This window comes from Coenobita brevimanus, chromosome 85 (genome assembly GCF_032717465.1).
Source record: "Coenobita brevimanus isolate Jiangsu-jjx chromosome 85, ASM3271746v2, whole genome shotgun sequence".
Classification (NCBI taxonomy): Eukaryota; Metazoa; Arthropoda; class Malacostraca; order Decapoda; family Coenobitidae; genus Coenobita; species Coenobita brevimanus.
This window is the reverse complement of record NC_137038.1, coordinates 9,779,724-9,851,812: the sequence shown is the minus strand read 5'-3', so window position 1 is coordinate 9,851,812 and position 72,089 is coordinate 9,779,724. Positions and strand designations below refer to the sequence as shown.

The 72,089-nt window shown below is 40.8% G+C and overlaps 1 protein-coding gene across 2 annotated transcripts; it reads left to right on the top strand.

Annotated features, from left to right (window-relative positions):
- The first annotated feature begins 21,310 nt into the window (after nt 1-21,310).
- Nucleotides 21,311-63,872, top strand: up (Troponin T, skeletal muscle). Of its 2 annotated transcripts, none has more exons than XM_080280622.1 (12): nt 21,311-21,430; nt 29,286-29,329; nt 39,361-39,517; nt 39,809-39,973; nt 45,617-45,655; nt 46,354-46,575; nt 51,292-51,362; nt 53,570-53,591; nt 53,904-53,984; nt 58,992-59,070; nt 62,378-62,580; nt 63,154-63,872. In XM_080280622.1, the coding sequence occupies exons 2-11, from the start codon at nt 29,304-29,306 to the stop codon at nt 62,575-62,577; spliced, it is 1,062 nt and encodes a 353-aa protein (XP_080136748.1). In that variant the 5' UTR covers nt 21,311-21,430; nt 29,286-29,303; the 3' UTR covers nt 62,578-62,580; nt 63,154-63,872. The 2 variants fall into 2 exon arrangements, with proteins under 2 accessions (XP_080136748.1, XP_080136747.1); XM_080280621.1 differs by lacking the exon at nt 58,992-59,070 and adding an exon at nt 57,122-57,200.
- Nucleotides 63,873-72,089: the final 8,217 nt, after the last annotated feature.

The following is a 72,089-nucleotide window of genomic DNA, read 5'->3' as shown; positions in this document are numbered from 1 at the left end:
TGAAATGAATGGATTTTAATTTTCACTTTTATTTTTCCTACGTTTTTCTGGTGACGAGATATGCAGGCCTTTAACCTTGTGTTCTTTTTTTTTTTTTCTATCTTTCTTTACATAAAAGAAAGTGTTGCACTTAGATTTTTTCTCTTTCTTTGTGTCTCTCTGTTTGTCTGTCTTTCTGTCTCTCTGTCTGTCTCTCTGTCTCTCTCTCTCTCTCTCTCTCTCTCTCTCTCTCTCTCTCTCTCTCTCCTGCGCTAAGAAATTGTCAGTCGGCATCAAGGAAGAAATGTTAGTTAAGAGCAGTAGTCTCGTCAGTTAATATTTCACTTATTCCATTTATCAGTTATGTGGTGTGGTAGTGGTGTTGTAAGTTATTCCAGCTGTTAGTTATGGTGATGATGATAATAGTGATGATGATGATGATGATGGTAGTGGTGGTGGTGGTGGTGGTGGTGGTGATGGTAATGTTGATGATGTGATGATGGTGATGATTGTGATGATGATGGTGGTGGTGGTATTGATGATAATGATGATTCAGTTATTATTCACATGCAGGAGAAGAGGAACAGGTAACCGTCCACTCATCTAGTAAAGTAGGCGGCTATATTAGTCTATAAGTTACCGGGTGCGGAGGGGGGAGAGGGGAGGGGTAGGTGGAGGGGGAGGGGAAGTGGAGGAATGGTAAGGGAGGGGATTGGAGAAGGAAGGTAGAGAGGGGAGGAAGATAGGAGGAGAGGATGGGGTGGGGGAGGGAACATTGAGGGAAGGAGAGGGAGGTAGGAGCAAGAGGAGGTGGAAGAAGAGGAGGAGGAGGAAGAAGAAGAAGAAGAGGAGGAGGAGAAGGAGGGAGGCAGGTGGTAGAGAAAGGGACATGAGGTTGGAGAGAGATGTGACAAGGAGGAGTGTTTGGAGGGTGGAGGGAAGATAGAAACAAGAGAGAGAGAGAGAGAGAGAGATGGACTGTAAAGGGAGCGGATGGGAGAAAAAGAGGAGAGGAAGAGAAAAAAGAGAGGGGAGGGAGATTAATAAAGGGAATGGGGAGAGAAAAGGGAAAGTGAGAAAAAAGAGAGAAAAGGAGAGGAGGACTGAGGAAGGAGAGGAAGTGGGAAGGAAAAAAGAAGGAAAGGAAACGGAAGCAAAGAAGGGAGAGGAGGAGGAGGGAGGGAGAGGAAAAGGGAGTAGAAGAAAGGGGAAGTACACGGAATAAATGGGGAGGGGAAGAGGAAGGGGAAGGGGAGAAAAGAGGGAAGTTGTGGGGGAAAAGGGGAGAGCAATGAGGGGCGAAGTTGACTGAAATAAATGAGTGAGGGGAGAAATGCCTGTCATTTAGGATGGATGGGATGGCTGTGTGTGTGTGTGTGTGTGTGTGTGTGTGTGTGTGTGTGTGTGTGTGTGTGTGTATGTGATGACTTCACCCCTCACACTAGCAGTCTCATAACCCCGCGTCATCACACTCATAACATCCCCTACCTCTCATACTACCAGTACCACCACCACATACATACACCTTAAGTATATAAGTATATCATTATGTCGTTATTATTATTATTATTATTTTTTTTTTTTGAATAATGCTGAGATTCCTTAACTCCTTCAGTTAGATGACTTATTTTTTTTTATCTTCTTGTTCACCATCCACTCACTCGATGTAGTGCTGCCCTCGGGTGTCCGCCCTTTCCTCTCCTCCCTCCATTCCTTCCTTCCTCCATTCCTTCCTTCCTCCTCGGTCTTTCTTTACTTCATTCTCTCCTCGTCCTTCTGCCTACGAGTAATTTTACATTCCCTCTTTTGTCTTTTTTTCTTCATTACTTCTTCTTCCTTCTGCCTGTGGGTGACTGTACACTGAGTGACAAGCCTAATGGTTTCCTGTACACCAGGAAACCATTTAGTTCGCTGGGTGGTAACCATATAACCAGATTATGGCGCCTGGTGGTTTAGTGAGTAATTACGGTGGTCCAATCGGATTGATCCGGTGCAGGTTTATATCCAAGGGTTGGTTGGGGTTTATTGCTCACGTAATGCCACTCAGGGATGAGTGAGGCTGGTCACTCTCATCTTAAATGTCAGGACCAATTTGCCTAGCCCCGGGCTCCTACGCTTCTCATGGGGCAACGTAGGATTGGATGATGGATGGTTACTTCCTGGCCATTTTATTCATATTTTGAGATTTTTCGAACAAATAATCTTCTTTACTTTAGTTTGTTTTCATCTGACGGCACTGGGTCATTCTGGCAGCTTGACTATATTGTATAGCTGTGCTTACGCGAAACTCGGTGAGCCTTAGTTATGAGGTAGCAGTGAGTCTCCTTGGTTACTAGTCAAATTTACCCTCCAGTCTGACTACATTTGGCCATCCCCTGAGTTGATGGGGGTTAGGGATCTTTACCAGGCGAAAATAAACAAACTATAGAAATCAGTAAAAAGTTGAATGAAATTAGAAGTGATAGCGGGAATGAGATAAAAAAAAAAAAATTCTCGGGTTGAAAGACTTAATATGACTAAATAAATAGTTTTCTTTTAATAATATGATCCAGCTGGTGTTTGTGGTGATGTATTAGGTGATAGGAAGAGGAGAAATACTAGGCCCCTCCCCCGCTTTTAGTACAGGTATTGCAAGCACCCTCGTACCTCCTAGTGCACGGAAGGGAATAGATAATGGTAGAGCTTTCGTGTTTTTCTGGTCATGAAATTAAAGAAATGTGAGTTGTTTTAGACCTCCTCCCCTTAGCTAATTTGGAATATGTGTGTGTGTGTGTGTGTGTGTGTGTGTGTGTGTGTGTGTGTGTGTGTGTGTGTGTGTGTGTGTAAAGGAAGGTCATATCCAATCCCTACAGGTCCAAGTCCCACAGTATCTGAATTAAACAGTTTGGCAGCATCAAGGAGAAAGAGAGAGAGAGAGAGAGAGGGAAGTTTAATAATACCGAGTGACCGTCAGCTCTACGTCATTACCGCCATATGACTCACAGCACTAAAGTGCCATCACGGGGCCATCTTATAGTGTCATGTCAGTGTCATGTCATAGTGTCATATAATGTTATGTCAGTGTCATCATCTTCTCTTATAATGCTGTCTCACAGTGCCATCACACAGTTGCATAGTACAGTGCCATCTTACAGTGCCATCACACAGTGGCATAATACAGTGCCATCTCACAGTGTCACCCCACAGTACCTTCTTGCAGATAAACTTTAATGTGTCGTATACGGAGCTATTTCGCAGTGACATACAACAGTGCCATCTCACAGTGCTATTCCAAAATACCATATAACAGTGCCAACTTACAGTGCCATCTCACAGTATCATCATAGTACCACAGCCCTTTTACAGTGCCGTATCGTTGTGCCATGGACTATTATAGTGACAGACCATTACAGTGCTAAGTTACAGTGCTGTTACAGTGCCATAGTGCGGTGCCATGATGCCACCCACAACACCATCCCAGTGGCACCCCTGGCCTGGCCTCTCCCTGGCACTCTTCCAGCCCGGCCTTGAATGGTGCCGCCTGGGGAACGTGGGAGAGAGAGAGAGAGGGAGAGCGAGCTGGCACTGTGGAAGAGATGGCACTGTGGGCGTGATGGTACTGTGAGATTGTTGACACTGTGAGAGAAATGGCACTGTGGGAGATGGCACCGTGGGAGAGATGGCACAGTGGAAGAGATGACACTGTGAGGACATGGCACTAGCACTGTGGGCGAGATCGCATTGCAGGGGAGATGGCACTGTGGTAGAAATGGTACTGTAGGAGAGATGGCATTGTGGGAGAGATGGCTGTGGGGTAGATGCATAGAGGGAGAGGTGGCACTGTGGGAGAGATGGCACAGCGGGGGGAGATGGCACTGTGGGAGAGATGGCTCTGTGGGAAAGATGGTACAGCGGGAGAGATGGCAATGTGGGAAAGATGACACTGTAAGGATGGCACTCACATACACCTGTCCAAGAGGAGTGCCACTTGTTGTCATGTACCTACACCCCATATCTCTCTCTCCATTCCAACCCCATACTTCCTTCCTGCCTTCCTCTTCTTTCCTCTTCCCTCCTGCATTTCTCTTTTCTCCTTACCTCCATCCTCCATCTTGTCACAATTTCTAACTGCCCTTCTTTCCTTCCTACCTCTCCTTTCTCTCCTTCCCTCTTGCTTTCACTTTACATTCACCCTTCCTTCCAACCTCCTCCTTCGCAGCTTCCTTCATATCTGACTTTCACTTTACATTTACCCTTCCTCCAACCTCCCCCTTCCCAGCCTCCTTCATATCTGGCCTTCCCTTCTTCATTCCTTCTCCTTTCTCCCTTTTCTTCATTTTTTTCTCGTTTTTAACCCCCTTAAAAGGCAACAATATAGACTTAGTATTTTTACTAAGTTTACAGACTGAAGTCTGTGGTATATATATATATATACCCATTGTGTTTTGTTTTGTTTTGTTTGTTTGTGTGTGTGTGTGTGTGTGTGTGTGTGTGTGTGTGTGTGTGTGTGTGTGTGTGTGTGTGTGTGTGTGTGATGTATTCTTTTCAAGGTTAGTAACTGTATGTGTGATTCTCCTCATGGCAGCGTGGTGATGTAGCGGTGTAGTGAGTAGTGAGGTGGGGATGATGTGACATGGGGTAAGGTGATGTAATGTGATGTAAGGGTGAGGTGAGGTGTGGTTGGATAAATATGATGTGAGTGTGATGTGATTTGAGGGTACGCATGTGAAAGTGCAGTGGGTGAGTCACACACACATACTCAAGCGACTCAGTGCTTGTGGCCGCCAATACTGAGGAATAACCACCGCTTAGGCAATGGCGTTAACCCTCTCTGCACGTTAGACATCATAGCTATTTTATTAGGACCATCTCCAGACTGTTTGGCTTAAGAAAGGGCCATCGTCGTCTAAGAGTTACGTTGGCAAACAGTAGATTCTTTACCCCTCATCCGAAGTGAAGAAATAGTGCATTTATAATAACTAGTTTCTGATTTTAAGGATTTACTTAGCACATAAATCTGTGGCTGTAAGTAATAACGAGCTGTACGTTAACTGACAATAGGTATTAATAACTGATCATTAACTGTTGGCTTATAAGTACTCGTATTAGTGTTGTAATCGTCAACATATATATGTGTGTGTGTGTGTGTATATATATATATCGTTTTCGTTTTCGTTTTCGTTTTCGTTTTTAAAGGCTCCAACATGCTTGCATGTGTCGGCCTTGGTCACCTAATGGCGGCTCTCCATGCTGCACGATCCATTGCAGCCTCCCTGTTCAGTCCCTTAACTCTAAGGTCACACTTAATGACCTCGTCCCATGTCTTTCTCGGTCTACCCCTCATAACCCCACCCCCAATATTAACACTTCTCACCTCCCTCACCCAACTATCATCCTCCATCCTCTCCACATATATATATATATATATATATATATATATATATATATATATATATATATATATATATATTATATATATATCACTCATCTTAAATGTCAGGACCAACTGCCTAGCCCCGGGCTCCTACGCTCCTCATGGGACAATGTAGGATTGGATGATGGATGGATGGAGAGAGAGAGAGAGAGAGAGAGAAGGGGGGGGGGGAATTACGTATATATAAGCTCAAACATTTCTCACACTCCACCTGTCACCAACTGACATTGACATCATTTCAGTCATTGCAGTGCCTTCAAGGCGGTAGCCAACTATCCTCTTGGGGTAAATTTCATTTCACTCCGGTAACCCATGACCTTTATATTCGAAGCAAGTGCAGCCCCACTCCATAGCAGGAGACCCCCGGACCTAGAGGGTCCCACCCTGGCCAAAACTTTGTCTGGATGAAGGTACACTACTACAAAAATTTGCGTTCTTAAGTAATAATTGGCGTTGCTCCCTCAGTGTCCCCCCCCCCGGGGGGGTGCTGGTGGGGAATTCCATGCTGCCTAAAACCTTGTCCGGGTGAAGGTCTTCCACCATAAAAAATTTTGTTTTCATTCGTAAAACTATCCTGCCATAAGCCTGGTTATGATGGAGGTTTAGCTCTGTGTGGAATTTCGTTTTTCTAGGCGCTCCTGGTCGTTCTTCCTCCTCCTCCTCCTCCGTCCTGCAGAAATACCATGCCTGTGCCATTCTGTTGCGTGAAAAATGAGGGTTTCTTCTTCAGAGTCTTCGAAAGTTAGAACATGAACAGATGGTGAATTGACAGGCACACAGAAAAAGTACCGGTATATATAAAACGCAGATGACCAGAAAGGTGTACAGACAGAGCAAGACACATTACCATCCTACCCACTTCGATGTCGTTAGTGACACTTTGAAGGCTGGCGTTTCTAAGTTTCCCCACCTCTCTTTAGCCTCTTTCGTAATTCCTCAGTGACAAAGCACCATCACCTTGAACACTGACACGTTTGACCGTCTATATTTGCCTGCCTTCTCCCCTATCCACCTGTCACTGCAAGACGAAGTGCCCTCATTTTTCCTCTCTATACTCCTTTTACTTTAACTTGGCCCAGATTTTCGTCCTTTTGCAGCTTATTTCGTGTAGCTGAGTGGCAGAAGAGACAATACTGCGTCTCTATATTCATTACATAGTGCTTCTTCGTGACTTACACCATATACTAGTGTTAATCTATTGCTTGGCATTCGAAATGGAGAGATCGCAATTTTAGGCCAAGATAGAGTAAAAAAGGTATGGTATGGTATCCTCGTCCCATCCATCTCTTATATACTTTTTTTTTTTTTTAAACTCAAACTTAGTCCAAAAATGCCAACTCTGGTTCATAAATACTGAGCTGTAAGATATTAACATTTGAATATGATGCTAGTAACGAAGTGCTATGGAAAGAATGTTGAGCTATAGAACTGTCTTTTTCCGCCTCTGACCTACGTGAATTAAGCTATAAGAGGACAAAAATCTTGGCCAAATCAGCGTATAAGGTCTGTAGTTAGTTTGTTTTCATCTGACGGAACTAGGCCACTCATATAGCGTGAATACTAAGTCGTGGTTGCGTAAAATTCGATGAACCTTAGTAATCATGTAGGAATGAGTGTCCTTGGTTACTAGTCAAATTAACCTTCCAATCTGACTACACCTGACCATGATGTGAGCCAAAAGGGGGTTCGGATCCTTGTCAGATGAAAACAAACCAACTGTAGTTATCACATTTTCAATATTTCAGAGTAATGGCGCATTGGTTAGCTCGTCCGGGTCACAACTGGAAGAACGCAAGGTTGATTTTCAGGCCGGTCAGACTCATGGTTATAGTTTGTTTCCCCTCTTATCCCAGTTCACCCAGCAATGCAGTCGAAGGACGTGGATGTAAATTTGACTGTTGCGGGTCCTGGTCTAGAGGAAGACTGAGACTTGGAAAAATAGCCTGCCTTAAGACCCTCGTGTGGTTGATTGACAGTAATCCTAAGACTTGTTATTAAGCCTCGCCATATAAATGGCGAAGCTTCTTGTCTTCGTCAGTATTATTATTTTTCTTTGCATTTTTTTCTTCGATCTTGGTGATATTACACATGAAGGTACCCTAGAGTAACCACAAGTCCTTGTTCCAAATATAAATGACCTTGATCTATTCTTAAAGGTGATATACCCATTTTTATTCTAAAAATTGCATATTTGAAATTGAAATATCTCAGAAACTAATCGAGATACAGCTGTTTGGTTGAAAATCTTACGATTAAAATATTTGCTGAATAATTTCGGCATAATATTTTGCCATTTATCCTAGTGGAAAGTACCGAATTCAAATCTGCTCAGTTTTTTCTTTGCAACACGTATTAGAGAAAACCACATCTTTAAAGCCGTAACTCTCCAGATATATAGCTGTGGTCCCTCTTATGATCTGAATGGAATATGGTTACAGTTAAGCATACAGTTAGCCAGTAATTGCGACAAACGTACAATTAACACATGCGTTCCACGACACCTTTATCTTCAGATCTTGTTGATGTTACACAAAAAGTTATCTTAGGGTCTTATTTTTATTACATGATTATATATACCATATATACCATAAATAGTTATGGTGAAGCTTTCTTATTGCGACTACACAATAAGATTAGGGCACTAGTTATTATTATTGTTATTATTATAATTATTAATCTTCTTCATCTCCTCCTCCCCCTCCTTGCCATAGATGATCTCATTCTGAATATATCTCCTATACCCATTGACGTCTCTCTGTTCAAGCCTGCCTCTGTGCTTCTAAATGTTCAGATGATCTCACATGAACGTAAACTATCTTATTTGTGAATATTTTACAGTCACTAGCCTTCAGTTGTCTTTCTTCCCCCTCCTCTTCCTCCTCCTCCTCCTCCTCCTCCTCCTCCTCCTCCTCTCTCTCTCTCTCTCTCTCTCTCTCTCTCTCTCTCTCTCTCTATGACTCTGAGTGACAAGGCAAATTGTTTCTTGTAACTCAGGAAACCATTTACTACGCTAGGTGGTAACCATATATCGAAATGACGCGTGGTGGTCTATGGGTTAAGGCGCTCCAACCTGATGTACCGTGTAGAGGTTTCCATCTGAGGGGTGGTTGAGTTTTTTTTTTTTTTTCTTCTTTTTTTTTTCTTTTTGACTAAATGCTACTCAGGGAAGTGTGAAACTGGTCATCCTTACCTTAAATGTCCGGACTGAGCTGCGTAGCCTTGGGTTCCTACGTTCCTGTCTGTTTGGGGCATACGGAGACTGGATAATAAATGAATGAAGGAATTAGTATTATTATTATTACTATTACTACTACTACTACAACTGCTGCAGCTACTGCTACTACTACAACTACTGCTGCAGCTACTACTACTACTACTACTACTACTACTGCTACTACTGCTACTACTACTACTACTACTACTACCACCACCACCACCACCACCACCACCACTAATTCTTGTACATTTACAAGTTTCATCCACCAAGTCAAAGTACTGGTGGTGGTGGTGACTCAGGGTATTGGGGTGGAAACGCGGAAGTATTGGGTGGTTTGGCTCCCCACTTTAAACAAAACACTATCCACACAACAACCCAACACCATACTCACAAATCCTCCTGCACTCCAGCCTGTGCATAAGACTTCTTGTGTTTTACTCTGATCATTTAATCTACTCAACAATTTACAACCAGTGTGGGGTGTAAGGTGGAGGGGATGTTGTTTGTGCAGTGAGTGTGTTGAGTCAAGTTTCGTTCTGTGTACTGTGTGAAGGGTTATCTGTGCTTGTTGATGTGTGTGGGAGGTGTTTTTGCTGTGGTCCTCATCGCTTACCTCAGAGTTGGCTTGATAATCTTTCGTGCTGCAGTAGACACGAGGAAAATCAGAACTTGAATTGCCAGGTCGTTTTGGTGTCTTTACATCCCTCTGTCCTCCCCTGAAAAAATGAAAACACGACAGCGCTCGGGAAATATGTGTTCTTTTATTCCTTGTTGATCAGAGCGTAATGAATCCCGTGCATCCGGGTTATAGATTGATAGATAGATGGATAGATACATAGAGACAGAAGACTACTTGCATATATAAAAGGTTAAATAGATAGAATGAGGTACATGGAGGATAGACAGATAAATAGGCAGGTAGAGACTCGGAAGAATAGATAATATTTGTCAAAGATATATGAAAATGGCATAGCTTTAGATGTATATGGGCAACCGAAAGGAACCAAAGATCTGTGTATCCTAAGTGTGTGTGTGTGTGTGTGTGTGTGTGTGTGTGTGTGTGTGTGTGTGTGTGTGTGTGTGTGTGTGTGTGTTGTGAGCTGTGATTTATCTCTATGAAAGCTGGTATTTCTCTTACTTGAATAAAATCGTCTAGTTAGATGAGGTGAGATGTGATATGTGGCGATGTGGTGTGCTGGTATGGTGTGGTGTGTGATGGGGTAGTGTGTGGTGAAGCAGTGTCGTGTGGTGAGAAGTGATGTATGATGTGGTGTGTGGTGGTTTAGTGTTTGGTGTGGGATCATGTGGTGAGGTGTAATGTGACATGTAGAGGTTAATTGCAATATCCGGAAATGCTGTGTGTGAAAGTGTGTTGTGATGTGGTGAGTGGGAGTGGTGGTGTGACGATGTGGTTGTGAGGTGTATGGAGGTGTGTAGTGGTGAGTGCAAATGTGGTGGTATGGTGGTGTGGTGGAATATAATCGGCCTCCCACGAAGCACTCTTTCCCTATCCCAACCCACACTATTCTGTCGCGGTTCCAAGTGTCGGGCAGGAAGAAGGAGGAGCAAAATATAACCAGCTACATTTGCTTTGACTTTATATTTCCTCCCTGGTTAGTTGGTTTATTAAGTGCGTTTCTTTTCATCTGACGGAACTAGGCCATTCCCACAACTGCTATGTCGTAATTGCATGAAATTCAGTGAGATTTGTTATGAGGTAGGAATGAGTCTTCTTGGTTAGTAGTCAGATAAACCCTCCAGACTGACTTCGAGTACACTTGGTCATCAGCTGACCTGTAAGGGGTTAGGGATCTATCAAGTTAGAGTATACCCTCTATATATACGCATTTTTTTACATAACACTTCCAGGGGTATGCGGCTGGAACGTGTATCCGGCTCAGGGAAATGGATGCCCCTAACCAGCATAGTCCCGGGTCACCCATGGGCAAGGTGCAGCACCCGTTAGCCCACCAGAATGGCAGCAGGTGGGCGGTTACTTTTGTCCCGGAAGGTACTGCCATAAGAGTGACGTAGAGCTAAGACCCGGTAACCGGCTTTGCACAACACTGTCAGACAGAGAACTCAGCCACATTTACCAAGCAGTCAAAGTCCGGGCTGAGACTACTACTCATACGTAACTCCTAGACACAGCTTATCCTCTTTGGGGGCTATATCTTATCCATTTTATGTGCACGTCGCCATATGGAAGGACCCCGTTCCTACCCTGGCAAGGCATTGTCTGCCGCAGGAAGGCGGCAACTTGCTTGTGATCGATGGCTGTCTGCTGGGCCAGACAGATGGGGATAGAGTAATAGTAACAACAGTAACTGAACACCTCCTCTCTCGTTATTTAATTCATTGTAGTGCGTTTGTACTAACTTGAAATATATCCCTGAAACTTTTTAGCTCAGTTGATGCCCAAATTAGCCAGATTAGAGAACCGATTTGACTGGCAACCAAGGAAGCTCATTCCTACCTTATAAAAAAGGCTTATCGAATTCCACGCAACCACGACTTAATATTGAAATTGACGGAGCGACCCAGTCCCGTCAAGTGAAAACAAACTTATTATAGTATACATCAGAAATGCAATTATTCCTTTAATTGTTTTGACATATATATATATATATATATATATATATATATATATATATATATATATATATATATATATATATATATATATATATATATGTATATGTATATATATATATATATATATATATATATATATATATATATATATATATATATATATATATATATATGTATGTATGTATGTTGATGTTCCTTACTCCTTCCACCAGGCGATTTTATTCATGTTAGGGAAGTTTTTATTTAATTGGAAGGATTACATACAGCCTTCATTAACCCCTTCAGTACGAGGAGTCTGGAGTCAGCAAAAATAAATCAGAATAATACCTCATCTCTTAGTCTGAACCATTAGCAATTGTACTCTTCATACTCTAGCTTGGCCCAAATTTGCCAACTCTCAATCTTGAAAGCTGAGTAGTAACAACAGATTAACACTAGGATACGATGCTAGTCACGCAAAAGTGCTGTGGAAAGGATGTAGGGCCGCGATACTGTTTTTTCCAACACTTGATAAACCGTAAAGGGACGAAAATCCTGGCCAGGTCAAGGTGAAAGAACTATAACAACCCCGGTGATTAAGGCAAGATGACTGTCAGCTTGTGTTTGTTTGATTTATTCTGGGTTGGAAATAAATCCCTCTGTCATTGCGATGCCCACCTGGCACCAAACACTCAGGAACTAGCTGCCAGACCCATTTCTTGGCCTCTGCTACGTTGCTCTGTCGCCTTCCTCCTCCTCATCTCTCTCTCTCTCTCTCTTTCCCCCATTCAGCAACACTCAAACCTCCGCAGTCCACTGACCTATTTCTTTATATTATTCTTTATACCTTCAGACGATATAACCTACTAAAAAAATCTGGTAATAATGGATTTAAAATAAAAACTATCTAAGCCCCCCAGTCAAAAAAAAAAAAAAAAAAAAAAATCGTCTAAGCTAAAAGAAATCGTCAGTAGGAAGCAAAATTGAACAGTGAAGAGTGAAGTGGTACCTTGACGTCCGCTCCTTGCCTGGCACTGCAGTAAAACAAACTCTCGCTTCTGGGGCTCACTCCTCACTCTGGCTCTTTCTTCTTTTCTTTTTTTCTCTATTTTTTAAATCTTATTTTACTTTTATTTTTTTTACTGTGCTTTGTGGAGGCACCGTAACTTCAAGGTCCAAAAGTCCAACTACACGCCAGAAGAAGCCGTCACACACATTCTCTCTCTCTCTCTCTCTCTCTCTCTCACACACACACACACACACACACACACACACACACACACACACACACACACACACACACACATTCAGTGGCGTGGGGTGAATGTGTGTTAGGTGAAGTACACATTTACACTTCCTGCTTTCGTAATAAACTGTACCAATTATTTTCACGCAACAAGACAAACCCATATGAAAAATCTGCATATTCAAAAACTGCCAACATTTTGAGGGCAGTACAATATAGTTTCCACATAGATTACACTGAGATGCTTCTGTGTAAATTGTCACGATGATTATTGAACATAGGAAAACATAGGGTCTCAAAATTTCCTTGTTTTTTATGGTTTAGTATCTGAACCCACAAATCCTTTTAAAATACCTAAAGACAGTGAAAAAGGTGTCTAAAGCTACTGACCAAAGGAAGAAGTGTGGAAAGTTTGAAGTGAGTTAATGAGTTATAGGAATGGCGCCAAACTGAAAATGTGTTTGGAAGGAAGACGAAAGAAACTGAGCTACAGACATGATTATATGGTTAGCAAAATAAATGTGTCTTCTCTAATTTTGAAGTTCCCACAATACTAGCCCATTTACAGACTCGATCTACCCTAGTTTCCCTAAAGATTTCCCAGTTCCCTCTGCCACACGGATTACTCTTCATGGGGGTGGCATTGGATCCGCCCTGAGTACGCTTTTAAGAGGCATGACCCTCCTCCCATGGGCGCAGGGACAGGGAAGCCGGGGAGGTGAAGGTCGCAGCGGCTTCCTCCCACAAATCTTAGAGCGATTGTGGTTATCTGTGTAAATAACCGATGTTCAGTCATTAGGCATAAACTGTTTTAACTAATTAACTAACTAATTAAGAGAGAGGCATACATCTCCAACCATAGTCAAATGTTGCTATCTGTATCCATCTGTCTGTATGTCCATCTATATGTCTACCTGTCTATATATCTCGGTCTGTCTAGCTGTCGATCTATCTGTCTGTCTGTCTGTCTGTCAATCAATCAATCAATCTATCTATCTGTCTTTCAGTATCCATCTATCCATCTAGGTATCTATCTATTATTTATGTTTACCTATCTCTGTTTATCAGTATCCTACATCTGTCTGCCTGTCTGCCGACCTACTTGTCTATCTATCTGTCTGTCTATATCTGTAACTATCTGTTGTTCTGTCTATCAGTCTATCTGTCTATATCTATCTATCAGTCTGTTTATCTATCCATCTATCAACCAGTGCACCCTTCCCTGTCTTTACATGTCTGGCTCAAGAACCATTCATACTAATCTGAAATGCTGATTAAACAAGAAACTCGAATGCAGTTAGACAGTAATGACTTGTTATCTTCCCCTTCCACCCACCTTAATTAGGCTCTCATAAAATACTCAAGCGCTTCCTTATATGCTTAACGAGTGTAATTGCCTGTTTGTCCTCGAACTGTCATCTAATGCGTCTTAATTACCGGATGATGAGGGTAGCTTGAGTCACCCAGCCCCTTTATTTTTATTTTTTATTTTTTTTTCATTATTTTACTCTAACTTTTTCACGTAACGCCTTCTTGTCCTCCATCTTTCTTTCCTTACTCTCCTCTTCAGTTTTTCCTGTCCTACCTCTCTTCTTTTATTTCCGTGTTTCTTCTGGCCTTTATTCTCCTACTGCAATCAGGTTAGACATTTGGATTCATGGCGTGAATAGTTTAAGCACCTCCCGTTCACGTCGATCCTTCCTCCATCCCTGTATCAAGCCTTTCAACCAACTAACCAATCAAGCCACTTCATCGCCAAGCCACTTTCAGCGCTAAAACCACCTAAACGCCAAACCCATATCAACGCCAAGATTACTTCAACACCAAGACCACCTCAACGCTACAACCATTTCTGCGTCTCCTTCCCCGTTTTTCTTCCATTGCTCCAACAAGCAGGAAGAGAGAGAGAGAGAGAGAGAGAGAGAGAAAGGAAAAATAAATGGTGGTCACGGATAGACTTCATTAAAAAAGTGGGATTGGTCATCTGTTTTATTATTGTCATTAAATTCGTCTTAAATTCTACATGACCAAGTGATGTGGAGTGGTTTGAGAGATGTTCCCTGCCCACCCCCTCTCTCTCTCTCTCTCTCTCTCTCTGACACACACACACACACACACACACACACACAAATCTGTCACTTATGATTAGACTTGAAGTAACTGCGCATGTAGCTATCATATGCAGCCCAATCACCACCACCACTTCCACCTCCACCCCCACCCTACCGCCACCTCCACTTTCGTCTCCACCTCCATCTCCACTTCCATTTTCACTATCACCATCTCCTCCCCCATCCCCACCTCCCCCTTCACCTCTGTCTCTACCTCCACCTCCCTTCACCTCTACTTCTGCACCTCCATCTCCACCTCCACCATCACCACTTCTGCACCTACATTTCCATTCCTTCCTCTTCTACCTCCCAGCACCTCCACTTCCGTCTCCTCCACCACCTCCACTTTCACCTCCACCTCACCTCTACCTCCAGTCTGTATAAACTTAGCCGTCTAATCTATCCGTCTATTTATCTATTTATTAATCTATTTTTTCAACTTTCATTGCCCCCCTGGTTGCTGTAGGGTTAATGAGGGCTGGAAGTACCCGTGTCTGTTCAGGCTCCCCCATGCAAAATAAAAGCGTTTGGAGATAGATAGATGGATGGATGGAAAGATGTGTAGATAGATAGATAGATATAGGTTGAGAGAGAGAGAGAGAGAAGAAAGCAGGGAATAAGAGAATGAGAGATAAGGAGGTAAGTACTACTGAGGACTAGGATATTTGGAGAAACTTCCCTCAGATAGATAGAGAGAGAGAGAGAGAGAGAGAGAAAAAAAAAAGGGGGTTAAAACTCACCAATAGAAATTTCTAAAAGGAAGAGAAGGGAGACGTTGGCGAAGGAGTTTTTGAAGTTAAGAGAGAGGGGAAAAAAAAGTGTCGGTACAAGTGTATAAAAAAAGAAAGATAATAATAAGAAGTAAGTAGGTAGGTGGGTAATGAGGTGTGGTAGAGGTGCGGTGAGGTGTGGCGGAGGAGGGGGAGGGGGAGAGGGATATGAGAACGGGGAGGGGGGTGAGGAGGATCGGGAAGAGTGAATGAGGAGAGAGTGGAGAGAAAGAGAGTGATGAAAGGTGTAAGGGAGACAAGGGAGAAGGAGAGGGGATGGGGAAGGGAGGGGGTGAGGAGAAAAAGGGAAAATGGATGAGGAGAAAGTGGGGAGAATGAGAGGGAAGAGGAAGTGGGAAAGGGAGGAGATAATGGGGAGGATGAGAAAGAGTAAGGAAAGGGAATGAGTGAAGAGAAAGGGAGAGGGTGATGAGGAAAGAGTGGGGTGCGTGAGAGAGAGTAAGGAGAGGGTAGAGAACAGAGAGTGAGAGTTGGGGGAGGAAGGGTGAGGAGAATGAGATAAGAGAGGAGGGGAGGGGAGAAGATGGAGAGAGAGAGGGGGGTAAGGGTGAAGGGGGAGGTGAGGGCATTGGAAAGAGATGGAGAGAGGGGGGATGAAGATGTTAGTGGGGACGAAGGGGAAGGAGGGGGTTGGAATGTGGGATGGATATGGTGAAAGGAAGAGGGTTTGGGATGGGAAGAGGATGGGGGAGGGGGAGGCGGTCAGTTGGAGAGAAAGAGAGAGAGAGAGAGAGAGAGAGGTCATTAAGGAGGTCATTAAGGGCGACAGTCAGTATTATGACCCAATTCTCACCCAAGCCACCACATGCAACCGTCAGATGTACACTTCAGGTTCCTATTTTACATCTAGGTACGAACAGGCTAGGCTTAAGAAGACCTTGGGAGGAAGGGGAGCGAGAGGGGGGGAGAGGGGAGGAGGAGGGCAGTAGGGATGGGGAAGAGAATGTCTAGGATGTGGTGTGGAGGAGGTAGTTGTGGTGGATGTGGTGGTAGTAGTTGTGGTAGGTGTGGTGGTAATTGTGGTAGTTGTGGTTGATAGTGTGCTAGCTCTGGTGGTGGCAGTGTAGTAGTTTTGGTTGTGGTGTGGTAGCTGTGGTATGCCGTGGTCGTAGTGTGGTAGTTGGGGTGATAGTGTGGTAATTGTGGTGGTAGTATGGTATTTGTGGTGATAGTGTGGTTGGTGTGGGGGTAGTGTGGTAGCTGTGGTGGTGTATTGTGGTAGTGTGGTGGTAGGTGTGTGGTAGATTTGGCATTTACAAGATCTGTTTTAAACCCAGAGTGTGGTGGTGGTGGTGGTGGTGGTGGTGTATGGATGTTGGAATGTTGGTTGTTGGAATGTTGGGTGACGGAATGTTTGTTGTTGGAATGTTGGTAGTTGAAATGTTGGTTGTTGGAATGTTGGTAGTTAAAATGTTGTTGGAATGTTGGTTGTTGGAATGTTGGTAGTTGAAGTGTTGGTTGTTGGAATGTTGGTAGTTAAAATGTTGTTGGAATGTTGGTTATTGGAATGTTGGGAGTTGAAATGTTGTTGGAATGTTGGTTGTTAGAATGTTGGGTGATGAATGTTGTTTGTTGGAATGTTGGTTGACGGAATGTTGGTTGTTGCAGTGATTGTGATACACTGTTGAGAATGAGTATGGTAGTTTTCTAGTTTTTTTTCAGCTGTGTTTGTTTAGTTGTTGTTTCAGCCGTGGTTGTTTTAGCTGTGGGTTTTTAAGGTGTGGTTGTTTCAGCTGTGGTTATTTTAGCTTTGGTTATTGATTTAACTGTGGTTGTTTTAGCTTTGGTTATTTTTGCTGTGGTTGTTATAGCGGCGGTTATTGATTTAGATGTAACTGTCGTTTTAGCTGTGGTTTGTTTAGCTAGGATTGTTGTTTTAGCTGTGACTGTCGTTTTAGCTGTGGCTGTACAGAAAGCATATCTGTGGAGTGATAGGAAGTTGGGATGTGTGAGTAGTTAGCTGTGGTCCGAAGGTAGAAAGAACTGACAGATGAAAGCTATGATGAAAAGAGACGATTAGTGAAAGCCACGTTTAAATGTTTTAGCTGTGGTGTGGCTCGTGAATATGGTGAAAGCTATAATAAGAGAAGGTATAGTGTATCTACTGTGGTGTGGGGGTAGTGTGGTTAATAGTGCTGTAGTGTGGTTGATACAGCTTTAGTGTGGTTAATAGTGCTGTAGTGTGGTTGATATAGCTGTATGTGGCTAATAGTGCTGTAGTGTGGTTAATATAGCTGTAAAGTGGTTGATATAGCTGTAGTGTGGTTGATAGTGCTGTAGTGTGGTTAATATAGCTGTAGTGTGGTTGATAGTGCTATAGTGTGGTTGATAGTGCTGTAGTGTGGTTAATATAGCTGTAGTGTGGTTGATATAGCTGTAGTGTGGTTGATAGTGCTGTAGTGTGGTTAATATAGCTGTAGTGTGGTTGATATAGCTGTAGTGTGGTTGATAGTGCTGTAGTGTGGTTAATATAGCTGTAGTGTGGTTGATATAGCTGTAGTGTGGTTGATAGTGCTGTAGTGTGGTTAATATAGCTGTAGTGTGGTTGATATAGCTGTAGTGTGGTTGATAGTGCTATAGTGTGGTTGATAGTGCTGTAGTGTGGTTAAAATGAAAGTCTTAGGGAAAGGTGTTAGCTGTGGTAGGAAATATATGGAGACCTGGTGCCTGTTGAAGAATGCGTGTGTGTGAGTGTGTGTGTGTGTGTGTGTGTGGAAGAACGTGGAAGTGGATACCCTATTATCGGGGTAGGTGGATGTTGTGATGGTGGAAGACGATAGTGACGATGTGGAGTGGCTGTTTTGGTAGGAGAGGTGGATTGAAATAGATCATTAGAATTGTTAGCTGTGGTGAATCAAGTTTTTATCAGAGCTCTTGGCTGTGGTGAATCCTATAGTCAGCGTGGTTAGCTGTGGTGAATCTTATATTCAGAGTTTTTTGCTGTGGCGAATCCTATAATCAGAATTGTTAGCTGTGGTGAATCCTATAATTAGAGTTGTTAGCTGTGGTGAATCCTATTTTGAAAGGCATTACTTGAGTCGTGGCTGAGTGTAGTTGGGGTATAGTGAGCGGTGTTAGCTGTGGTGGAACGCGTGGCATGTGTGTGTGTGTGTGTGTGTGTGTGTGTGTGTGTGTGTGTGTGTGTGTGTGTGTGTGTGTGTGTGTGTGTGTGGAGGAACGGAATTCAGAGTTTTATTAAGTCCTTCTCTGGCTATGTTGACGCGATGATGTAATGATGGCTGCGGTGAACTAGTCCGTGAACCAGCTACATTCTTGCTAGCTCACTGAATTTGGGTAAGATGCCTACTTCCTCTGACATATTAGCTTAACTGGTATTTTTTCTTGTGGCCATGTGGAGAGGATGGAGTATGAGAGACTGACCAGAAGAGTGTATGTGAGTGAAGTGGAGGGGGAGACGAGGAGGGGAGACCAAGGATGAGATGGGGGAATGGAGTGGAAAGATATACGAGAGAGGGGTGTGTGAGTTGAAAGGAGGGCAGCCAGATGGCAGAGAACAGGGCGATGTGGAGGCGATTTGTCTGTGGCCACCCCATACTGAATTAAGGTGTCTGGCAACAGATAGATAGATAAACTTCTAAAATCCCGTGCATGATGATTATACTTACGGCTGATCATAGTCCTTCCAACTTGGTCCACATTTTTTTGTCCTTTTGCAGTTTATATCTTCTTTCCACAGCGCTTCTTCGTGACTAGCATCGTATTAAAGTGCTAAGCTATTGTTACAACTAAGGATTCAACATGGGGAGATGGTAATTGTAGGCCAAGTTAGAATAAAAAAAGTATACCATCACACATTCTTTTCATCATCATCATCATCATCCGGACTTTTTTTTTTTCCAGCTTTTGAAGGATCTTGTAAACTCATTGGGTAGACTGAGATTAAGGGAAAGCATGACTGGGTGGATGAAACAGTGGATCGTGTGGGTGGATGAGGAAGTGGATAACTGATGGATGGATAGCAGGGATGGTTTGGATGTGAAAGTGGGTGAATGTGGTGGATGAGAGTAGATGTTAGGTAGATTAAAAGGATGGAAAATGGGTGAATTTAGTGGATGAGAGTAGATGTTACGAAAAAAAGGGATTTGGTCGTAACAATGGATGGTTTAGGTGGCTAGCTAGTAGAATGAGCTTCAAAATAAATTCCCAGCCAATTGAATGAGGCTTATTATAAATTTCTCTAGCTGAGGATGGAAGGATTGAATACTGGGTGGATGGACTGAATTTGAGTGGATGGATCGATTGGATGTATGAGTGGATGGATGGGTTGAATATTAGAGTGGATGGATGGACTGAATGTAACAGATTAATGGATGGAGTGTAAAATTTATGGATGGGTCAACTTAAGTCATTCCTAGCATGGGTGGACGGGTGGATGGATGGATGGTTCCACTGGATGGGTGGAGTAGCCGCATCTCCACCACCATCCCTACCCTTCGCCACCACTGCCAGCCCTTCTCCACCACCAGCCCTGCCCTATTCTATCCCCTCACAACCATCAGCCGTGCCCTCCTCCTCCACTACCATCACCACCACCACCAACTCTGGTCTCCTCCACCACCACCAATACCATCACCAGTCCCGGCATCCACCATCACCACCAACTCTTCCCTTCACGACCACTACGACCACCGCCACCACCACCACAAGCCCTGTCCTGCATCAGCACCACCAACGCTTCCCTTCACCACCACCACCACTACTTCCACCACCATTGCCACCAACTTTATCCTTTCCCCACCACCACCACCACCTCCACTAGCCCTGGTCTTCTTCACCACCGCCACCAACCTTTTCCTCCTCCACGACTAACACCATCAATCCTGCCCTCCACTACCACCATCAGTCTTTCCCTTCACGACCACGACCACCACCGCCAACACCAGCTCTTCCTTTCACGACCACCACCACCACCATTACCACCAACACTTCCCTCCTCTACCACCATCACCATTACCACCAACACTTCCCTCCTCTACCACCACCACCATTACCACCAACACTTCCCTCCTCTACCACCATCACCATTACCACCAACACTTCCCTCCTCTACCACCACCACCATTACCACCAACACTTCCCTCCTCTACCACCATCACCATTACCACCAACACTTCCCTCTTCCACCACCACCACCACCACCACCACCTCTAGCCCTTCCCTTCACGACGACGACCACCACCACCACCACCACCAGCCCTTCCCTTCACGACCACCACCACCACCACCACCACCACCACCAGCCCTTCCCTTCACGACCACCACCACCACCACGCCTTCCCTTCATGACCACCACAACCCCTTCCCTTCACTACCACCACCACCACCACCACCAGCCTTTCTCTTCACACCACCACCACCACCGCCACCACCAGCCCTTCCCTTCATGACCATTACCACCACCACCACCAACCCTGGCCTTCACCACCACCACCACCATCATTACCACCTACCCTTCCCTCCTCCACCACCACCAACCCTTCCCTCCACCACCACCACCACCACCAGCCCTGGCCTCCTCCAGCAGCTCTCCCATTTTAGCAATTTCGAACGTGAGACGAAGCCTGGGACGTGGTTGGCGGGGGCAGCACTCCTCGGGGGGAGGGAGGGAGGGGGATGGAGAGAGGGAAGGAGGGATGGGGTGGAGAGAAGGAGGGAAGGACGGAGAGGAGGGGGATGGGGGAGGGAGGGAGGGAAGAGAATGATAGGGAAAGAGCGACAGAGATGGAGGGAAAGGGCAGAGGGGGGGAGAGTGGGAGAGGGACAGAAACAGAGGGAGTGGAAAAGGGAGGGACAGAGAGAGAGAGAGAGAGAGATGTGGGCGCAGAGGAAGGGGTGGAAAGGGAAAGAAAATGAGAGGGAGAAGGGGATGAGAAGGAAATGGGCAAGGGTCGGAGGGGGAGGGGTTGGAGACGGAGGGTCGTAGAGGGAGGGGCAGAAGGAGGAGCCGTGTGCTATTTTCTACCGTTTTATTTCGGTGGTCCGGAGGTGTGGTAGAAGAGCAGAGGCTTGTGGGCCCTCAGTGTGACAGCAGGTTGGCCGAACTCTCCTGCTCGCGCTCCCTCTCTGCCGTTGAAAAGTGTAAGTTTGTTTGTTGTTGAGCCACTCTCGGGTTTTGTGCAAAGCCAAGACGCCTGACGCTGCTGCAGGGGGTTGAGCCTGGAGGTACTGTTGCTGCTTTGTGCAATGCAAGAACAAGTGGGTTTAGATTCATGACTGCAAGAGGCTCATTTAAGGCAGATAAACCATTTTTGCTGAGTTCTTATCTTAGAAGACGACCCACAACAGGCGATATTCATCCAGGTCCCCAGATGTACTGCTGGGTGAATGGGGACATGGGAGATGCAAACTGTGTCAAATAATCTAACTGATCTCGTTCTTTAAGTTGCAAGCTGGATGTGCTAAATACTGCGCCACCGGTCACTCCCTACTCTCGGGTTTTATGCAGCTGAAGACTGGGGTATAGCTGCTTTGCCTGTCCTAAAACACCATTCCGAGAGAGAACTGCCATTGTTCATTTGAGCTGCAGTGTGTGAGAGAGAGGCTCGCAGGAGAGGGAGTTTGGCTTCAGCGGAGGAAGGAAGTGCGTGGCTTTAGGAGTGGGAGATTGAGAGGAGGAGGTGTGAAAGTCGGTTTCGTTGAAGTGCGATGATCTAACTGTGAGAGAGAACGCTGAAGGTTAATGCAATTCATGGATCACATCCACTAACAGAAAATAATACAATAACAAACGGCTTTGAAGACACCTTAACCAAGATGCTTCAAGCACCTCATGGAGAAGCCAGCACCTTCCCATCGTCCATGTGTGGTGTAGTGATGTGAAACAGCTGAAGTAGGGGAAGCGTGCTTGTGTGTGTGTGTGTGTGTGTGTGTGTGTGTGTGTGTGTGTGTGTGTGTGTGCGTGTGCGTGTGTGTGTGCTTGCGTGCGCGTGCGCGAGTTTGTGTAGTGGTATTTGTTTGATTGTACTTACTGAAAGAAAATTCCTTGCCTAAAATAACGCTCAGTACATTATCAAAGTCCACTAACATATAGATGGCTTTGCCAGTGACAGACGAGGTTTCCTTCACCTTCCCCAAATGTAGGATTTTGTATGAGGTATCAGCTTTTATTGTGGTAGGTGGGGGCGCTCACCATCCACTCACTCAGTGTAGTGCTGCTCTCGGGTGGCTGCCATTTCCTCTCTTTCTTCCTTCCTCTTATGTCCTTCTTTCTTTCATATTCTTCTTTCCTTCATTCTTTCCTCTTCCTTCTGCCTGTGGGTGACTCTGCACTGAGTGACAAGCCAATTGGCTTCCTGAACACCAGGAAACCATTTACTACGCATGGTGGTAACCATATAACCAAATTTCGGCGCCTGGTGGTTTAGTGGGTAATTATTGTGCTCCAATCGGATTGAGCCGGTGGAGGTTTATATCCAAGGGATGGTTGGGGTTTATTGCTCACGTAATGGCACTCAGGGATGAGTGAGGCTGGTCACTCTCATCTTAAATGTCAGGACCAACTTGCCTAGCCCCGGGCTCCTACGCTCCTCATGGGGCAACACAGGATTGGATGATGTATGTATGATGTATCAGCTTTACTGTTATGTTTTGTGGCGAGTCCTGTTAGTCACACCCGCCTCCCTGACCCTCATGCCGGTAACACATGGGATGGAGGGATGAGAGGTATATACTAATCTTTTAGGCATTCATTCAAAATTCTGAGCATGAACGCTACCGTCTCTAATTAAAGGAGCCATAAATTGTCAGTGATTCTCATATAATGCTTTACAGGGTTTAAGATTTCTCCTAGTTGTATAAAATCGTCATGCTGTAACCATAATGAGATATCCAAGTGAATACCTACCTTGAAGAGGGTTTATATATATATATATATATATATATATATATATATATATATATATATATATATATATATATATATATATATATAGTCTTACCCTACCTCACCATACAAATGTATTTATCCATATTCACTAACAGACTAAACAAATGAAACCCTCTATATTCATATTAAATGTGTTTTCATACCTGTTGGACATTTTTACTTGGCACTTGACGGATCGATCACTGTTAATTCAGTTTCTGTGTTAATGATCTCGGAACTGTATTTGTTAATCAACAAAGTTAAAATGTATTACCGTGTACTATCTAAAATTTGGAAATTACATGCTTGTTTCTATATCTTTCAAATTAATGTATTCGAGTTTCCAGGTCAGAGTATTTTGTTCAAAGTAAGTTTTTCTGTTAAATTTGTGTCATGTTCACCGAAGCAAATTTCAGTCTCCCTAAAGCCACCTGTGATACAAGAAACAGTCAGGGGTTGCCTTGTGGTTCGTAGGGTAGGTTTGGTAGCTCAGGGTAGTGAAGATTTGTGAGGGCTTATCCTGTATAACACCTATTATGTCCTCTGTTATTTTGCTGACAGTTATATTCAGTATCATGAAATTCATAAACTTTAACTGCATGCCATTTCCCTGGTGCATATTTTCCAGTATCTCTGCATGAGGCAGGGTTAAAATTTTAATTACATTTTTCACTGGATAGGGAACTGGAAGGCTGTGGGCAATGAACTGATATTTGTAAACATCAAATTCTTTAGCACTAATAATTTTCTGCGTGCCAGAAGTGCATCGTTGGCAGCGTAAGGCTGTATCAACATAGACTTATTGGGAAAAAGAAGCTTGTGGTCTGATTTTTTATGTTGATTCTTCGTGCGGATTCGAATGCAATAGGAGATGCAGTCGAGTATTTCATTTGCGATTGATTCTGAATTGCACAGCACGTCGGAATAATATAAATATATATGGGAGCCTTGCCAAATATGATACCAAATCTCTCCCCCACCTACCCCTTCAAGTGGCTATGCTCGTATGTATTGAAATATGTACTCTAGGTTTTAGTGATATTTTAAGCAATTTACAATGCAAAATGTTTTCTTGCTTTTGATGCAGAATTCCAAATCACTCAGGGTTGTTCAAAGTATGTCATAGCGTTTATGGAGGTGGACTTATTAGGTAACTGAAATGATTTTATGCTGATGATCTATGGAGCTTCGAATAGAAAGGATATCTATTGTTATCGAGTCTTCATTCCTAAACGATATGTATGCTAGAACTTGCCCAGTCCAAACACAGAACACTTTCCACTTGTCCAATGTATGTAAGCTTTATCCTAGTACTCCACACTGTTTCGAATCCAAAATGTTTCATTACTACTGGCAAAGATTCCCAAAGCAGGATGAAACTGTCGAAATATATATCAAAACATTGCTAAATTAGATATCAAAACATCTCCCCCTTTCGACCGATTTTATGATAACATTCCTTGCAGCTTTGAATGCATGATACTCCATGATTGTTGTTCAAAAATTCAAACCACGTTGGAAGTCAAAATATAATGTATGTCAAAGCTTTAGATGGACTTATTAGGGAAACTTAATAAAAATTCCCCTGATACTCCATGCAGTTTTTAATGCAACGTCCTCCATTGCAGTTGATCCAGAATCCCCAAGCACGCCGGAACAATCGAAATATATGTCAGAGCCTTGCCAAATCCGATACCAGATCCCCCCCCCCCCTTCCACTCCACCTCGCCAGGCTATCTATATATGGCTCAGGGCGGCGGTGGGCACGACGCATGCGCAGGGGCCGGCCAGAAACCCAACCTGCGCAGGCTATTCTTGGCGCCGCGCAGCTGGGGCGGGTTGGCTACAGACTCCAGCCGGCACCGCTCATTGGTCTAGCCCACGTCCTTCCTCCTATTTTGATTACAACCGGGAAATCTTAACGACATAATCTTAGAAAGTTAGAGTGTTGGCGAGAAATTTACATGACATGCTAGTAGACAAATAGTTAGACGGATAGTTAGATTGCAAGTTGAAATATCTCTAGACACTCACATCCTTTCTCCTTCGCCCCCCCCCTCCCCTTTTTACAGTCGAGAAATCTTAACGACATAATCTTAGAAAGTTAAGGTGTTGGCTGATATATTTAAATGACATTCTCACAGATAATTAAATCGTTGGATCGCAGGTTAAAACACCCAAAGACATGCTATTAGAAACTTCGATCTACATCCTTCCTTTTATTTTGTTTACAACCAATATTTCTAAATGACATGTTCTTAAACGGTTAGGTTGTTAGTTAAAATATCTTATGACATGATCTTGTACATTTAGAACGCTGATTGGACCCCCTCAGCCTAAGGACGTCAAGCTTATTATTCTTGCTACTACCAGAAGATCTTATTAAGCTTATTAGAGAATCGTAGTAGTGAAGGGATGAACGATGGCTATATTTATCTCATACACTTCGAAAATAATCCCCCGAGCTGAATAAAATCGTCTGAAGGTAACAAGAATTTATACCATAGACGTCATCGTGGTGAAGGGAGTTAATAAGGACTTGATCTGGAAAGCATACAGTGCAAATTAGATATTATTTTTAAATCAATACTTTGTTTATAGAGTTAATAAAAATAAATATATAAGAACAGACTTCCATAATTTTATTGTTGGTTAATATCATGGCATGTACTGGAAAGCGTACTAATTATATCAGTTTGTTAATTATGCCTTAATCTCATTCACTTCGGAGACCTGTATTCTTACTTTATTCTGGCTTCTCGGGGACAATTTTACTCAACTAAAGAAGAACCTCTAGTAGTGAAGGGGGTGTCGAAAGCTATTATATAAGACCTTCCAGTTAGAAAAGCCTCCTAAACTGAATGAAATTTTTGGGAAGTAGTGAGGATATGAACTACGTAATGAAGTAGTTAATGATTTGCTTTCAGGAATTCAAACACAAAATAAGAATGTGTTTTCCTAAAGACTATGCGAGGAAAGTTTATGTTTGCTTTATTTAAATTGTTTTCTCGCACGCGTTCAAAATACATGGCTGTTGAATAGCTGTTATGACCTAAACAATTTCTAGTTGTGATTTATTTAGTAGGGCGGGTACCCTGATTAGATGTGTGTGTGTGTGTGTGTGTGTGTGTGTGTGTGGTCAAAACAATTTATCACAGGACCTACCCATCAATACTGGATACACTCTAGGTCTGTCTCATTCAGGGCTGATGTGGAGGTATAAGCGGGGATGGTTTTATGACAGCCTTGAGTCTACCTGAAAATTATTGTAGACCGTTTTAAGACCATTTTACTCCCTCGGTCATCGGTCTGGCGGGGATGGCTCTGACTTTAACCTCTTCATTAATACGGCCGAATAAAAAATGGGTAAAAATCGTCTGGTGGGAGCAAGGATCAGGCAGAAGATGCGGCATGGGATTGAAGGGGTTAGTGGTGAAGTCCTTGGTCGGCCTCGCGTTCTCTCAGGCACGCGTCCTATGCCGTACCACTGTTTTAGCTGGGTTCAGGTGAGGATATAATGGAGTGAAGGGCTGAATTAGGTCGTGGAAACAATTAGGCAAGAAGAAAAAGGTCTTGGTAGCGAGAGAGAAATTATTTATTTATTTATTTATATTTGCACAAAGAAGGCAAAGGATATTCTGCGATTTTATTTCCTTTTCCTTCCTTAAAAAAGGTCTTTCTCACATAACTGATATTTCTCTTTCTAGGATAAATGAGATACTGTAAAAGAAAATTCTGCTGGCTTCTTCCTACCCCTTCCTCCAAATAAAAATCTTGCTAGTAATATTTCTTTTTGGAGAATGGACGAGAAACGTGGAGGGATAATTTTAGCCTCATTTCATTGACTTTGCTGCAATAGATAGATAGATAGATAGGCAGGTAGATAGATAAATACATGCCTACCTAAATGATAGATAGATAGATAGTTGAGGTAGATTGTCGTTAGTGTGTTTGTATGTAAGATGGTGAGCTGCGTGCCAGAGAGTGAGATACATAGGTAGATAGATAGATAGATAGATAGACAGAGATAGATAGATAGAGAGAGAATGTTGCGAATTAGAAGTATGTGTGTGTGTGTGTGTGTGTGTGTGTGTGTGTGTGTGTGTGTGTGTGTGTGTGTGTGTGTGTGTGTGTGTGTGTGTTGGCACAAGGGCAACCAGGCCGTGAGATTAAGCTTTGACACACGAAGGAATGTAGGTCATTCAATCATACTATCCTCTGTTCACATTAACTTGGCCTAAAACTGCTGTCTTTTCATCTTGACTGGTGAGCTGTAAGAAGAGATTAACACTAGAATACGGTGCTAGTCACGAAGAAGTGCTATGGAAAAATTAAAGAGCCGTAGTATTGTTTTATTCTGACAGTGTAACTTGAGAGAGAGAGAGAGAGCGCGAGAGAGAGAGAGAGAGAAAGAGAGAGAGAGAGAAGCACCATTACACACAATACCTGTTAATAAGGATGATGAGTTAGGACATTACTGATAAACCAAATAGTGAGCCTTTATTTATGTAAGTATGTGTGTATGAAACATGGAATATGGGTGTAGCAGAGAGGAAAAGTTTGAATGTAATGGAGATGAGGTGTCTGAGGAGTATGTGTGGAGTGACGCGTATGGATCGAGTGTGAAATGATGAAGTGCGAAGGAGAACTGGAGTTGTTCGGGAGATAGCTGGTAGAGTTGAGCAGAGGGTGTTGCGATGGTTTGGGCACATGGAGAGAATGGATAATGAGCGATTGGTGAAAAAGATAACTAGATCTGATGTGAGAGGTGTGCATTTGGTCTGATTAGCTAGTCAGGTCAGGTGCGAGTAAGGGGATGAGTCTATTATGATGTGGCAGAGGTAAACCAGGTCTGCTGTCGGGCCCTGCTTCGGATGTCACTGATTGCACTGCGCAGTTGACCCATGTGTGGTGTGGTGCGGTGAGGATCTGTCCGTTCTCCCCTTTGGGGCTAAGATGCTATTGACTGTGTTTGAATGGATGAGTAAATGGGGAGTGTGTCGTCCTGTCTCGGCTACCTCCCTTTCCATGGGGGAAGCAGCCTAGGTATATAGATAGATAGATAGATGTGTGTATTTATGTATGTATGTTGCTGTCTCCCTATCTGTCATCTATCTGTTTATCTATTTGTCGATCTGTCTATCTGTCTGTCTGTCTGTCTTCACCTTGGCCAACATCCAACATTCCATCCTGACTCACCTCCCCCATCTACCGCACTCTCTTTACAAAACCTTCTCAGTTTACAATAGTTATCCTCTCACTCATGTCTAGAACGGAAATAGGGACCTGGAGGTGTTGACTGACGGTTGCGTGTCGTAGTCTAGGGGGAAATTTGATGGATGCACTCCTAGTCAGTCTCACAAAGCCTGCCATGTCAAAATATCTCATTCTGTTGCCTATACTCTTTTCAGCTTAACTTGGTCCAGATTTTCGTCCCTTTGGAGCTCACTTCTCGTGGTTCAGTGGCAGAATAATGCAACACCTTGGTTCTGCATAGTCTTCTTAGCACTTCTTCGTGATTAGCATCATATTCTAGACTTTACTGTTACAACCCAGCATTCAAGGTGGAGAGATGGCAGTTTTGGGCCAAGAGTGTAATGCGTTCAATTGTATCCGCCTTCCCACCAAAAGTCAAGTGGTTGAATAGTGGGCTTCTGTACGAAAGGACGCGAGATCGAATCCAGGCTGGGGTAGGGATTAGTCTAAGGATGTTACTTGACGCTAAAATGGTCTTAACTCATCCTTCACAAGACTCACCAAAATGCCCTAAAAACTGCCCCGCTAATATAATCCTACCAGATCTGAATATATTAACCCCTAGTATTTATTCAGTACGGACGGTGCATATTAGAATCCAGTGGTGATATGTGAAGTTATGTTGGAAATATGATTGCTTGGCCTCAGGGAATGGGTTGTATAATCTACTTGAGCCTCGAAATTGCACCTCACACACACCGAGATTAATGAAGCTACAACACCCTTATTCCAGTTACCTCTCTCTCTCTCTCTCTCTCTCTCTCTCTCTCTCTCTCTCAGCAAAATACTCAAAATATTTCTCTCTTTTTTCAGACCTAACACACCGCCATCATGTCTGACGACGAATCAGCATATTCGTAAGTGAAAACCTGTTTCTTTCACGATAAAACATTAATAGATAAAGAAAATCAGTAACGTAATATTTTCATTCTTAACAGTAAACTTTGATAATATTTAACAAGAAAAAGTCTAGATATTAACCTTTATATTGAAATTAGATGGATAGTATTTAAAGATTTATGGATTTTTTTTTTTTTAGAACTACACAAATTTATTACACAGGATACCGGTACACACAATTAATTTTAGTTTCGAAAATGCTCAGTGGGAAGTATGCAGGATTTACTAAATATGTACAGAATATAATTTACAAAACATACTTGATATACTGTAGCTTTGGATATTTACAAATTGAGGTTAAGTATTTACAAAGAATATTTGCAAAGAACATATGCAATAAATATAACTCCAGGTATATGCAGGGGAAAGTATATGAAGTATGTGTACAAAGTAAATTACACAAAATACGCTATTATATGTTCATTGTGAAGTATGTTTGTTATATTTACTTCAGAGCGTACACCAGACATCTTCAGATATACTGGGTGGTCCATATATAACGCTCCTATTTCACTGTCAGCCAATTTCTCATGTTGTGGGGACGGCTCAACGTTATATTTACTCATTTCCTACTCCCACTGCCACACCCGCGCCCACACCAGCAGACTGGGCCGTCCCCTTAACACAAGGTCCCACCAGGCAAGTGTCTAGTGCAGCTCTATATTCGGACCCCCTGCAGACAACGCGAAGCATGCTAAATATGTCCAAAAGTATATTAAAACAAAATACACAAGTTAACCTCAGATATATCTCCGTTTTCTTTACAGGGATGCCGAGTAAGTAAAGAAGATGGGATGTTGGTGTTGCCGCACGGTGGAGCTGGAGAGTAAACCCTTTGGTCACCATTAATAGCTGTCCCATTATCTGTCCCGCACCATTAGCTGTGTCCTTTAGCTGTCCCTGATCACTAGCTAGATGTCCCTGACCATTAACTGTATCCTTAACCCGTTCCTGATCATTAGCTGTGTCCATTAGCTGTTCCTGTGTACTTTAGCTGTCCCTCACCATTATCTGTACGTTTAGATGTTCGTGATGGCTAGCTTGATGTTCCTGACCATTAGTTATGTCTTTCAGGTGTTCCTGACCATTAGCTGTGTCCTTTAGACGCTCCTGATTAGTTGTACCCCTTAGCTGTTAATGGCCGTTAGATTTTTAGACAGATATACCAGACTATTAGATATTTCATAACTTTAACTATGCCAGACCATTAGATATTTTACTTTTGACCATTATCTCGTTGTCCCAATTTTGTCCATTGGCTGTCCCAATTTTGTCCACTAGCTGTCCCAGTTTTGTCCACTAGCTGTCCCAATTTTGTCCATTTTCTGTCCCAATTTTGTCCATTAGCTGTCCCAATTTTGTCCATTAGCTGTCTCAGTTTTGTCCAAACCACTTGTAATTCGTTCATATGACCCTTTAACTTTCAAAGCATGTAGTTGTCCATAGCCATTTATACCAGTCCAGTTGTTCCAGCCCTGACCAGAGCTAACGTAGACCATTAGATCCAGCCCGTTAGATCCACACTGTTAGATCCAGCCCGTTAGAGCCACACTGTTAGATCCAGCCTATTAGATCCACATTATTAGATCCAGACTGTTAGGTCCAGCCCATTTGGTCCAGACTGTTAGGTCCAGCGCATTAGATGCAGACTGTTAGATCCAGCCCATTAGATCTAGACTGTTAGATCCAGTCCTTTAGATCCAGACTGTTAGAGGGTCATTAACACTCCTTTCAGAACGATGATGCATTATTATTACAATGATTATTATTATTATTACTTATTATTATTATTATTCAACTAATGGGAAACAGTTTCTAGTAAACTCGTTAGATCACAAGTCCTCGTACTGAAGGGATAAAACTTCCAGACCAATTAGACCAAAGTACCCAGACCCTTAGTAACAGACCACTCACTGATTCCCTAATTATCGAGACGCATAGTTCAGAATAGTGGTAGTTAGAGGTCAGAGTTGTTATAGGTCAGAGGTAGGTGTTCTTGATGGCGCAGGAGCCTTCGTAATGCCAGTCCATAGCGATTTATTTTCCTTCCTTCTCACACACACACACACACACACACACACACACACACACACACACACACACACACACACACACACACACACACACACACACACCGGTCGCTGGCTCAGCGGTAGCGTTCTCGCTTGCCATCTGGTAGACGGGAGTTCGCACCTCGCTCAGGTTGTGAAAAGTTTCACTGACGAAGTGGGTGGTTACTGTCCCCCTGGAGCAAGGGGACGTGTGTGTGTGTGTGTGTGTGTGTGTGTGTGTGTGTGTGTGTGTGTGTGTGAAGGTCACAGCCTTGCCCTTAGATCGGACTATATGAGCTCCCAGCTCCCTTCCGGGAAGGTAAAAGCTGACGATCACGACCATCAAGTGATCCTGACCGACCCTGTGAATTACTCTCTCTCTCTCTCTCTCTCTCTCTCTCTCTCTCTCTCTCTCTCTCTCTCTCTCTCTCTCTCTCTCTCACACACACACACACACAGACACACACACACACAGACACACACACACTCTCTCTCTCTCTCTCTCACACACACACACACAGACACACACTCTCTCTCTCTCTCTCTCACACACACACAGACACACACACACTCTCTCTCTCTCTCTCTCTCTCTCTCTCTCTCTCTCTCTCTCTCTCTCTCTCTCACACACACACACACACACACACACACACACACACACACACACACACACACACTCTCTCTCTCTCTCTCTCTCTCTCTCTCACACACACACACACACACACTCTCTCTCTCTCTCTCTCTCTCTCTCTCTCTCTCTCTCTCTCTCTCACACACACACACACACAGCTTCCATCAGTACCATACAAAAGTATTATTAAGGTGTAATGTGCAAAATAAATCGCACAAGAACAAGCGTAATACGAAATTTCTGAAGCCAGCTAGAATTTCGTCTCTAAATTTAAGGGTCGGATTCTGGGTAGCTTTGGAGATCTGTAACAGCTCTTCCTTAACGATTTATTTTCCATATAACACCTCTAATATCCTCTTATGTGCTGTAGGTGCAAATAGTGTTGACATCAGAAAGATATGATTAACATAAGAGATTTAACGTGTACAATAATATGCAAAATAAATCGCTAAGGAAGATGTGTTACCAAGCCTCCTGTTACCCCCCTCCCCCAAAAAAGAAATCCCAAAGTTTCATTTAGCTGTCCCGTGCCTTGTACTGCTCCCGTTTTCCTTTGCTTATATCATCGTTCACCTGTTATTCTGTGAGTGATCTGTTTTGATATTAATGTTGCATTCCAGGACAGATGCTGTGTTCGTGTCATTACTTTTCGTGTGTCTTACAATTTCAGGACGTTGTATTTTTCGTGTAATGCATCCAGTTGTATTTTTCGTGTATTGCATCCATTGTTGTGTGGTCTGCTCCCCTCCCCCACATCCCTTCCCCCTCCCCGACCCCCCATACACTAGATTTGCTCAGACCAGACTCTGTAGTTATGTGTAGTTGATTGTCTTCTCCAATGCATTACAAAATTGGTTCAGAGAAGAATACATAGATATAGTTTAAATTCCTTTGCTACGATGACGGTTTCTTCCTTTCTTTCACTTTCCATCTCCTTCGCCTCCTCCTCCTCCTCCTCCTCCTTCTTCGTGTTGTTGTTTTTCTTCATCCTATTCATCTTCTCTGCCTCTAAATGATGTTATCCATCTTTGATCTTTCATAGTGAAGGGAACAGTGGAGACAATAGTTAACCTCCTTCACAATGACAGCATTTTTGGCAGAGTTGAATTAAATTGCACAGGAGTAACAAGAATGAAATAGAGGAATTGTTATCGCATAGAAGGGATAAAAAGACTAACGGATTTTTCAATATACTCGTGGCCTGTTTTATTTTTATTTTATTTTTTTTTTACCCACGTCTTCCTTTGTGGGTGCTGCCAAACTCACACGAACGAGGAAGTGAGTGAGTCTTGGGATGAGCATTGGTGACTGTTTCATGTTCTTGAAGCACGGGGCTTCCTAGCACCTCTTTCTTAGCGATTTAATTTGTGCATTGTGCCTCAGTATTCTCTTACCTCATTCTTGATAGGCCTACCGACTTAGCCTGGATTAGTAACGCTTAAGAGGGTAAAGCGTAGATTATTTTTATTTCACTTATTTAACATCTAATATCCACGCAAGAGGATATTAAAGTGTAATAAACAAAATCGCTAAGGAAGATATGCTACGAAATCTCCAAAGCCCAGAAGAACACGGCTCTGTATACTTACCTAGACGGAGATTCACAAAGAACTTACGACGTATTCTCTCTCGTATCTAAGTTTTTTTTTTTTTTTTTTAGTATAGTGAGGAAAGAGTATAATATCATCCCTTGTTTACTGTTCTTCCCGCAGATACTTAGCTACGAGAGGAAAATTATCGTACGTTATTTTGTGCATTTGGTTCCTGGCACGGGAGTAATGGCGCTTCCTATAACACCAAATCCTCTCCCACCACCACATTCACTAAACCATAACCTATAAAAGATTTCCAGCTGCGTCGCCGCCATCGTGAACTTAAAAACCAAAACTTTAAATAAATGAAGAAAAATGAACAGACGAACCATACATCACTGTAAAATCTCGTCCATACTCCCTCCACCACCGATAATGTTTTGACCGACAGCGAGTAGGATGGTGTTTTGATGTTTTGACCGTCCAGCGAGTAGGATGGTTCCCTGTTAATGTTTTGACCGTCCAGCGAGCAGGATGTTATTCTGTTGGTATTCTGATCACCTGGCGTGTAGTGTGGTTCTTTTTCTCATATATTTCTATAAGTTGCTGTGCTAAAGGCCAGTCGGTGACCACTTTACAGGGCAAGCGAAGGAGAGTATGAAGAGACGACGACCATTACGCGCAAGGAAATGAAAGAGACGGTGGATACCGAAGATGAGGAGTAAGTTTTCAGTCACAGCAGCCATTTTCTTGAATCTCAATTTCTCGCTGCTTTTTTTTATTCTCAATATGATCGTTATCGCTGTTGTAAGTACTCTTCAGTGGTGTTTTTAATTTGCTGTCTTCACTTTTATTTTTTCGTTAATTATTGGTTGCTTTTTCTCTATATTTCCTTTCTCTGGGCTCATGTCTTTGCCCAGATAGAATTTTAAAATTGGAAACTCTCAGTTATCAAGATATATTAACGATCCCCACGGCAAAAGTAATGCTGCTGAGGTTTTAAATAATACATACTCGAAGTAAATCCGCTTCGTTATCTGTACTCAGCTGGAAGTGTACTGTAGAATATAAGTTTTTCATAATAATTTGTAACCCAAATCAAATGATTCTTAGTGCGAAGAACTGCACCTCGAAATTTGCTTTCTTATTTAACCCCTTCAGTTCTACGACATACTTTTCATTTTCATCTACGGACGATTTTATTCATCTTAGGGGAGCTTTTTTCAAACTGGAGGGGTTGGACACAGCCTTCTTTTAACCCCTTCACTACAAGAGGTCTTCCTAAAATTGAATAATGTCTGGTGGATGAATAAAATGAAAAATACGCCATCGAGGTGAAGTGGTTAACTGAGTGCTTCATCTTCAGCCACCATCATATAGAAAAAAAATAAAATCCATTAATTCAGAAACTCGGTATTTGAAAAAAGGACACATTACCAAACACCATAACAAACTAACTTTTACAAATCCTTTATCACTGGGAACAAAATCATATTAATCCTTTTTCAAAATTGCACAGGAATGTTAAACCCTCATCCAAACTATTTTCAGGACAAGTTGCATCCAATTTTTAAGATTTTATATTCAATTAGATTTAGCTTTTAAGTCATTAGTAACTCTGATTTAGATATATTTACTCTCCTTTTGATCCTGTTCGACCTTTTCCTCCCCCCCTTTCCTCTGTCCTGCTTATTGTAACGTTTTATAGAGTTATATTGCGCTTTTGTTGTAATTCTAGAACTGTCTTGTGGAAAAACGTTATGGGTTGCAAACGTTTTCCGCTTAGAATTTTGTTTTCATGTTTATTTGTCTTCCTCTACCTCTCCATTGTTTTTAGTTTAGCTACCGGTATGTCTTCTCGTGTGTCGTGTGTTTGTGTGTGTTTTTCTTCATATTATTTTGTTGGCTATGATTTCTAGGACAATGTTATAGAGTGAAGTACAGCCTAGCATAGAGTACACGTTGGCTGCATGGTCGGCATTCATATAGCTTCAGTGTTTAACAGGGAATGGGAAATTTTTAACTAGTTTTTCCCTTAAGTTAAAAAACAAAACAAAAAAACAAAAAAAAAAACATCGGCAGGTTTGTCAAGGAACATTCAGTAAACAAGAATTACGATGTTTATTTTTTCAGTACGTTAGAATTTGGATGTTTTAAAAATTTCTTTCAGTTGATAATATAACGCAACTAGATCTATAAAAAATAGTGATGATGCTAAATTATCATTCAACATTAATTTGCTCTCTACAACATGCAAAGTAATCACTCTGCATTAATTTGCTTTTGACAGTATGCTACATAATCATTCCATATTAGATTTCATTCACTAATATGATGTAAGAAACTGTTATTAATTTGAGAAAACAAAAAGGAAATGCAACACTAAGAATTTCCCAAACTCTCCATAGCATTTTGGCATCAAGACAGTCAGCCTATAACTATAAATCTGATGTTTTTGTAGTTAATGATGTAGTTGAACTTAACCTAGAGCAAGTCACATCTCTCATTGCAGTGTTTAGGATGCGTAGAATTTGTAGTCTGTAGTCTTGCATAGCGTTATTATATTTGAAGGCCATATTCTGAGTGGCGATGGGGATTTCGTTAACAAATTTTCCTTAGCGATTTATTCTGCTTTTTTACACCTCAGGATCTCAGTACTCTCTTGTGTGTTATTGATGGAAACTATATCGAAATTGAAGTGATATAGATAACATACAAGAGAGTGTTTAAAGGGGTAACTCAAAATAAATCGCTAAGAAAATGTGTTACAGCCTCCTACGCTGCCTAGAATACGGCCTTAAGTGTGAATGTAGGTAGATATTAAGACGGTCTCCTCCACTTCTCTTTGCAGGAAGTACGTAAACAGCAAGCTACCCTCAGCTCTGTTGATTGGTTGCCTCGCCTGATATCCCGACCAATCACTCAGTGGATTGGTCACGTGATGCGATATCTGAGCCAATCAGCGCTGTTGATGGCATTTTTAAACCCCTAGCCTGTTTTTTTTTTTTTTCAATATTTTTCAAGCATGCTATTTTTTTTTTTTTTCTAATATTGAATTCCCCCAACCTTATTATAATAAATTAATCCGATTTTAAAATTACTTGCTAAGGATACTCATTGAATAATCTTACTGAAAATAACTGAATGATTTTTCTGGTCTCGGTTTGAATTTCTGGCAATATAGACGTATTCGTGTTGGAGTAAATTTAGTAGGTTTGGTAACACCCTTTCCTCGAGGACTTATTCAGCCTATAACACCTTAATATCCTCATGTATGTTTTTTGATGTAAATTACTTATTTATTAATAACGTGCAGCAAATATTAAGGTGTAATATGAAGAATAAATCGCTGAGGAGGAAGTGTTACGAAGCCTTCTGTGCCAGCAAGAATACGGCTTGTGTGGATTTTGATTTTGTATTTTTTTAAAAGTCATTTTGACTTAAAAAAAAAATTTCCGTCATTTTAATTTGAAGTTTTTCATCGGAAGTTTTAAAATCTTAGGCCTGTTGTTCCTTGAAATATATAATGTTCAAAGTCGAGTTACCAGTAACTGGTGACCAATTTTTTCCATAGGTTCAAGCTCATTTAACCCGACCAGAACACTGGACACGATTAAATAAATAATGCTGATGAGGTGCTAACTAAAATAAATTATTCACAACACTGAAAGTATGAATATAGTGTGCATATTTATGCGTATGTATGATTATGTATGCATATTTATGCACCAAATTTTCCTTTGTATTTTGCACTGTCCTCTAGTAATGGAATTTTTTATTTTTTCCCTCAAAGGAATACACCAGATGCAAAGAAATGACCCAGAATTTATTCAGTGTTTCACCTATTACGGTTTTATTGTTATTATTATTGTTATTATTATTATTATTGTTGTTGTTGTTGTCGTTGTTAGCTATTGCAATTTTTTTTATATTTATATTGTTACTATTTAGGAAGCCGTAATTGGCAAAGACGTTCGCTAGATTTTGGATTCTTTCTCAGTATGTGGTGTTTTCCTCAAAATTGTTACCTCCTCATGCTGTTTTTTTTTTTTTTTTTTTTTAAGTTAATGATTGATCAAGTTTTTGCATTCAACTAATTTTTGATACTAGTCAGGTTTTGCTAACATCTTTTTTTCTTATTGATACCCATTTTTAATCCACCAGACTGTAAAAACGAATCATGCATGTGCAGATTTTGTGATTATTATTATTTTTTTTTTTTATTAAAGGAACCTGTTGGGAATCAAGTAAAAATCCAGGTGAATCCATCTCACTCCGCGAACGTAAACAGATTAGTTCCTTTTGCAAGATTTTACCTTTTTATCGAATTTTTTATTTTCCTATTTTAGTAAAGCAAAATAAAGTTGATTGTTTCAGGATGCTTCGCTTTTTATTTTTTCGCAATTCTTGATAAAGTGGAAACCCCTTAGGATTTAGTCATGAGCGAAAATTAAGCATTACTTGTGTACTAATCGAATCTTCTCTCTCTCCCTCTCCCTCTTCCTCCCATCTACGTGCATCCATCCATCACAGGAGGAAGAAGAAGTAAGTAGCTTTAGGATTTCAGTAATTTAGTCATGCTTCCTTTTGGCTTTCTTTACAGCTGCTGGCCAATTGTATTTTGATAATGTTATATATATATTAAGTGACTTAAATTATTTTTTTTTTTTATATTTCACGATAAATTAATGTAAGAACTGTTAGTATATCTGATGTTTCAGAGACTGATCAATTTGTAAAGGAAATATCTATCATATTGTAATTTTATCTCAGTTTACCCTACTTTAACTTCTTTAACGTTTTCACTGCGATTTTTTTCTTTCTATTCCCTCAGAACGATAATATTTTACTTACCCAAATATTCAGTATCTCCCCTAATGCACCCTAATCCGCTGTAGTACCTCATTATACTTCATTGTAGTTAAATCTATAGCCTCATTCCCTAACCTGTCTTAATGTGCCACATTCCTTCCAGTCCCTCCTGTTCTACCCAAGTGTACCCTAATCCACTCCGGGCTTTTCCAATTAGAGATACAGGTTAGAGCTTCAGTGGGCTACACAGAACCCATCTTCAGAGTCTGAGTAGTTAAAATTGTTAGAGAAAAATGCAGGTTCTACCCAGTGTCTCTCCCACCCAACATTTCCATTTGCCACAATGGATCATCTACTTTTCTGATTACCTCGTATTTAAATCCAGTCTACCGTAACCGCCCTAAGTTAGGGACAACTCAGCTATTCTCTTCCAGCTAACGCCAGACTGAGAGTGAGTCATAGGAGCCTGAGAGGATTAATCTACCGTAATCTACTCTAATCTGTTACTCCTAATCTACCTGTACTTACCCAAAACTACTACAATATGCTGAACTTTAAATGTACTTCTGTAGATCATCTCAGTCTACTTTACTTCCCCCAGCCTACTCGAAGTCTGTTCCGGTGCACCCAAATCTACTCTGCTGTACCTCTCTCTACTCATTCTACTCCCGCCCCAATTTACTCTACCCCATTCTACTTATTCTACTGCCCCAGTCTTCTCTACCCCAGTCTACTCTAGCACTACTCCAGTACACCCGAGTCTAATCTACTCCAGTCTACTCCAGTCTGCTCCAGTTTATTCCACTTTATCTACTCAATTCTACTCTTACGTCTACTCCAGTGCAACCCAGTCTTCTCTAACCCACCCCAGTCTACCCGAGTCTCTTCTAATCCTCCCCAGTTCACCCCAGTCAACTCTAATCTACCACGATCCACTCTAATCTACCCCAATCTACCCCCAGGGGAGATGAGGGCGCCAACTTCCTCAAGAACCGGCAACAGATGAAGATGTCTGAACTGGACGAACAACTTGCTGAGTACATTGCTGAGTGGAGGAAGCAGAGGGCCAAGGAGGAGGATGAACTGAGGAAACTGAAGGACAAACAGGCCAAGAGGAAGGTGGGTGAGAGAGAGAGTGTAGTAAGCTGTATATGGTATATAATTGTGTGTGTGTGTGTGTGTGTGTGTGTGTGTGTGTGTGTGTGTGTGTGTGAGAGAGAGAGAGAGAGAGAGAGGGTGTAGGTAAGCTGTATGTGGTATATAATTGTGTGTATGTGTGTGTGTGTGCCAGAAGAATGCTTGGATACACATAATTCATAAATATGCTCATATCCACAAGGAATATGAAAACACGAAGATCAGTAAGAGAGGGAGAGAGAACCGTCTTTTACTTCCTCCCTCCCCCTCCAGATCCTCCGCGCTGAAGAAGAGAAGAAGCTGACGGAGCAGAAGAGGGCGGAGGAGGAGAGGAAGCTGCGAGAGGAGGCCGAGAGGAAGCAACGCGAGCAGGAGGAGAAGAGGAAGAGGCTGGAGGAGGCTGAGAAGAAGCGGCAGGCCATGATGAAGGGCACCAGCGTGAGTAGAAGAAGACTTGATTTTTCCTCTTCATATATATATTTCTTGACTTCCATTTTTATATATTTTTTCCACCCACTCCTCTTGACCTCTTGATATAAATTTTTCTTAACTGCAATTTTTTCTGGCTATTTTTCCAGACTATTTTTCTCCATCCACTTCGCTTCATAGAGACGAGCATATGAACTTATATTTTTCTGGACTTTTTTTTCCCCCATCTACTGTATATATTCTCTTGACAGATTTTACTTGTCCTTTCCTTGATTTCCCCTCCATTCCATTTTTCTTCATGCGTTTCTGTTTACTTTGGTGTTTCGGGTCATTTCCTTGATTTTCCCATCCTTTTTCCTTGATTCCTCTTTCCTATTTCTTGATTTCTCTTCCTTTTTCTTTTATTTCTTTTTCCATTTCCTTTATTTCTCTTCCCTTTTCTTTGATTTCCCTTCCCTTTTCTGTTATTTCCCTTCCTTTTTCCTTGATTTCCTCTTCCTTGATTTTCCTACTTTGTCCTCAAGTCCACCTCTCTTATGTCTTGGTTTTTAAATATTAGACTTTGTTATTTTCCTCTTGTTTTCAGTTTTCCTCCCTTGTCCTTGATTTTTCCTTGGTACATTGGCGTTTCCTTTGTCCACCTCTGCTTTCTACCTCCATCTGCTTGTGATATTTTTCTTCACTCTACCTCCCTGTTACTCTTACCTGGATTTCTACTTCAGTTTTTTACATTCTACTTCTAATCTACCTCTTTTCCGGTTTACTTCCTGTTATTATCTCTTATCTCCTCCAGTGTATCTCCAGCCCTATCTCTTAACGTTATACCTCCATCTCCTACCCTCAGTCTACCTTTGCCTTCATTCATATCTACCTGCCTCTGTCTCCACCTTCCATAATTATCTACCTCTGCCTCTACCTCCATCTACCAAAATTATCTACCTCAGCCTTTACCTCCAGCTACTCAAGTTATCTACCTCTGCCTTCATCTACCTAAATTAGTGCTTAAGTTAGCATAGTCTAGCATAATTTAGATACCATATTATAATTTTAGCTTGTAAGAACTGACTTCAAATATGATTTTGATAAGTTTCAAAAATCAAAATTGCACGTTTATCTTACGTCATATAGAATTTTAATATAAGTGATAATATTGGCGTCAAAGTCAAAGTTGTCATTTTTTTATTCACTTCAGTCCAATGACTTATTTTTATTATATTTTTTGCAGTCTTTATAATTTTCTTCAACTTATGGCGATGTTTCGAACTGGAGAGGAGAGATTTGTTTTTCTGGACCCCATCAGTACGAGAGGCATTTCCGTAGTTAAATAAAGTCATCTGAAAGTAGCAAGAGTAAATAAAAAAGTCTTTGGACTGAAGGTGTTAAGAGTAAAGTGCATGAACTAGTTACAAGAATTCATAATCAGTACGCATATAGTTAGTCATATTATATTAGTGATTAAAACCCCATTATATTTTTAAAGAGATTATTAGATTTTATTTAAGTAGCATTTAGTAACTAGAAGAGATCTCATTTTAAAAGAAAAGTTTCAGAATCCACAAGAAACAAGTAGAGGTATATATTAAGGACAGAAATATAGACCCTTTTGGAGCCACGCTTATTAATGAAAAGCGTTAAATGAAGACTAAATTTTGTGTTTTTGAAGATTTCCATCACCTTCTATAATTGCTCAGCCCATTCCCCCGTGAGTAAATTTATGAAAAACATAGAACAGTGTATATGTAAGAATTGAGTACGTTCCCCAGCGTGCAAAGACTAAATCATGTTTTAGTGGAAGCATTTTGTGGTTTCTGAAGCTTCTCCTCAATGAATTAATCGTCACTGCTGTTTGTAAATAAAGCTGGTGTTGTCCTGAATTAAGCTTAGACGTCGACACCCATTAAAAGTAAAACTGACTCATGATTTAGATGTAGATGTTTTTATTTTTATTTTTTTCGAGGTTTGGTGCAGGCAGTGGTGAACATAGCTCTTCTGTTTCTTTTTCAGGAGGGAAAGGTGGTAATTACTTGTTCCGCGCACAATGGGGATTTATAAATATGTCCCCCTCCCCAGTCCAAGAGTATAAAAACCACAATTATGCACGAATTTTACTGATCTCTCTCATCCCTTCTGTTTGTTCCTGTTAAAATGAATAATATCACTTTTTATCAGATTTGCTCCCCCCCTCCCCTGTCCCCCCTGCACCCCCCATTTTTTAATTGGCCCCACGCCCTCCCAAGTTTCCCCTAATATGTGTGCCAGCGTTCGTGTAAGCTGAATTATGGTGGATTTCCTGGCTTGGTTTGGATTGTCTTTACCCCCAGTTCACATAATCAAAATATTTTATTTTACTCTCTCGTTTTAAGTATTTATTGACTTCTTATTTATCTCTTGGATTAATGATTGGTTTTATTTCGACCTTGCAGTTCAACGATCATTTGATTTGAATTCACTTGTACTTATTTCTTGTTATTGTTTTTTGTCAGTGTCTTTCTTCAAAATTGTGTGTTTTTACAATTCGGTATTTATTTTTCAATATGGTCTCTATCATTCATTTGTATTTATTTTCGTTGTTGCTTTCGTCATTGTCTCTTCAAAATTGTGTGCCTTTACAATTCGGTATTTATTTTCCAATCTGGTTTGTAACACTCATTTTTTTTTTGTTTCTTGTTATGGTTTTGGTCACTGTCATTCTTCAAAATTGTGTGCTCTTCATTTCGATATTTATTTTCCAATCTGGTCTATAACACCAATTGTTCTCTTGAGTTCTCCTTTGACCACTTACGGTGCTCGCCTGATGTGTTCTATTGACCTCATTAGTAGTGCACTGTTTTGAGAGCTTGTTGTAAAGTAGAGCCAACTTAATTTGCAAGTAAGTTTAGCCTAATGGTGAAAAAATCAAGGGTTCCTTTGGCAAATAACTGCACTGTTAACCCCTTCATACCAGTGACTTATTTTCCAGTGTGTTTTACTACCACAGGCCGATTTATCAAGCTGAGGAGAAACTTGTGGAACTGGAAGAGTTAGATATAGCCTTCTTAGCCCTTTCACTACAATGCTTCGCCCAAAAGCTTAATAAAGTCGTCTGGAGGTAGGAAACATGAACTGATAAAAAAATGTCACTGGATTGAACTGGTTAAAGTTTTCAGGAAATCCTAGCTTGCAAACTCTGTGCTATATATATTTAGAGAGACTGAGTTTATTATTGCTGTTTCTCGCCAACTTTTCCAGTATAATGTATAAAAGTTTCTCGCACTACTGAAAGGGTCAACACGAGGAATCACAGTTTTGTTGACATTCGAGTTTTCCCGCCCTGACAACAGATGGCGTCCTTCTTGCTGTGAACTAGTGGAAGCCCTTATTTTTGGACTTTGTGCATTAGTACGCCACATAATATGTTAAAAAAGTAGTGTCTCATAATCTAGAATGTATTAAGTCATATCCTGCTAGGTAAATTAATGATATTTATGTTCATATTCATGAGGAAAAAAAAAAAAGTTTGGATCATTAGCGTCAGGAAGGGCAGAGTCTGATGATTTTTCTCATAGTTACAACTGTTTTATATTCCCTTTGCCAGAGGATGAATTATTTCTTGCACTCTTATTTTGATGGATTATATGACTTTTAAATGTAGCTTTGAGCAAGGTATTTTTCCCACCAGTTTGTAGACGGTAGAGGGATGCTTACTTTTTGAGGAATGTAGGGCCTCTTTGTTGATTTAATCGATTTTTTTTAACACCTCTTGCCAAGCGATTTTCCTATGCCTTATGATTCTCTCGTATATTATTGGTACAGAAGATGTCGATTTCAGAAAGACGTCAGTAGCATTTAAGAGATTATTAAGGTGTATTGTGCAAACTAAATCGTCAAGGTGTGAGTGCTGCGAAGTCTTCCATGTCAGTTGAAAATACAGCCCTCTGTTGTATTCTCATTGGCTTAGATTTCGTAACATTTCTTCTTTGGTGATTTATTCTGCTTATAGCACCTGACTAGCCTTTTGATGCAAATTTAAACGGCATAACTAACATACTGGACAGTGCTAAAGGTACGCCAGTCGAAAATAAATTGCTAGAGAGGAGGTGTTAAGCGGCCTACAGTATGTCAATGGGCTATACTCAACCTTTATCACTGTGATCCCTTGTACTATGTGTGACTGGTTTTGACACACTTATTGAAAAAAAAAAAAAAAAAAGTGGAAGTTGAATTTGTTGACTTTATTAACTTGTGATCTTGTCCTTCCAGTCTTTGAGGTGTTTATTGACTGTGAAACTGTTTTTTATTTATTCATTTATATCGTTGTGATTTTAGGAGTAATGGGCGAGGGTGTTTGAAAGCTTGACAGTCATTGGTGCCGTCCATCCCTCCTTAAATTTTGATTTCATTATGTAATTGATAGGCATAAAATTTGACTACCTCCATCCCTCCAGAAGAAAACAATCCGGTTGCCTGTTTGACTGATTGATAGGGAATATATGCAGTATAAGTATCAGTGTTATTTTCACCATTTTGACTGTTGATGAAGTTGTGCTTATAATGAAAATACAACAAGTACAAATACAGTTTCAACCTGACTTTAACCCGGTTCTAGTATGAAACGAAGTCACGGGTCTTTCTGCGTTTTTTAAAAGTATCTGAGTTAAATTAGTGTTAGATTTTGGATTCTTTGATATGTTAAGCAAGTACACTACTGTAATTGATTCTTAGCTAATTGTCTTTAAAATGGAGATTACGTGACTTTAACCTCTTCACGACCTGTCCTTAGTGTTTCAGTCCTCCACCAGATGACATTATTCTGTTCAGGAGAGATTTTATTGAACTGAAGATGTTAGATACAGCCTTCATTACTCCGTTCACTGTAAAAGGCCCTCCCTCCCCGCAGAACAAAAAATACTGAAAGGAAAAGAATCATTTAGTGGTTGAAAGAATCAGATAGAAAAAGAAAAAGTGGCGTCCAGTGAAGTGATAGAAAATGGTGATACCTGGCAACAACATCTCGACAACCAATCAGAGACTAGCTTACAAACACCCTCCACCCGCCATGTTGTTGCAAGGCACGGGCCACATTCACCAGCAAGCTTACCACCGTCTCTCATCCTAATTCAGATATATACTTGGAGGAAGGGCGAGAGACTATTTATTACCTCTTGCTCTCTCAAAAAAATGGAAAAAAAAAAAAAATCTGAGTTATGAGCGGGAGTTGGTCATTATGAGCGTTATTTTAAGTGGGTTTTGAGATTTCGTAACATTTCTGGCTTAGTGACTTAATCAGCCTATTACACCGAAATGCCCTCTTGTATGTCACTGATACCAACTGTGTTGATATTAAAATGATATAAATAACATACAAGAAAATGCTAAAGTGTAATAACGCAAACTAAATCGCTGTGGAACAGATGCTACGAAGCCTCTCGTGCCTGCCTAGGATACGATGTAAGTTTGTTTCTGAATTCGGGCCCAGACGTTTTTTTATTTCTTCCTGTTCTCATGCGTGTTACACTTATCCTAAACTATGTGTAAATTAATATGAAACAAATCGTCTTACAGTTTGAGAAAAAATAACAAAACATAATGGTAAATTTTGCGATAATACGATTGTGTTTATATGCAAGATTTCTAATACTTTTTTTTCCTTTGTCTTTTTGTTTCGGTAAACAGGAGGGTGTTAAGAAGTTCGTCAGGAGTTCAGGCGACAAGGTAAGCATTTATTATTTATTGTTATTATTATTATTATTATTATTATTATTATTATTATTTTGGTTTTAATCGTTGTTTTCAAGATACTTTTTAACACCACTGGTAACTTTGTAACTTATTAATTCACTGTTTCTTCAACCTGTTAATTTGGTTGTATAATTTTCTTATTTTCAAGAGTTTGTGTCATGATTACTCATAATTCTTTCAGTACGAGGACGTAGGCTGCTTCAGACGCTTTTATTCAGCTAGAGCGAGACTTCTTGAACTCGCGGGGTTAAAAATCATTCATTAACCCTTTCACTACGAGAGGTCTCTTTTAAAATGGATAAAATCATCTAGAAGTAGCAACAAATTAACGTCATCGTACTGAAGATGTTAATGTTGTTACTCAATCATCCTCTTACCATTTTCCCCTCAACGCTTCGACTCAAAAGTTTGCATTCATTTTTTCACATTCTTGCATAATTAAACTCATTCTTGACACCTCAGGCTCCCACATCTCACCTCCCGCACCCCATGAAGCTCACATCTCACCTCCTGTGCCCCACAAAGCGCACATCTCACTTCTTGCACCCCTCAGAGCCCTCGGTCTGCTTCATATCTCCTACAAAGCTCATAACATCTCACCTCCTACGCCCCTCAAAGCTCCCAGGGACTCTCCGCAAGCTCATTCTTTTTCCCGCCTTCCTCCTCGATAGCTCTCCAACATCCAGGCGGCCAAGGGTGAGCTGGGCAAGACCCGCGAGCAGCTGGCCGAGGAGAAGAAGATCGCCCTGTCCATCCGCGTGAAACCTCTGAACATCGATGGCATTGGGTCCGCTAACCTGCGCTCCAAGGCCGAGGAGATGTGGAACCTGATCGTCAAGCTGGAGACCGAGAAGTACGACATGGAGGAGAGGATGAAGCGCCAGGACTACGACGTAAGTGTTGGGGACTAATGTCAGGTTCGTGGCTATAGTGGAAGGTTCAGGGCTACAGTGGAATATATATGGCTATTGAATTTGAGTAAGCTTAGGACTATTTACAGACTGAGAAGTATGACATGGAGGAGAGGATGAAACAGTGGAACCGGTATGAGTGTTTGGGCTACGGCTAGGCTGTGTGAGCTACAAATATGCTAGGGATTTGGGAGAAGTGACACATTTAGTCCGAGTTACAGCTTTAGGGCTGTGATTAGAAGAGGATTAAAAATCATAGTACGAGATAAAGGACAAGATATAACAATAGGACTACGACATTTGGGGGGCAGCGGCTACGGGGCTATAATGTCAGGCTCAAGGCTATAGTGTAAGGTTTATGACTGGGACATGGGTTAGGGCTAGGACTATTTACAGACCAATAAACAGAATGAAGGGCCGGGACTAATATAAGTACTAGGGGCAACGGCATGCATGGAGAGTTTCATTACGATAAATGCCAAGCACTAAAATTTCGACTTTTTCTTTTTTTTGTAGATTATTTAAAACTTAATTATTCTCTCTCTGTCTGAAGTCCGTCAGCACTGTTTATTACATACTCAGTATTATGAATTTTTAAAGTCTTGGAAAAATGTAGTAAGTCACAAAAAAGACAGGGCAGTTCAGTTTTTGCAACATGTATTTATTTTTTCACTGTACATCCCAGCAAAGGATTTTTTTTTTTTAATTACACTTTAATAGTGTTTAAGATATCTCCTCCCTTGCCCCCCCCCCAAAAAAAAAAAAGGAAAGAAAAAATGGGATACTTGAATTTACATATTTTTTTCAAGCTTATTAACATCCCCTCAGTCTCTCTCCCCCTCTGAGTTATCATTGCTGGATATTAATGTCAGATAATCCATTAACCCCTGAAGCTGCATGGAACACTCATTGTTTCACTTTTATATTTTTGCTTCGATTGAGAATGTTTTTGAAGGCTATTGGAGAACTTTGGAGCTGTTTGAAATTTGTCTTATGATTAGTGAAAATCAAGTACCAACCTTTACAGTAGTAGTAGTTGTAGTAGTAGTAGCAATATATAATAATAATAATAATAATAATAATAGTATCTCCATAAGCCTTCATAGACACTTCCTTTTTTTTTTTTTTTATGAATTTACACAAATACAACTGCATCACTATCGGTCTCGTGAGAAATTGACGGGCTTGAAAGAAAATGATGGTAAGGAGGGTCCAATTAACTATACCGGACCCCAGCCTAATGAACGGGCCTGGGAATATGGTAAGGCTTAAAAAAAAAAAAAAAAAAAAAAAAAAAAAAAAAAAATCATTTGTGCGGCGTAAGTAAGGTTTGTTAGCGGAAAGAATGAGGTAGAAGGACAGGGTGGAATAGAAAATGCTGGAGTAAAAGTACACTGGAAGTAGAGTATATGCTAGAGAAAAGAGTATATTTAGGAGGAACAGAGTATTCTAGATGTTGATGTGCTAGAGGAATAGGATACTTTGAAGGAGAGAATTATGACAGAAGCCAGTGCAAGAGGGAGAGAATATATGCTGGTGGAATGAGTATGCTAGGTATTAATGTGCTAGATGGAGTGAATGGGCTGAAGTATAAGAGGAAGAATATGTCTGTGAGCGGTTTAGATTGACATGAATAATTACGGTCCCTAGGGTTTAGATGGACGATTATCTACTGAATAACGTGAAGAGCTTTGTCAGATACGGTCTTGGGATGGAATAATGGACGCCAGTTGAGCCAGGACAAAGCTGAAGAGTAGATTAATGTATAGTGGATGGTAGATGGCAGTGGAATAAGGGAGTGAAAGTACAGTTAATATATAAAGCCACAGTGGAATAAATGAACCGTTAGTGAATCATATGCGAAAATGGAACACGATTTAGGGTTGAATGATGGATTGCAAATGATTGTATGCCAGAATGGAACGCAGGAATGAAGGGCTGTTATTGAATATAAATCTGGACTGGAACGTATCGGGCAACGTCTAGAGTTAAAAAAAAAAAAAAATGAGAGGATTGATATGAAGGGTTGGAGGTGATTGAAGACCTGAGTGCAAGATTAGCATTGAAAATATGCCAGACCAGAAGACGTCCTTAGGTGGAATGAAAGGCAGCAATTCAGGACCCGAGTAGCTTAACCCCCTTGCAGCTTCAGTTCCGCCATATTGACAGCCTGTCGTTGCAGCTGAAGGAGTTGAGGGAGCGACAGAAGCAGCAGTTGAGGCAAAAAGCACTAAAGAAGGGACTTGACCCGGAGTAAGTCACCCCCTCTAGCCTCTCTCTGGCCTTATTTCACCATGTTGGACCTCTGTATATGTACCCTTTTTGGCCTCGTGTGACCTCCCTCTGATCTCTTACCTTGTTTTATCTCTTGTGTATATGAACCCTTTTCCTCGTGTGACCTTGTTTAACCTCATTGTGACCTTGAGACTTGTTGACCTGTGACCTTCATTAACCTCGTGAACTCTGCTCTCTTGTGACGTTATTTACGTCCTTCATTTCTCTCGCCTCGTATGACCTCTGACCTCTATTTCTTCTTTGTGACCTCACAGAGCTTCTTTTCTACCTTTGACCTAGTTTGACCGACTGTGAACTCATATGACATCACTGCAATCATATTTGACCTGATTTGTGACCTCCCTCCTCTCTTTGATCCCACTTAACTCTTGTGTATGACGTCGTATGCCTTCCGTCGACCAAAATTTGACCTTTGACGTTTGTGCCTCGTTCTTGAAGTGTAACTCAAATAGTCGTCCATAAAATGTGTGACCTCAGTATGACCTGTCACTCGTCTTGGAATATGACCTCCCTTGTAGTGTGATCTCAGTAAATTGTCTGTCAAAAGTGTGACGTCAGTAAGACAAATTTACCTCCTGCTAGAAGTGTTCCCTCCCATTCTAAATATCCCACACTTTTTCATCCCAGTGTGACCTGTTTCCACCTCTCCCCTGCCTGTATCCTTTGCCCCCTAATAGTGTGGCCCTCGAATTGGTCATATTTTAGTGACCTTTCGACCAAACGTGTGGCCAGTAATAGAAAAAAAAATACATGACCCTGTTTGCGATTTGGTTGCTAGTACCATAGTTGACCTTAGATGAATGACCCTTAATAGCTTCCAGTAGATGACCTGTTCTCGTCCCATCGTCATCACTTGGTCATCTGCCCTGGTCACATTAGGTCATCCCTTCGTACTCGCTCATTCTGCAGGATTTCTTCCTCTTCATTCACAATTCTTCGAAAACGGATTATTTCACTATTACGGTTGAGTTCAGGGTTTTGTTAATCCGGAATTGGGATTTACAAAGCCAAATTGGAGACTTGGGAGGTAAGGGAGGGAGAGAAAATACAAAACTTGGGAGGGGAAGATAGAGAAATAGTCTTTGGTTTATAACCGCTCGTGTGCCTTTTCGACGCCTGCTTCGAAGCGCTCAGTCTGATCATTCAGACACCTGGCACGAGAAGCAAACGTTTTCTCGTATGTTTATGACTGTTAATTTTCCCGTGGTTTAATTTTTGATATATTTGTGCATGTTAATTTTATGTTCTGCTGCCGCTTGTGTTGTTGGCATTGTTTAGTTCCAGAGCTGTAAGTAGTGTTTGTGTTTACTAAGAAAGTTTCATGGCTGGTCTAAGCATCCCGAACTTCCCAACCTACACTTATGTAACCAAATAACTAAAGAACTATTACGTGAAAGAGAACAATAGATTAACGATGATTAAGTACGTACGTTTAAATAGGAAATTATAGGTAAACAAATAAAGCAGCTGAAATTAATAAGAGGTTAAGTCAAAATAGTTATAAAAAATCTGTGTGGCTGATTACTTCAAAGAACCCTGCGTTATTGTGTTAAGCTTTTCATCCCTTTTCAAGTTCATTTTACCAAACTAGCAGTGAAAAATAAAACTGGTAATTGTAAACAGTTAAAAAATTCTGTGGTAAAAGTGCTGTTATAAGAATTAAGATTAAGTAAATCAGAGCCAAAATAAAATGTTAACAGCATGCACCGTAATCTGTTGCCATTTCTTTTTTATTTGCCAAAGTCTAACACTTAATATTCAGTCGCTCAACCCCAGTGGAACATGAGCCTTCCAATTACGGGCAAAATAAGTAGTTGAATGGCCAACTTCAAAGCTCACTGATACCACTCAAATTTTGTCCGTGGTTGTGGGAAAAAAAAAAAAAAAAAGTTTTACTTTCTAACACTAAAACTATTTACTACTGAATAATTTGTTTCCTCAGTAGACATATAGGTATTTTGGTTTTAACCAGTGACTTTCAAATCAAGTCCTGTTTTTAAAAGAGATTTTATGGGACGCATAGTGTGCTCCTCAACCTGCACTTCCCATATACCTTGCTGTATTTTACCTTTTTGTGTGTGAAAACTTTCTTTTTTCCAAAGGGATCCTTGTTAATTTTGGAGAAAAGTATATGACGCTTGAGCCATTTTTTACCTGATATTTTTCCAATCTTCCAAAAATATCCCCCTGTCCTCCAACTCCACCACTCCATTTTCTACTTCTCAGCCATTTTCCAAGAGACATTTTTCCAGTCTTCCACAAGTACCCCCTATCCTCCATCTCCCTCTCCCTATTTTCTACGACCCCTCCCCCTGCCCTCCCCGACGCCCTTCCCTTCATTGTGTGTGTAGGGTAGAGTAGCGTGTGGTGTGACCTACAGTAGACGTGCTTGTTGCATTGCAGTTGAAGGAGTTGAAAGAGCGTCAGAAGCAACAACTGAGGCAAAAGGCCCTAAAGAGAGGCTTGGACGCTGAGTAAGTTATCGTCCCTTTTGCTTCATCTTTTGCTACTCGTTTTTACTCGTCCCTTACTCGTTGCTGCTCGTCCTATACTCGTTGCTGCTCGTCATATACTCGTTGCCGCTCTTCCTTTACTCGTTGCTACTCGTCCTTTACTCGTTGCTTTTCTTCCTATACCTGCTGCCAGCCGTTTTTCATTCATTCATATTCGCTTTTATTCCTTCTTGCTACTCGTTACTCGTCCTTTACTCGCCTTTATTCGTTCTTGCTACTCGTTTCTCGTCCTTTACTCGCCCGTATTCGTTCTTGCTACTCATTTTTACCCGTCCTTACTCGCTTTTGTTCCTTGCTATTGGTGTTTGCTTCTCAGTTTCATTCTCTCTCTCTCTCTCTCTCTCTCTCTCTCTCTCTCTCTCTCTCTCTCATGCTCTTGATTGTTATATTACTCGCTATTACTCTTCGGATAAGCGATGTGTTTTCCTCTTACTCGTTCTTTTACTTCCCTACTCGTTACTCGCTAACTCGTTCTTCGTTTACAGCACCAGTCATTCTCTTACTCATTGTCACTCGCTTACTCGCCCTTACTCGTGTTACTCATTCTGTTACACGCTTACTCGTTTTTTCACTCGCTTTCTCGTTGTCACACGTGTCTTTTATCTATTCGTCTCCTACTCGCTTTTGCTCATCTGTTGCTCGCTTACTCGTGGTGTTACCCGTCTGTTACTCGCTTACTCGTTCTGTTACTCTCTTAGACACTCATTTATACGCATAGTCATTCATCCTTCCTCCTACTGGTTTTCGTATTCACTTGCTCGTTCAATCACTCTTCTTACTCGTTTCTAACTTGCCTACTCTCCTGCTCGCTTCCTCGTGCTGTTCATGTTACTAGCTCTGTCGTCCTAGTTCGCTCCTCTCTCTCTCTCTCTCTCTCTCTCTCTCAGTTAATTACCATTATTTCGTTTATATTGTGTACGTATTTACTGTCTCAAAGTTAATTATTATGCATTTATTTCGTTATAATTTATCCATTTGTAATTAATTTTCGTTATAGATTATCTGGGTTTCTTGTTTAAGTATATTTCTCCTTAATTATCACTATTGCTTTATTTTTCGCATTATCGTTCATCAGTGTATTTTCTCCTTTATTTTCGTCCCATTAACTCCTTCAATACGATGGCGCCTTATTTCCTTTTTTCTTGGTACCTCCAGACGATTTTATTCAGCTTTGGGGAGACTTCATTTTTTTTATTTTTAACTGATTTTTTTTTAAGTAAAGGGGCTTATTTTTTTTACCCCTTCAGTACGAAAGACCTTCCGGTAAAGGGAATAAAACTATCAAAAGGCGGGAAAATAAAGATAAAAGTAGATAAAGTAGGTAAAGTAACATAAAAGTAGATAAAGTAGGTAAAGTAACAGTAAAGTAACTAAAGATAAATAATAAAATAACTTTTTCGTGGAAGGCTCTCGATTTCTTTGTTTTGGCTCTCGATTTCTTTTTTTTGGTTTTCGATTTTTTTATTTGCTTTTTTTTTCACTTTTATTCGAGTTTGATTTCGTAATGTTTGCTCAGTTTTGCGTTTCATGAGTTTTTTTTTTTTTTTTTTCATTTTTATTCATTTCCACTTCATCTTCCTTCACTTTCTGACATAAATCGTCATTCATTATTCATTTTAGATATATATTTTCTCTGTTTAATCGCATATTCATTTTTCGTTAGCTATCCATTCACTAATTCACTCTGGTTAACATATATTTATTTATTTTATGGCCATGTTCAGAAATTATGTTCATTTTCTATTCATATTATTCACTTTCGTTCACGTTCAATGTTCAAACCTTTCCCCGAGTAACAGTGTTCATCTTACCATTCATATCCCTTCACAGTCTTACTTTGGCATTCATGTTATTCACGGCATCTGATCTTATTCACATTCTTCATCATTCATTCCTCTCCATGGCGCCAGTAATCCATTTCATGAGATTACTCAAAGTTGTCATTCATATTCACAGCTTTATTCACGGCATTCATTCTTATCGTATTTAATCTCATTCACATGGTACTCAGCTTTATTCACCATTCATTCTTCATTCCTGTCTCCCAGCATGATATAAATTCTCTCTCTCCCCGTTGAATATATTTGCTATAATGATATATATATATATGATTGAAATATATATTGGTTTTTATTAATTTATATATATTTTTCTTACTTCCTATACAGGGCTCTTACTGGCAAGCACCCGGTGAGTTATTATTATTGTTATTGTTACTATTATTATTATTATTATTATTATTATTATTATTATTTGAGTTGAGATGATGATATAGTGAGAAGTATTCTTTGATATTGTCATTCTCTCTCTCTCTCTCTCTCTCTCTCTCTCTCTCTCTCTCTCTCTCTCTCTCTCTCTCTCTCTCTCTCTCTCTCTCTTTCAGATCCAGACTATTTCTACTTTCCCCTCCAAACACTCACTATCCTTTCTTTTCCCGAATTTACCTCATTTCTTTCCACCATCTCACATCTGTCTAACTCACTCTCTCACTTTCTCACACAGCCCAAGATCCAGACCGCATCCAAATTCGAGCGACGCACAGATCGCCGCACTTACGACGACAAGAAGAAACTGTTTGAGGGTGTAAGTAGAGTTTCTGTAGTTTCCCCCTTATTTAGCGGGGTTTGGGGACACTCAGGGGACTCTGGGGACTACTTTGGACTATTTAGGACTACCTGGGACTATTTGGGATGATGTAGGGCAATCCAGAAGCTAGTCTGGGAAAGTTGGAATTAATTATAGCATATAGACTAGAAGTAATTTTTTGATACGTGAAGGGTTGATCTCAGGAACTTCATTTATCTTAGTTTATCCTCATTTATCCTCTCTTTTGCGGGATTTAGGGACTATGCAGACTACCTTGGCTATTTAGGACTACTTGTGACTATCTGAGACTCTCTGACGTTATCTAGGGCTAGCTAAGAAGGCAGTTGTAATAGTCTGATAAAGAGATTTCCCCTGACTTTGAAGAATCTTAGGACCACAGGGACTCTGGGTGACCTTAGGGACTACTTAGGACTATGTGGGACTTTCTGGGACTATGTGGGACTATTTATGGCATCCCGGGCTGGTAGGGAGCTGGAAGTAGTTATAGCCTGTGGACTATCCAGGACTACTAGGAGACTACGAATACTACATAAAAAAAATTACTGCAGCTCGTCAGGAACTATTTTTTAACCCTGAAAATTTAGGTTAGTAGACTACATAGACAACAAAAGACTACTACAGCCATCGGGGACTATCACTGTGTTAGAATAGGCTACTACTTTTGGCTACTTACAGATGCAAGATGGGACTTTTTTTTTATTTCATTATTTCTTGGCACAATTTCTGAATTTCTTTTGTATTTGCACTCTTATACACTTAATGCCTTATCAACTTGTATTCTTTATTTACTTTCTTATATATAATTTTGAACATTTCTTTCTTGCTTTATATAACTTCAAAATTTTCTGTGTTAAATTATGAATGAAGATCTTTCTTTCTTTCTTTCTTTGTCATTTGATTTCATTTCTTTTTTAAACTTATGTAGTATGCTTCAGTTCAATAGTAGTCAGTTTTGATCTGTTTTGCATTCAAAGGCTGTGTTAATTACAGTTACTAATGACAACTTTCATTTCAAATTTAGCAAACTAAGAATTTTTAAGTTTCATTAACAAAACCACTTTTCAAGGGATGTAAGTCCAAATTTTTCCATAGAGATCATTAGATAGGTTTTTTGAGTTTGCCTCCATGGGCTTTCTCCTCACAGGGTTGGGATATTGTGATAAAGGAGGAATTAGAGAAGATGTGGACAGAGAAATATGATGAATTTATGGCCAGGACCAAGAGTGAGTATTTAGACAGAAAGAGAAGGAAAAAGTTGGTAACAGCTTATTTGTTTCTGCCTTTGAGTAGGCTTGTGGAGTGTGGCATTGTTTTACCCAACCTGTGTTCATTTTAGTGATAGATTTACATTAAGGATGGCTTAGATAGAACTAGATATACTGTAATTCGCTATGTGGATTTTGATCTGAATTTGCATCCAGTGTATGAATTCCCACCCACCTTACCTTCCAGATATTGTGGATTTGATTGTAATGTGATATTTTGCATTGACAACCAGTGTGTGAAATCCACCCTGCCCTCCAGAATGATGGTTTTCATTGCGAGTCGGATAGATATTTGAAACTGGATTCACAGACAGTCTTATGATCAATTTCTTCTTGTAGCCGTGATAAGTTTTTTCTAGCAGAACCAGATTTAATCGTGAACCATGGCATCTCTTCTCTCACTACCCCCACTTCTGGCTGAAAGGAAGTAACAGAAGTTAATAGTGAGGGATTCACACCGAGAAAAGACATGTTCCTGGTGGTCCAAAGCTTTCCTTGTCTATGCAAGTAACAGTGTCATCGTGAACTGTTCCTTGTGTAGTCTAGAAAAGCGTCAGACAGCCACCTTAACAATGAAAAAGTTCTTTGTTCTTTTTTATGAAATTCTGGATACAACCTTCCTCCAGTTAGGGGCAGGAATAGGAGGTAAGTAGAAATTACGAGAACTGGTCATAGATACGGGAGGAAATTGATCGTAAGTTTGTTTGCATATCCAGTCCCTGGATTCAGTATGTGTTATATATTTCCCTCCCCTCCCCTCCCCTCCCTTTTCCTCAGAGACGAGGGTATATCTTGCAGATACTTGGCCCTGGTTACTTTACTTTCAGCTTCTCCTTTCATCTTCTTGCCATATTTTCCTTTCTTTTCGTTGGGCAGTCATAAAATTGCGAAGTAAGGACAAGAGTACTAATGGTAGCAAAAATTTTGTTTCCTCTCCTACTTTCCCTCCTTTTGGACTCAGAAAATATGTGTAGTGAATCAGAAGTAATAGACATTGACGGCACTGAACTGTAACTAAATAAAGTTATCAGTGTCGGTTGCAGTGGATTCACCTCACCAGTTTTCTAAGTCTGTTGAGAGACAAGTAGGAGAGGGTGCAGGACTTCAGCTGCTTAAAGTACACATATTTCTAATTCAGAATATTGTCAAGCGAAGTGGATAAAAACTTACTGTGAGTCCTCTTAAAATATGTTGCGACAGTGATGCCAACAGAGAGAGGTTATTATATTATGACCCAAACATCCAGTTAATATATATTAAATATGTCTGTTGTCATCAGATATTCACAGCTGTGTTGGTTGTACTCCGGGTTTCAGTTTCAGAAGTGGTATTTGAACCCATCCACTGTCAATTTCGAGGCAATTTCAGAGTGATGACTTATTAGGCGAAACAGTTTTTTTTTTTAATCTCAGTCATTGCATAGAAAGTGGTCCAGCTGCTTATTTCTTCTCTTCAGTAAAGTGAAGTGGTCTTTGCCAATGCAGGTGGTATCCAGCCCAGGGATGAGTCTGCTTCTCAATTTTTTGAGAGAAGGAATTCAGCAGATGGATAATTTAGTAGTTATGTTTTGACTGAGATTTGGAAATATGCATAAAATAAGCCACATAACTTTTTCTAGAGATTTGCAACACGTGTTGTGTCACTGTATACATCTTGAATATAATTTTCAGAGAAACACATACAGTATGAATACACTCACACAACCAAAGAAACTGTTTTCCTCATCTATTTAACCATGATATGGAGATCAAACCAATTTTACTTCTCTTGTGTTAAGAGCATGTTATTCTTATTTACTTTTCCTTCCTCTTCCCCTCCATTTCCTTTTCCTTCCCCTATCCCTGCCAGGGCTTATTGGCAATGTACAAGGATGATCTGGAGAAATTCTGGAAAGACAGGTTCGACGAGTTTTCAGCCAGAAGCAAGTGTAAGTAATTACAGGAACTATAAGACACCAACTCTGTGCTATTAGTCTTTGCATCAACAGTTTCATTGTGTCAACTTGATTTTATCTACAAGTGGCGGTCGACGTGTTTCAGCGGTCGTTGGAGCCAGTTATCCCGTTACTAATTGAAATTTAGGAAGGCTTTGCGTGCGTAAGTAGAGTATGATGCGTGATTCAAGACGTACCTCAGGCAAGGCGTTGAAAAATTAATCTAATCTCATACCGAGTCATAAAGATGTTAACAGTTTCATGTTCTGTAATATTTAAAAACAATGAGGAAGCTAAAGTCTACTTTCAGTTACCAGCTGACGAGACAAAACTGGGATTATTACACCGTATATAATGAAAATGAGTGGCACAAAAACTTTGCCATGAGGTACGCCTCTTTGGGCTGTATTTTCCTTGGTGTAGGAGATTTCGACATTCCTCTTTTTCAGTTATTTATTTTGTACATTACACATTGATATCCTTTTGTATGCTTCTGATATGAATTGTGTCGATTTCAGACAGATATAAAATCAGCATACAAAAGGATATGCAGTTGTAATATGCAAAAAGATATCACTAAGAAAAAGGTGCTCTGAAGTATTCTATTCCAGTAAATCTACAGCTCTTAGATTCGTATTCTTATCAGCTTGGAAAGCCATCTTCCATTTTTCCTTAGCAATTTATTTGACATATTGCTCTTTAGTATTGGCCTATATTATATTTTTTTGTTTTTTATGGTTACACATTGTACAGAAATATCATAGACGAAAATATTAACTATATGCAGAAATAAATTGTGAAGGAGGAAATGGTTTGGGCTTCTGTGCTTTTGAGAATATGCCTCTTTGTTATCAAGAGTATGCGTCTCCTGAATCTGGTAGGCCCTAAATAATTGTCCCCAGTCTTCCGTGTCGGTAATTTGTGCCCAATGCTGAACGTGTTTTGTGAAGGAACCATTTCCTTAATTAACCAGCAAAGGTATTGTGTGTTAATTCCATGCTACTTAATGTATGGCAGCTGAAATGGGGATGTTGCCTAATGTTGCTTATTCTCTCAACTAATGTAAAGTTTGCTGTTTGTTTCTCGACTGTGATGAGTCCATCTGTTCGTCCGTTAAATAAACGTGGTATGTTTTAAGTCCATCCATTTCTGTACCATTTTGACTTGATATGAGCAGCGATCCTTATAAACTCCACAAGACACAGATGTCTAAATATCCCCCGTCCTGTTCCTTTCCTTCCCTCAGAACCCACACAACAGTACTCCTACGTCTGATTACATACGTGATGCTTTATATTCATGTTCTAGCCTGGTGCTTTGACATGCTTGGCAACATGAACAGCGGGGCTCTTGGACAACTTGAAAGAGTCTCCAGTAAGATTAATTTTTACTCATATCAGACTGTACACTAATGCCATCTTTTGACTTCATCATGCCTCAGATGATGACACAAAGCTCATGGTTCCTGAAAATATTATGCAAACACTTTCCTCATTATCCTGTCAGCTTTCCTTTATATTTCTCCTTTCTGTTATACTCTGCCCATTACTCTGTCCCATACTGTCTTTTCCTGTTACTTTGTTGATTTCATACTGTCCCACACTGTCTTCTGTTCTGTTTCGCTCCCTCATATATGGTTGCTGCTCCTTCCACTGCAACTTCCCCTCCCTCCCCTTGTCCCTTCCCTCCCACCAGCTAGTGTTCCAAATATGCAGGTGTGTTCAAAATGTCCATCAGTAACTAAGCCCCTGTCCTCCTTCCCTCTGTTTGCTTGCCACTTCCCAGGGCATCCTAGCAACCGACAAGGAAGAGAAGGAGAGGAAGTGGAACGATACGAAGAGCCAATTTGAGGGCAGACAGAAGGGTAACTACGCTGATTTGACAGATCTTGCTTAGTAAAGAGACGCTGTGGTCACCACCTGTTTTCCTCCTGTCATTTGGAATTTGACGTTTGCCTATCCTGAACTTAAATTGATTATTGTGAACAGTAGTGGTATGTACAGTACGAAAACTGCAGCAAAAAACAAGTTAATGATTGCTGAGGCATGACAGTCATATATGTTTGAGTTTACTGATGTCATATTCACTCCAGTTAATAATATAGCTTGGTTAGTACTGCTGTCAAGTTGATGTTGTTCATATTGTTAATCGTAACAAGTATGATGATGATCCCATGCTCTTATATTCATCACTGCCAACATAAACAATGTAAATGGAAATGTTAAAAAAAAAAAAAAAAATTGCCAGGTGAGGAGGGGGAAAGGAGGAAGACAGGTGACCGAGACCAGCTTACGCTCGAAGCTGTTCTCTTTACCTATTTAACTCCATTTGCATTCATTACATATTTATTTCGTCTGTTATAAATTTACTTTATGATTGCAATTCTTTGCATTGTTGTTTTACCTGAAATTACTATAAATATTTTGTTCTTGAAGTCTTTCTTTCTTTGTTTACGTATTTACCGCCTATTTTCTGTTCAATCGAAATCGAGCGCATACTGAACCATTTCATACTTAGTGTTTGGTATTCTTAATTATGTAATTTTTTTTTCTCGCGCAAAGAAGCCCTAAAATTATACAAAAGGGGGTGTAATATCTTGTGTTTATTTTTTGTTTTCTTAAATACACCTCAGTTCACTGCCATTATTCAGGACAAGCTTTTTTTCTTTTCATTCTACTTTCTCTTATAGTTTCGTTCTCAGAGGGTATGCCAAACTGATCTCATAATCTATGCCCATCTTGTGTATATATATATATATATATATATATATATATATATATATATATATATATATATATATATATATATATATATATATATATATATAATGACAAAGTTACATGTAGTATTGTTGAAACATTAGTGGTCAAAAATTCTCTATATATTTTTCTAGTTCAAGTGAAAAGCTCACACTCTTACCACAGTATAATTAGTGATGCATCATTAAATTAATAGCCTTGAAAAAAGATGGAATAAGTGCAGGATGGCAAAGATATTGTAAGATCAGTTAGTTGTTCTTCCATCTGAGCATAGCAAGATGGCGAACCAACCACCTCATCCTTTTGCGGCTCAGGAGATCCTTACATGTTCTTTTGTTAAATAGCGTAACAGCTCTGATGTAACTGTAGTTGGCTGTTGCTCCCATTTAGATGTAACCTGCTTTTTGGCACGATATTAACCCTTTCAGTCTGTTGTGTTATCGGACTGAAGGAATTGAAATGGAAGGTAAGTTGTGTGTTTGTGTCGCTGTAGTGAAAAGTACTGTAGGTGTGCCTGGAAATGAAAGAATATAGGTTATCAGTTGCTTGAAATTGTATGCTTATGTGGCAAAAAATAGTATAGTAATGCCTGAAAAAAGAAAAAAAAATAGGTTGCCAGTTGCTTATAGTGATGCTTGATGTTGTATGTCTCTCAGGAAGGGCTAAGCTGCATTGTGCTCGGTTGTTATATTTCCTAAATCTTGTGGTTTTATAAATTAATAATCGGTCTTGAAATCTGACGTTTAAGTGGTATTTGGACAGTATTATGTTTAAATGTTTCACAGTGTTTTAGATAACAAATAAAAAGATCAATATTCACTTTACATATAGATTTTAAAAATATTTTTAAAAAATCTCCAGGATGTTAAAGGGCAGCTTAACTTTTCAGAGAACTTTTTTTTTTTTTAATATCCTGCACAAGCTTGTAAATCAGTGTCATTGGTAGTTATATTTGTTATCAAGCTATTCACTCTGTTGACGTGTTTTGTATTTTATTCATGCTACCACCAGACAGTATATTCATTAGTTATTAATAAACTCTTAGCAAGAATTAAGGCTATGTAAAACCCTCAGTTCGAAAAGTGTTTCTTGAGATGAATAAATTGAAGTAGCAAGAACAGAATTGAAAAATACATCATTATAGTGGATGAGTTAATGAAATGAAACTTAAAACTAAAAATACAGCTGGATGGAAATTATTCAAGAAAGTTATGAACATGGTTTAAATAAAGTCCGATGGCACTGATTAATTCTTTAATTTTTCATCATTTGCAATCGTCATGAGGAATTTTATCTCAGCATATTTTATTTGTGACAGGTATTTTATGTCTCAGAAATTTCCCTGAATATATATATATATATATATTTTTTTTTATCGGAAATTTTTTTTATGCTATTTGTGTAGGTAATTTTTCATCACTTTACGTTTGATCATGATTCATCCTTGTGATTTTTATTTTTGTGTATTTTCGTCAGTTTTTCAATGTAACTTCCATTATTGCCTTCCTGATTCATGTACTTTTTCATTATTCACTTATTCGTTCATTTCTTCATTCCCTGGGTCATTTGTTCATTAATGCAGCGGTTCACTCGTTCATTCATTGTTTCATGTGTTCAGTCATTCAGTGGTTCAGTTGTTCATTTAGTGGTTCAGTTGTTCATTCATTCTTTCATTTTTTCTTTCACCCTCATTTCTTCATTCATTCATTGGTTCATTTAGTGGTTCAGTTTGTGGCTCATCCTTTTGATCCATTTGTTTATTGTTTTGGTTCATTTTTCACTCATTATTTCATTAATTCATTGGTTGATTTCTGCATTTGTCTGTCCTACCACTGTCATTTGTTCACTCATTTATTCATTCATTGGTAAATTGGTTTTCTTTTTTTATTCTGGTTTGGTTGTTCATTTTCTGGTTCACAGGTTTATTGAAGAAAGCATCTCATCCCTCTTTTGTCATATTTCGTCTCTCTCTCTCTCTCTCTCTCTCTCTCTCTCTCTCTCTAAAATTATATACTTCATCATCACCATCATGACATTGTAAACCCCCCTTCTCTCTCTCTCTCTCTCTCTCTCTCTCTCTCTCTCTCTCTCTCTCTCTCTAAAATTATATACTTCATCATCACCATCATGACAGTTAAACCCCCTTCTCTCTCTCTCTCTCTCTCTCTCTCTCTCTCTCTCTCTCTCTCTCTCTCTCTCTCTAAAATTATATACTTCATCATCACCATCATGACATTGTAAACCCCCCTTCTCTCTCTCTCTCTCTCTCTCTCTCTCTCTCTCTCTCTCTCTCTCTCTCTCTCTCTCTAAAATTATATACTTCATCATCACCATCATGACATTGTAAACCCCCCTTCTCTCTCTCTCTCTCTCTCTCTCTCTCTCTCTCTCTAACCCCCCTCTTCCCCTCAGCCAAACTTCCCAAATGGTTCGGAGAAAGGCCCGGCAAGAAGGCAGGTGACCCCGAGACCCCCGAGGGTGAGGAGCAGGAGGAGGAGATTGAGCCCCCTCCACCACCAGAGCCCGAGTATGAGGAGGAGGAAGAGGAAGAAGAGGAGGAGGAGGAGGAAGAGGAAGAAGAGGAAGAGGAGGAGGAAGAAGAGGAAGAGTGAAAAGTGAGTGAGGTTTTTTGTTTTGTGGAAGATTTACATGCATATATATAGATAGATAGATAGATAGATAGATTAAACAGATAGATAGATAATACTGTAGACGTACAGAGGTGAATATAAATTGAATGTAAATAGATAGAAAGATGGATGGATATGCAGGTTTGTTTCCATATTGTGAAAATCTTTAGATTTCTAGTTGTCATTTTTTAGTAAGCAGTCGTTACAGAAAATTAGTAGTAGCAATAGTAGTAGCAGTAGTAGTTGAAGTAGTAGTAGCAGTAGTAGTAGCAGTAGTAGTAGTAGTACTGTGGTAGTAGCAGTAGTAGTAGTAGTACTGTGGTAGTAGCAGTAGCAATATTAGTTGGTTTTGTATAAAAAGAGAAAATCGAATATATATATATATATATATATATATATATATATATATATATATATATATATATAAAGGCATTTTTACGACCAAATCCAAATCACCCCCCAAGAAGGTTCAAATGCTTCCCGCACCGGATTCGGCCCCATGATTCGCGGCTCCCAATTCGCTCCTGTGTCACTAAGGCTCATTTTCCTACCCCACAGACTCGCCCCTTCGCCCTCAGTCCTCGCTACATTCTCTCGCTGCGTCTCTCCTGTGAATATCAACCAGTACTTCACTATTATGCTGTCTCTACTATCACTATCATTACTGTAATCTAGAACTATTATTATTATTATTATTATTATCATTATTATTATTATTATTATTTCTCAGTGTCGTTATTTTTCCACTTGTGTTATTGTCACGTTATTATTATTATTATTATTATTATTATTATTATTATTATTATTATTATTAGTCATTTTATGTGATGACTTAATTTAGCTTTGGATGAAGCTTTAATTACGGCCATTAATAGTGGTGATCGAGGCCCCTCTGCCACGGTCTACCACCATCTACCACAATCTACCACCATCCTCTCCTCAGCCCCTCCCAGCACACCCCTTTGCCCTCCCTTTGTAATCCTTGGACTGGGCACCCCTTGGATCCCCAGCCCTCTGTAAAGGGGTGATAAATGGATAAATATAAAGGGTAATGAAGGGAGTGAGAGAGAGGGGGAGCTGTGAGGGAGGGTTGTTTATGAGAGAGAGAGGGAGGGCTTTACACAATCAACCACGACCTACCACAGTTCCGACAACATTACCTACCACAACTACCGCAATTGGTCTGACTCTCGTGTCATATATATTTTTTTTCTGTTGGTTAAAAAGTATGGGAAAAAATTTACGTTCCTTCTTATGAAAATAAAATGTTAATCTAAGGCCTTTTTTTGTTCCTTAATTCCTGCGGTAGAGAGAGAGAAAAAAAAAAGAGAGGTGATTGATTAGAACCGAGATAAGAGAAAATCGAGGTAGATTAGAGAGGGTAGTGGATGTGGTTAAGAGTAAAATGAGAGTGAAGGTAGATAAGAGTATTGGTTGAGTAGATAGAAGGTGAAGGTAGATAAGAGTATTGCTTGAGTAGATAGAAGGTGAAGGCAGATAAGAGTAATGGTTGAGTAGATAGAAGGTAGATAAGAGTATTGGTTGAGTAGATAGGAGGTAGATAAGAGTATTGGTTGAGTAGATAGAAGGTGAGGGTAGATAAGAGTAATGGTTGAGTAGATAGAAGGTGAGGGTAGATAAGAGTAATGGTTGAGTAGATATGTGAAGGTAGATAAGAGTAATGGTTGAGTAGATAGGAGGTAGATAAGAGTATTGGTTGAGTAGATAGATGAGGGTAGATATGAGTAATGGTTGAGTAGATAGGTGAAGGTAGATAAGAGTAATGGTTGAGTAGGTAGGTGAAGGTAGATAAGAGTAATGGTTGAGTAGATAGGTGAAGGTAGATAAGAGTAATGGTTGAGTAGATAGAAGGTAGATAAGAGTAATGGTTGAGTCGATAGAAGGTGAAGGTAGATAAGAGTAATGGTTGAGTAGATAGAAGGTAGATAAGAGTAATGGTTGAGTAGATAGGTGAAGGTAGCCAAGAGCAGCAAGATGTACACAAGAGTAACAATAGGTAGATAATGAGCAATACAGATAAGATTAATATGATGATTTAGATAAGAGTAATGTGATGATTTTTTTAGATAGGGTTACTTTAGATAGCTATTAAAGTATGGATATAACACACTGAGATAACAGATGTATGGAGTATGCTGACCACATTAACCCATCCACGCACACTGGATCCACGTGCAGTAGGGTGCGTCATAAATTTAAAAGTCGACGAAACAAGGCTATTTTGATGACCTATAGTGTATTTTCACATGGACTAATTGTATTTTTAAAAACGAGTCAGTGGTACTCTAACAACTTTCAATTTAGTTTTTACGGCACTGACGCTTCAAGCATTCAGTGATTACAGGTGTTTGGCAACTCTTTAAATGATAACCTATTGTTTTGCATTTCTGTTACCAACTACACGAACTGGTACTAGTTTACAGTTTTGATTTCTGTATGAGTTTGCGTATTTTACTGGAATCATGGCCAGTTGCAGCACAGGAGAAAGCACGAAAGACTTTTTGCAGCTCATCATGCAGGCTTCTGGTAAATCAGTTGCCCACTAGCTGTGATGTCATGAGGGCATATTTAAACAAATCCACAAATCCGTCAGTGAGCACCCAAGCCTATGTGGAAACTGTTGCACTTGAAGTAGCAGGAATTTACGAGAAAGCTTCCATCTCAGCTCTTGATTACACCAGTGCTGTTATTCATGTGAAACGCCTGATAGCAAGGGCGCAGAAGCTTAGGAAATATCCATTGGGCGAAAGGACTTCCAACACCTACATAGAGAAACTCGCCAGCTTTGACACCTTATTTGACATTAGTCATTGCAAATGTTTTAAAAATTTAAATGCACGTGAGAGGTCTGAGTATCAATGCGCTAGAGCAGACAAGATATCTGAGGAGTGGCCTTTCTTGGTTGACCAAAATAGTTGCAGAAAAATATATATTCGTGGAATAGACCGGAAGAAGACAGCACAAAATAGGTGTGCAGCAAATAGAGTGATGAAAAGGAAGCTTTGTGAAGAGTCCACTAGAGATACTCAGCAAAATAATGAAGATATAATGACAGCATGTATTGACTAAAGTGATGCCTGTGATGAACAATATGATCAATATGTTGATGATGTACCGGTACTGCAGAAGTAGATGGAAGCAAACAGTTAGAACAGTGTCAGAACAGATTAGTCTGTCCTGAGCTGAGTTGTGTAGCTGATCGATGTCAAGTAAGCAATAGAGACATCTGCTCCATCGTGAATGCAGTACTGAAAGATATGAATATTCTTTGTGAAGAAAATAAAGTTGATCCCAGCAAACTCTGCCGTCAGAGAAAGTACTGGAGAGATGTCACATTGCAACAGCATAAAAATGACTTGAAGAAGATCGTTTGCATCGGTTTCGATGGAAAAATCGATCAGACGCTCAAGAAAACCCCAGATGGTCAGAGACTCGTGAAGGAAGATCACTGCTCAGTAGTTCCTTTTCCTGACGCCGTTTACATCGACCACGTTTCTCCCGAAAGTGGAAGAGCAGCAGATATTGCCACGGAAATCATGTCTGTCATTCGAGAAACAGATCCAACAGATTCATTGCAAACTATCGTATGTGATGGGACAAATGTCAATACTGGAAAGAGAAATGGAGTGACCCGTGAGCTCGAAACACAGCTTGGCAGACCACTACAGTGGCTTGTTTGTTTGTTGCATCTTGTTGAAATCATTTTCCGAAGGTATTTCGAGGCAGTTAATAGTTCGACAAGTTCACGAGGCTGCAGAGGAGAAGTAGGTCAATCGCTTGAATTTGACCCAAAAGATCTTCCAGTTGTTGGTTATGAACGTTTTGCTGGAAAAACTTGCATTTTACCAGAAGGAGTTGTAAGTGATCTCAGCAAAGATCAGGGCTACTTGTACCGTGCAGGTTTGGCAGTGCAATTGCCAAGTAGAGGTACTAATACAGGTGTGGGACCATCTGCACAACCAGGACCGCTAAATCATGCCAGGGGGCTTATGAAAGCTAATCGCGTACTGCGACTTTACATGTCAAAGGAGCAACCATCAATCCTAAAACGTCTTGTTTCATTCATTGTGAACTACTATGCGCTGTGTGGTTCAGGGTGAAAGCCAACAGTTCGTGTCAGTTCATTCGTTTTAAGATTTCCTCCACCTATAGTGGAGGCCGGGCCATACATTAGCCCGGTGCTCGTGTCAGGATGGAGCCAAAAATTTCTTCTCTACGGTGGAGCTCCTTCAAAAGCTGCCATTGAAGGATCAGGCGATCATTCGCCCTGTTGCTTGCCAGTAACAGCTACTTCTGTCGCCCAGAGATCATTCTGTTGTCGGCTGTTGTTGACGAAGATGTTGGCGTACGCTCGATGGCGATCAAGTTGATGAAACAAGCACAGATGAATGAGAATGATGACCAAGCCTCAGTTAGAATATTTGAAAAATCGGCACTGAAGATAAACTTCGATGCCAAGAAGTACACTGAACTGGTTGAGCTTCTGCCACAGTTCCTCCATTGCTGAAGAACAGACTGGACCAAATGGACGTAAGCGAACCCACCGTACTGGACGTGTACCCTTGCCATTCCCAAGGAATGGAACGCTGCGTCAAGAACGTCACATCCACCACAAGTAAAGTATTTGGGCATGAATCACGTCATGGTATGCTCGTCCAATGTAAGCGATCTCGCAGCTTGTTCCCGAAGCGTGGAAGTAAACAAGACTTTTGATGTTTTGATGTGTTCAACTGTTCATGTCATTTCTACTGTTCTTTTTCATGAAATAATGCCTTTCATATGATTTGAATACGTTTATTTCAGCTGTTAGTTTTATCTTTAAAATTGAAATTTAATACAGAAATTCCATTTAGTTCATCCGAAAAAATAACATGTGTTTCTAAGTTTTTTGAGAAATGATTATTTTTAGATCCAAGTTGCTGGAATGGGCACGTATATGTCGAAGCATTGTTTTCGTGGTGTTATTGTCATTGTAAAGGAGCATCATTCTGACTATGTTTCAACCTGAACACCGTAAGTTGGTTCCTTTTCGATCCGCCCTAACGTGTAGTACATAATATTTAGTTCTGTCTAACGTCAAATTATTATTTTTAAGATGTTATAAATTCTTGAAGTCAAAGAATGATATCTTTTTAGTGAATGTAAAGCGTAGGAATCAAGGAATGAGAGTTTGTATTTTTTCTTTTATTTACCCATTTATTTATCTATTTAGGTAATGCAAGTACGAAAAGTCAGAGAGAGAGAGAGGGAATGCAAGTGCGAAGTCAGAGAGAGAGAAAGAGAGAGTGTATTTGTGTTTCTCTTCTATGTGTGGAAAATAAAGTTAGTTCCCTAGATCCAGGTTATGAAACAGGCAATAGCGGGTTGTGTTTTAGTGCGGGTTTATGGGGGAAGGAGAGAGAGAGAGAGATCGCAATAAGTAAAGACAATGAACTTATGGCCTGCTGTTTATGGTGTCACATGCTGCTCTCTCTCTCTCTCTCTCTCTCTCTCTCTCTCTCTCTCTCTCTCTCTCTCTCTCTCTCACCTCCGCAAATTGGGTGGGATATGTGGAGTGTTAAGAGACCCTTGGGAGAGGAGGGAGAAAACGAGGGAGGGAGGGAGGGAGGGAGGGAGAGGAGAAAGAATTGGAGGTGCAGGAGGGAGAGAGGTTAGTAAGGAAGAAACCAAGAGGGGAGAGAGAAAGGGGGAGGGAGGGAGAGGAAGAATGGCGTGAGGACGTGAGGAAAATAAGGAAGAAAGAAAGGGGGAAGAGAAACAGGGAGGGCGAGTAGGAGGAAGAGAACGAACAGGATGGGAGAGAAAATGGAAGAGAAATGGTGAGGAAGAGGAGAAAAGTTGGAGAAAGATAGAGGTTGTCTGGAGGGAGAGAGGGAGGGAAGAATGGAGGAGGGGAGAGAGAGATGGGAGGAGACAATTTATTTTTAATCTTTTTTTATTCATGACCCACCACACTAGGATAAAATTTGTTCCATATATTTATAACCCTAATAAAAAATAAATGCCTCATTTGACATGAAACGCTTGCCAAAATATTTTTATGTTTTAAGTTGCGTCTTTTGATGGTCGGTGGGTATGTTGGTAAGTATTTATCATCTGCCGTGTTAGCATGTCCTTTGAAAATTTAGTTAACATAGCAGAGAGAGAGAGAGAGGAGAGGGAGAAAAATAAATGCGTTCTTGTAAATATTCCACGTATGTTTTATGTAGTTTCAGTCAATAGTCCTGTTACTGTGCCTCCACCGTGTCAAAAATCTATAGTTCTTTCACCTTAACTTGGCCCAGATTTTCCTCGTATCAATCTATTTCCTGTAACCCAGGAAACCATTTACAACGCTGGGTGGTTATCATAGCCAAAATAACAGAGTGACATGGAGCCTGCTATGGTGTCTCTGTTATCTGGGATGAGAGACGCAAATGCGGCGTCCGTCCGGGAACAAAACTCCCGCATTCTTCCCCCGCCCTGGCCACGGGGATTGTAGGTTCACTGCACGGGGTAGCACTGCAGGGGCGGTTGCTTACCTGGGGTTATTGGATCTTTTCGGCCGAACAGACAATGGATACTCAGCAACAAGAAATGGTGCCAAGGCACAGCAAACCAGTTCCAGGCAGTCATTTTAGTGCTGACGTATAAACACAGCAGGATATCTAGTCAAAGATGTCACATATCAAATTTGGAGTAAATTGAGTGAAAATTGACTATTTTATGCCCATTTGAAATTTTAGGCCCGACCCACCTGACACTGATCCCCTCTACCGCTAACTGAGGGGTGACTCTCCTGATGTAGTGAGGCATGTTTTAGGATGCAGGTATGAAAGATGCACCTTTAGGTGTTAGTTTCATGTCGATATGACGAATTTGAAAGGAGTTATGCCGTTTTTGTGTGTGCGTGTGTGTGTGTGTGTGTGTGTGTGTGTGTGTGTGTGTGTGTGTGTGTGCCTGCAGCCGGGCCTTGGCCCAATTTGGCCCAAAATTTGATCAAGTGATCAGAAGGTCATGGCACATCATTCCTGTAATTTTAGTCAAAACCTCACCTGTAGTTTCCATATAAAGTTAACTGACAGACAGACAAAGAAACAGTCAAACCGAGAAAAAATAATACTCGTCCCCGAGCCCCTCCGGGGCGGGGATGGGTAACAGCAACAACAGTCGTTTGATACAACTCAGCATTCAAGAAGGAAAACAACAGTTTTACGCCTAGTTAAAGTGAACACAGGATAGGAGGCATGGGGGGGGGGGTAACCTATGATTTGGGAGTGCTAAAGAAAGAATGGAAGAAGGAATGTATGAATGAAGGGGAGTGATGGAGGTATAATTGGAGTGGACCCTAATGCCATCTTGCCTGAGAGAGAGAGAGAGAGAGTAGAGAAGGATGAAGAATTGAAAGGAAGGGTCGGAAACGAGTGGGAGAAAAGGGAACAATTGCGATAATTCTCTCTCTCTCTCTCTCTCTCTCTCTCTCTCTCTCTCTCTCTCATAGCTCTCCAATAATTACAGGGCAAGAGGGATGTAAGTCACTGTACCACATTATCCCATAGTTCAGTTGAGAGAGAGAGAGAGAGAGAGAGAGAGAGAGAGAGAGAGAGAAAGGGGTTTAACTAGACAAGGAAAGTGGCATTACAAAACAGAGAAAATCAGAAAGTGTTAGCGAGAGAGAGAGAGAGAGAGAGAGAGAGAGAGAGAGAGAGAGAGAGAGAGAGCAATATCTTTCCCTTGTGAGCGTGTGGTAGAGATAAGAGAAAGTATAATATTGTCATAACTTCCACGACATGCTTTCTCACTCTCTCACTCTTGGGTTGGTTCTTTATAATGGCAGGATGTACATGGAAGGAGGAGGAAGAGGAGAAGAAGAAGAAAAAGGGGAGGAGGAGGAGGAGAAGAAGAAGGAGTAGGAGGACGAGGAAAGGAAGAAGAGGCAGGAAGAGGCGGAGGAGGAGAGAAAGAAGAAGAAGCAGGAAGAAGAGGCACAGGCGAAGGAGGAGAAGTGAGAAAGAGAGGGTTACATCTATTCATGGACTGCACAGACATTACGTTCCTTAGTAGGGGCATGACGTCATCAGAAACACTTATTCTCTAATTACAGAAAATTAGGAAAAGGGAGAGAGAGAGAGAGAGGGAGGGAACGTGCTATAAAGGAAACAGGCCTACATAGCGATAAGCAGCCCAAAATGAAACATAAAAAAATGTAACTAAACAAAACGAAACAGATCAAAGAACGTTTCAATTTGACCAAAGCAACTAAAGCATGAAACGAAATTACGTGAAACTCGAATGAAAATTAATATATCATTCCACCTCGACCGAAACAATATGGAACTTGAACGAACGTTTGCGCAACACCCCATATGTCTAAATAATATGAAACGTGGGGAAAATTAGAGAAACATGATCGATCTTTAGCCAAACGATACGATGCGAAACTTGGACGAAACACTGAAACACTCGTACCTTTGTTTCTCTTAGCTGTGATTTTATTTGTCGTTCATGAGGAGAGAGAGAGAGAGAGAGAGAGAGAGAGAAAGAGAGAGAGAGAGAGAGAGAGAGGAGGGGGGGGGACAAGAACGAGAAAGGGAGGGAGAGGAAGGGAGGAGGAAGAAGGGTTGGGGAAAGGAAAGAAGAAAGAGAATAGAGGGAGGGAGGGGAAACGAGAGGAGTAGGGGAGAGAAAAAGTAAGGAGGGGGAAGAAGCGAAAAAGGAGAGGGAGAAAATGAGCGGGAGGGGGTTAGGGGTAAAGTAGGGGAAGAGGAAGAAGGAAAAGGGAGGGAGGGGAAGAAAAAAAATGGGGAAAGGAAAGACAAAGGAAGGAGGCATGGAGAAAGAGAGATGGAATGGAAGAAAAGAGAGGAAAATGGAATGAAAAATAGGAAGGAAAGGAAAGGGAGGGTGAGGGAGGGAGATGGGGAGGGAAAGGGGAAGGGGCAGGGTGTGGGGTGATCTAGGTCTTAGCTAGGTGGCGTGGTCAGTTTGGTAGTTGTGGTGGTGTGGTGAGGACTGTGGTGGTGAGGTGGTGGTGTAATGGTGTGGTAGTGGTGTAGTAGTTGTGTGGCAGTGGTTTGGTGGTGTGGTGAGAAATTTAGTGGTGGTGGTAGTGTGGCAGTGATGTGGTGTGATGGTGGTAGTGTGATGTGGTGTGATGGTGGCAGTGTGGTGTGGTGTGATGGTGGTAGTGATGTGGTGTGGTAGTGTGGTGGTGCCAGCAACAAGAATAAAGTGAAATAAAAAAAAAATCTTCATTGTAGGCAAAAGTTAAAAGACGGTACTTGTAGTTTTAGTAGTAGTTACGTGGTGGCAATTGTGGTGGTTACGGTGGCAGTTGTGGTAGCTGTGGTGATAGCGGTAGTAATCATAGCTATTACTTACTGAGACGGTGGTGGTAAAAATGCTTGTAATAGCTGTGGTAATGGAAAGAACTGGTGTTGATGGTGATGGTGGTGGTGGCGGTGGTGTTGTCCCAGGCTCATCTCAGCGTGAAC

Coding starts and splice junctions, on each gene's coding strand:
- up (XM_080280622.1), top strand. CDS start 29,304: ATGTCTGACGACGAATCAGCATATTC. Junction 39,974..45,616: donor CCATGATGAAGGGCACCAGC/GTGAGTAGAAGA, acceptor TTCGGTAAACAG/GAGGGTGTTAAGAAGTTCGT. Junction 51,363..53,569: donor AAGAGAGGCTTGGACGCTGA/GTAAGTTATCGT, acceptor CTTCCTATACAG/GGCTCTTACTGGCAAGCACC.